Below are 72089 nucleotides of genomic sequence, written 5' to 3' on the forward strand. Positions count from 1 at the left end.
TCAGAGAAACAATCAGATTCATTCAATGCTCGGTGTTCATACCAAGGCTAGTACTTGAAAGATTTGATTTCCAGTTTGAATAGAATATGTTCCTGGCTCGGCTGGTGGCACTCTTCAAGGTAAGAAGGAAAATTACTGGTTTTATTGAATAGGTGTGTAAATGAGTGAACCTCCAAGAAAGTATTCAATTGTTGAGAATTCACTTGTCCATTAAACGTGACTGAGTATACGATTTCAGAAACTGGGGAATGGTTAGGCTGTGATGAGCTGTCATATGCATGTGGTCAGACAAGGGTAGTTGATAAAGGGATTAATGACAGAAACTTAGATACCAATTCACGAGGCAGGAATATGTCATTCAAAGGAAAACGGTCTAAATTCAAAAATGAGGTAAAGTTCATGACATTAGAATCCAATGAACAGAAAATGCAACGGAAGTGAAGTCAACGATGCCAGGTCGAGATCTTCTTTTATTGAGGGTATTATGCAAAAGAAACGTTTCTTTTCGTTGCCCAGGTGATTGTGAGTAATATCAGCGATGAGTTGAGGCAATTGACTCTCTAGAGGTCCGATGGATATATCAATACACGTATCCATTCCATACCTTGGCCACACACCAGTCACTGATCTTCAGCCTCTGTAGAAGGCATTTATTCTCAGAAATGACGAAACCACCGATTTTACTGTTGAAAGAGATTTTCTATCCACTTCTCGCAGCTGTTAGTCTTCCAGGTGAGCCATTCAAACCGTTTGCATTTAATTGATTTTAGTTTTTCCTTGTTAATGCTACTTACTGACTATCTCAGTGTTACCAGAACTAAATCGAGAATCATGTCAGGACACCTTTTCCTATTCCCTTTTTCTGTAAGCAGTACTGGTTTAACAATAACAATTCAACATAAGAGTCGTCTGAAATATACCTGTTGATCTTTAGAGAGTGCCACAATACCACATAGATTGATGACTGGAACAGTGTATTAAATATTTGGGTAATTTTTCTATTTTATAAATCACACAGAATGTGTTCAAAAGTATCTTTTCCTCTGTTTCAATCATGCATTGCAATACTAACGATCATTTCTGTTTCTCTGATAGCGAACATGATGACTATTTTAATTCTTTTTCGAGGAAACTGTGGTCTTTCCAAATGTATCTCGGTTTACATGATGGCCATGGCAACATCGGATCTATTGGTTACTATCAATGGTATTATAGTGTATCGTATTTTGAGTTATCACTTCCCATTTTCCTTCTTGTCCCACACACTTGTGTGCATGCTCATTGCATACATGATTGTGAACAGTCTCAATTTAACTGTTTGGTTTACCGTTTCCTTCACATTTGACAGATTTGTGGTGATCTGCTGTCAGAAGTTTAAGACAAAATATTGCACTGAAAAAACTGCAACCACAATATTAATAATCATCTCAGTTCTGATCATGTTAAAGAACATCCCTGTTTTGTTTGCATATGAACCAGTGCAAATTATTAATCAAATTGAATGGAGCTGCCGGTCAAGTGTAACTTTCTTTGCTTCATCTCCCGGAATGGTGTTTGTCTGGTTCTACAGCACCTGGGTTGCTTGGCTTCCATTTCTCCTAATTTTCTTGTTTAATTCTTTAACCATCCACCGTGTTGTCGTGGCGAATGGAACTCGCATTGGACTCCAGGGTCACAGAACTGAGAAGCAAAACAATTCAGGGATGGAAAACCGGAGGAAGTCCATAATTTTATTGTTCTCGGTATCAAGCATTTTCATATTGCTTTGGTTGACACATTCTGTGAGTTTGGTCATGACCAGATTATCACACGGTAATTACTATCGAGGTGATTTTAGCAACCCTGAATACATCGCGACTGAAACAGGAGCTATGCTGATGTTGTTGAGTTGTTTCCTGAACCCATGCATTTATGCAGCAACCCAGAACAAATTCAGAGAAGAGCTAAAGAACGTGGGGAAATCTCTATGGAAGAAAATAAACCACATTATTTTAAAAACCCGTGGACAAGACAAATATACTTAACAGAAATCTCTTTGTAGCTGAAATTTAGTTTCATGTTAATGTTCGCCAAACAATTATCTTTGTCCATCGGGCTGTGCAAAAAAAAAAGCTTTATGCAGATATTCCTTCAATGTTTGAGTGAATATTTGATCTCGATTTTACAACCTGCTTTTACTTATTTTAGCTGGAAAGTTTGCATTTGCATGGATATACTACCTTTCATCTCAAAACTCAATTTTTTTTTAGCGGCGACATTTGACATTAAAGTAAATTAGTCCATTTGTGACTCTCAGATCCAATGCTTCAGATTAAAATCCCTGTCAACCTTATTTATGGCTGGAAAAAATAATTAAAGATATTGCTGCTTCAAACATGTGAACTGCATATTTCATGTGAATACTGCAGGAAAGGCACTCGATCATCTGACAAAACAGCACATTGAAACGTTATATACGGCTAAATAGACAAAATGTCCTTCCTTGCTGTCCTAGTGATTGTATAAGGCTGAATAGAAAATAATATTTGAACAGATGTAGCCGACAATTTCTGTAAGTTATCTCATAGTACACATAGGCATATGATTAAAGCATTCATTGATGAGTGCATAAATGCACCGTAGTTCCGTGGACGTGTGGAATGTACGGGCGACCTTTCACCACAATGCTCTATTTCCGCATTCTTCCTCTATCAGTTCATCCCGATTGCCCTCAGAAGGTCACCAGTCTCCTTCTGGAACGTATTGACAGTCTTGACCTCAATTACGTTCTGAACCAGAGAGATCCACAGGTAACCAACAGTCAGGTGAAAGAGTACAGCATCGCAGTGAGTATGAGGACGTCGAGAAATCAACGTTTCGGGTGTACCCCACAGTGTCTGTTTGGAAACTCTCTGATCATCTTAATACTGAACGTTCTACGCCCTGTTCTGAGACTGTGTCCCGTGGTTCCAGCTCGCAGTGACATTGTGGGAAATCAGAACAACATGCTTTTTTTCCTAACTCAGAAAATAAGATTTTCTGAATCAAATCCTAATATTTCTATTAGATTCGACGAAGGGAAGGTTAAGTCACTGTCTAAGCCAATACTTAATGCCCACTCGTTGTTGTCTGACTGAAATGGTGTAGTGTTGTCTTCTTCATTGGTACCAGATGAAGGCTATTTAGGTTTGCTCACCGACATTTCTTCATACAGGTACAATATTTAATACACGTATGCTCTCATTTAATTAGATGGCATAAACATGGAATAGACTCACAGAGTCACACAGCACGGAAGAAGAGTCTTCGCTCCAACCAGTTTCAGCTGATCATTTTCAGGGAAATGGAAGTCAATCATCAGAAGTGAGGGAAGACCCAGGGAAAAGCCGTGTAGCAGACAACCATTAGACCCGATATTATAAAAACCGAATTAGGAGATTCGGCCCATCCGTCACTCATGGCTGATGTGCTTTTGCGCATTATTAGCAGACCTTCTCCCAGTCAGTCTTGAATCCCTTTCTTATATGCAAATTAACGAAGCTACTTTCAATTCGATAGTTTATTTAAGAAAACTTAGATATTCAAATACTGAAACACGTATTTCAATTTTATTGCACGTAGCAAACAGATTATTACCTCCCAAGTCCGCATGTTCAGCCTGAGAATGGAATTTCCCTCTTACAAAATTAGTGGAGGAATTTAGCTCCGATTTCAAGTAATACTGTCTGCCTTTGGGATGTGCCTAATGTTTGAATGTTAAATGGTATTGTTCTGCGAATGTCTGAGACTGCGGCATCCTGAGATTGAATTCTTGCACAAGTTTCTGTCCACCAAAGTTATGGTGTGAATCTGTGATGAGCCGCCATATGCATTACTGCTGGAACAGTTGGCAATTGTCCAGACAAGAGAACAGTCGATAACGGGATTAATGACGAAAGGACTGAGATACCAATTCACGAGGCAAGATTATTTCACACAAAGGAAAGCTGTCTAAATTCAGAAATGAGGGAAAGTACATGACATTAGAATCCAGGGAACAGAGAAGGCAATGGAATTGAAGTTACCGATGCCAGGTGCAGATCATATTCTATTTAGGATATTATGCAAAAGTAAAGTTTGTTTTAGTTTCACAGGTGAATGTGAGTAGTATCAGTGATGACTTAAGATAATTGCATCTCTAGAGTTCTGATGCATGCATAAATGCACATTACCTTTCCATACCTTGGCCACACGCCAGTCACAGAACTTCAGCTTCTGCTGAAGACATTCATTCTCAGAAATGGCAAAACCACCGATTTTGCTGTTGAAGGAGTTTTACTATCCGCTTCTCGCAGCTGTTAGTCTTCCAGGTAAGGCAGTCAACCAGTTTGTATTTAATTGACTTAAGTTTTTCATTGTTAATGCCACATACTGTTTATTTCAATGTTACAAGATCAAAATAAAAATCGTGCCAGGACACGTTTTCCTCTACCTATTTTTCTGGAAGCATTAGTAGTTTAACAATAATAATTCAGTGTATATTTGTTGATCTTCAGACAGTCCGACAATACCACATAGAATGATGACCTGAACAGCATATTAAATTCTTGGGTAAATGTCAGGCATTGTAAATCACTCAGAATGTGTTCAAATACTTTTAATATGTAACTTCACCTCTCTTTCAATCATGCATTGCAATATTAACGATCATTTCTATTTCTCTGACAGCGAACATGATGACTATTTTAATTCTTTTTCGAGGAAACTGTGGTCTTTCCAAATGCATCTCGGTTTACATGGTGGCCATGGCAACATCGGATCAATTGTTTATTATCAATAGTATTAGATTAGATTAGACTTACAGTGTGGAAACAGGCCCTTCGGCCCAACAAGTCCACACCGACCCGCCGAAGCGCAACCCACCCATAACCTAACACTACGGGCAATTTAGCTTGGCCAATTCACCTGACCCGCACATCTTTGGACTGTGGGAGGAAACCGGAGCACCCGGAGGAAACCCACACAGACACGGGGAGAACGTGCAAACTCCACACAGTCAGTCGCCTGAGTCGGGAATTGAACCCGGGTCTACAGGCGCTGTGAGGCAGCAGTGCTAACCACTGTGCCACCGTGCCGCCGTAAATTGTAGATTGTATCATATTTTGAGTTATCACTTTCCATTTTCCTTCTTGTCCCAGACATCTGTGTGCAAGCTCATTTCATACTTGACTACCATTGGTCTGGATCTAACTGTTTGGTTCACCGTTTCCTTCACATTTGACAGATTTGACAGAATCTCTTTGTAGCTGCTCCTGAATTTCACAATGTTACCATCAGAGAATGATTTTGGTCCGTCGGTCTGTGCAGAAACATGCTTTCAGCAGATATTCCTTCGATGTTTGATTGGACATTTGATGTAGATTTTGCATATTTTTAACGTTATTTTTGGATCAACGTTTTGCATTGCATGGATATACTATCAGCATTTTCAAAGGTCAACGTTGATTTAAAAATAGAATTAGAGGTGACACGTGACGTTTAAGTAAATATATTCATTGTGGATTCTCAGATCCAATGCTACAGTTTAAAATCCCGGTCACGTTTATTTATGCCTGGAAAAAATACTCAATGATATTGCTGCCGCAAACTCATGAACTGGCCCGGACTATCTGACAAAGTAACTCATTAATACGTTATGTATGGCTAAAGAAACACAAAGAAAATGTCCTTCCTTGGTATCCTAGTGATTGTAAAAAGATGGAACACGCGTAACCCACAATTTCAATAAATATATCTCACAGTACACACAGGTATGATGACTAAAATATTCAGTGATGCGTGCATTTAGGAACCGTAGGTTCGTGGTAATATCAAAAATATGAGCAATCATCTTCCTCAATGCTTTTTTTTCTGCATTATTCCTGTACCCCTTCATCCTTATAGCCCTTACAAATATGCGTGTCTACTTCTTGAGCACATTGATTGATTTGACCTCAGTTATGTTTTGTGCCAGAGAACTGCACAGATGAACAAACAGTAAAGGTGGAAGAACACAGCATGGCAGGCAGTGTCAGGTGGTGGAGAATTTAACGTTTCGGTGTACGACACAGTCTCTGTTTGAAAACTCTCTCATCATCTCAGTGCTGACCGTTCTACCCTGTGTTCTTAGACTGTGACCCATGGCTCCAGCTCGCAGTGACATTGTGGGAAATCTGAGCAACTTGCTTTCTCTCAATCAAATCTTAATTTTTCCATTAGATTTAATGAGGGGAAAGTTGAGTCACTGTCTAAGTCAGTAGTTATTGCCCACTCGTTGCTGTCTGACTGAAACTGTCCAGTGCTGTCTTCATATATGTTAACAAAGGAAAGGTATTCATGTTTGTTCACCTACCTTTCCTCATACAGGTACCATTTCAGTGCACCTATACTCTCAGTTAATTAGATGACATAAACATGTATCAGACTCACAGAGTCACACAGCACGGAAGCAGAATATTCGGTCCAATGAGTTCTTGCCGATCATCATCAGGTAAATGGAAGTCAATCATCAGAAGTGATGGGTTACCCAGGAAAGACTTGTCTGCCAGACAACCATTAGACTACAAGAAATAGATACAGAATTAGGAAATTCGGCTCATGGCTGATATGCTTCTGCCCGCCATTAGCAGACCTTCTCCCAGTCAGTATTTGTTCTATGTGAATTATCAAAGCTGCCTTCGATTTGACAGTTTCTTTAAGAAATCTGATAATCAAATGCTGAAACAACTATTTAAACTTTATAGCACATACTATCATAGCAAACAAAATAACAAGTCTTTCAAGTCTGCAAGTTCAGTCTGAGAATGCAATTTCACTCTCACCAAGTTAGTGGAGGAATTTAGCTCCGATCATAAATAATTCTGCCTGTCTTTGCATGCCCCTACTGTTTGATTGTTAAACGGTATTGTTCTGCGAATGTCTGAGACAGAGGCATCCTGAGATTGAATTCTTATGCACGTTTCTGTCCATCAACTTTATAGTGTGAATCTGTGAATGGTCTTTTCGACACATTCATTCACTTTATTGCTCACTGTGATGGAGCCACCAACCTTGCAGTTTGCTTTCATATCAGGAGTAGCTCCCCTGTTACATTTTACCTTCAGCATTGAATATCTCTTTGAAGCACAGCCTTTGCTGCAGTTAATCCCTTTTCCCCAGGACATTCTTTTTTCCAGACGATCTTATTAAACCCACATGCATGTTCCAGCAGGTAATCAAGTAATTTTATCTCCTGTCTCACAGATAACTAAGAACATATGTTGCATTCCTGAAACAGCAAAATACTTTCAATTCCTCTATGACCTTTTGCCATTGTCCCTGAACAGGTTACTTCGGAAAATGTACATTCGAGTAAATTACCCCAATCTACACTTAATCTGGCTACATGTTAAGAAACCTCACAGGAGAACAAATGCTGAGACAATTACTTCCACTTTATTGCATATTTAAATTAAGCTGAGAATCCTGAATTGAGCAAGTTAAGCCTCAGAACCTACCTCAGATATAACCCGATTAATATTGGATTCAGGTTATGATTCTAACATTATCTTTGTTTTGGTGTCAATTAATAGACCCATGTGCAGTGTTGTTCTCCAGAGTTCAGGTATTGTAGAATTCTACAAAAATCCATACTTCAGGTCTATGGAGACATCTAATTGATGATCATTTCGATTCTTGCGATCAAATGATTAATTGTATGTTCAGTGCCCTCCAGTTAGTAGTTTGCTTCTTCGTTAAAAAAGAAGGCCCCTGCTCCTTAATGTATATTTTTATTCATTTGTGGGATATCAGCATTTCTGTCTGGCCAGCATTGATTGGCTAAAAACAATGACGGCAGATGCTGGAAACCAGATTCTGGATTAGTGGTGCTGGAAAAGCACAGCAGTTCAGGCAGCTTCCGAGGAGCAGTAAAATCGACGTTTTGGGCAAAAGCCCTTCATCAGGAATACAGGAAGAGAGCCTGAAGGGTGGAGAGATAAGTGAGAGGAGGATGGGGGTGGGGAGAAAGTAGCATAGAGTACAATAGGTGAGTGGGGGAGGGGATGGAGGTGACAGGTCGTCGGGAGGAGTGTGGGGTTGATAGGCGGAAAGGAAGTTAGGCAGGTAGGACGAGTCATGGGGACATTGCTGACCTGGAAGTTTGGAACTGGGGTGAGGTGGGGGAAGGGGAAATGAGGAAACAGTTGAAGTCCACATTGATGCCCTGGGGTTGAAGTGTTCCGAGGTGGAAGATGAGGCGTTCTTCCTCCAGGTCGGTGGTGGCAGTGAAGGAGGCCCAGGACATCCAGTCCTCAGCAGAGTTGGGGGGAGAGTTTAAATGTTGGGCCACAGGGCGGTGTGGTTGATTGGTGCGGGTGTCCAGGAGATGTTCCCTAAATCGCTCTGCTAGGAGGAATCCAGTCTCCTCAATGTAGAGGAGACAGCATCTGGAGCAATGGATACAATAAATGATATTAGTGGATGTGCAGGTAAAACTCAGATGGATGTGGAAGGCTCCAGTTGGGCCTTGGATGGAGGTGAGGGAGAAAGTGTGGGCGCAGGTTTTGCAACTCCTGCAGTGGCAGGAGAAGGTGCCAGGATGGGAGGGTTTATTGAACAGCTCTAGTTGCTCTTGAGAAGGGAATGGTTTGCTGCTGTTTTAAACATTTCCATCTCATCTACAGTGGAGTAATCACAATGTTAATAAGGAGGGTATTCCAGGATTTTCACACAGCGAAAGTGAAGGAATGTTGATATGTTTCCAAGACAGTACTGAGAGTGGTTTGGAGGGTAGGATGAAGATGCTGGTTGAGGACTTTTGGTGAATTTCTGCAGTGCTTGTTGCAGATAGTACGTACTGCTGCGACTGTGAGTTGGTGGGGGAGGGAGAGGGTACTTGTGCATAACACACCAAATGCGTGGGCTGCTTTGTCCTCGAGAATGGCCAACTTTTTGATTGTATTTGAACCTTCACATCTTCAGAGAAGTGGTGAATTTTCATTCGGTCTCCTGACTTTGTCCTTGCAGAAGATGTGTTCCAAGAACCACACCTGCTGTCTTTGTGTTATACAGAGGAGAATGACCATCCCTCTTAGAACAAAAACTGCATCACCCAAAGGGGAGTGCTATGCCATATAATCTGTTAAAACGACCAGGAAACGAGGTGTCATCCTGTTTTTCAGCAACTTCCAGTTGTTAAGTGAAATAAATCCCTGACACTTATTTTACAATGCACAAATCATAACTTACTTATCTGACTCGAACAGTGAACAAATTAACTAAACTATTATCATACCAAACCATTCCCCTGTAACTACTAATCACGAGAAAAACACAAGACCGAAATGGTATGCTGTTCCAAGAAATACAACTCCCACACGTGCAATAAAAGAGTACGATTTACTCTCTCCAAATTGCAGCCAGGGTAAGTGTCTATTTACAGATTTTCTAAAATTTGACAAACGTCCAAGTATGTGGTCCCTGATTTCTGAGTCAGCATTTTCTCCTTAATTATTTTCAGTGACCCTCTCACATCATGCTGGAAAGGGAATTGAAGTGGACTGAATTTGCTGAATTCGTTTGTTGCATCTCGAATGGAAAAGTAGGTGCACAAGGAATTTCTGTATCCTGATCATCTGGATAGTCTTGACCAATAACCGTCATAATGTCTTAAAAGCCTGGTGCCAGCTTTCTACCGCTCCTTTGCGATTCCGGATGGTCTGCAACAGATTGAATTGTTGTATTCGTAACTCTTCTATAAATTGCCTGAATAATTTTTGACGTAAAATTTGATCTGATTGTTTCTCTGTGGTTGTCTGTATCTAGTGAAAAGCTTGTGTACCACTTCGGCAGTCCTTTCAGCTGTGATATGGCAGAATGGAAAGGCCTCTGGAAATGTATTGGACTCGTGTATTTTTTGTCATCGAGTCGTGATTCCTTTTTTAAAAATCTCATGTTTCGTCAAATGCTCGAATGAGTATTAAAGGTGTTGGTTTTATTTCTGCCTGATATTTTCCAGATATCTGACATGCATGACATGTGTGCAAAACGGTCAACCCCATCCTTATATGGTCCAGGCCCAACAGATGGATGAAACAAAACACCACTTCGACTGGGACAACACATCTATCCCGGAACACGCTAAACAAAGACATACCAGAGAATTCCTAGAGTCCTGGCACTCCAACCACAGCGCCATAAACAAGCACATAGATCTAGATACCATCTATCAAACCCTCAGAAAACGAACAGGAATTTACTTCACCACAATCCCCAGGAACTCCATCCAGGAGAAAGATATAAATAGAAAGCAGGAGACAACAGCTTCGCTTCACTTGGAAGTCGCCACTGATGATGTTACCTAGCCAGGTAATGAAACGTCTGGATATCAAACCTACAGCTCAGCGAGCAAACCTACACCATCAACAAAAAGTATTATAAGTTGACCATTTTAGAATCCTCTGCTACTCTTCCCAAATTCATTGTTTTAATTGGAAAATTAAAACCAATGCATCTACTGCATCTGTAGCTCCATCTTTTCAGTTTCCATCGTGCAATTTATAACGACCAGGAGATATATATCCCAATTAATTCCTCAGTTTCTCTCATGATATATTGATACTCAATTCCTCTCCTCTATTCTTAAACAGTATCTCCTTTGAAAGTAGTACACGCTGCTTTGTGTTTTGTAAGAAAAACAATCTGATTCATTCAATGCTCGGTGTTCATACCAAGGCTAGTACTTGAACTATTTGATTTCCAGCTTGAATAGAATATGTTACTGGCTCGGCTGGTGGCACTCTTAAAGGAAAGAAGGAAAATTACTGGTTTTATTGAAGAGGATGAGTAAATGAGTGAACCTCCAAGAAAGTAATCAATTGTTCAGAATTCACTTGTCCATTACTCGTGACTGAGTGTACGATTTCAGAAACTGGGGAATGGTTAAGCTTCTGCCCGCCATGAGCAGACATTCTCCCAGTCAGTATTTGTTCTATGCAAATTATCAAAGCTGCATTCGATTTGACAGTTTCTTTAAGAAACCTCACAGACAATCAAATACTGAAACAACCATTTCAACTTTTTAGCACATAGCAACCAAAATAACACCTCTCAAGTCTGCAATTTCTGTCTGAGAGTGGAATTTCGCTCTCATCAAGTTAGTGGAGGAATTTAGCTCCGATCTAAAGTAATACTGCCTGCCTTTGCATGTGCCTCCTGTTTGATTCTTTCAAGGTATTGTTCTGCAAATGTCTGAGACTGAGGCATCCTGAGATTGAATTCTTCTGCACGTTTCTGTCCAACAAGTTTATAATGTGAACCTGTGGATGGTCTTTTCGACATATTCATTCACTTTACTGATCACTGTGATGGAGCCACCAATCTTGCAGCTTGCTTTCATATCAGGAGTAGCTCCCCTGTTACATTTTACCTTCAGCATTGAATATCTCTTTGAAGCACAGCCTTTGCTGCAGTTAATCCCTTTTCCCCAGGACATTCTTTTTTCCAGACGATCTTATTTAACCCACATGCATGTTCCAACAGGTAATCAAGTAATTTTATCTCCTGTCTCACAGATAACTAAGAACATATGTTCCATCCCAGAAACAGCAAAATACTTTCAATTCCTGTATGACCTTTTGTCATGGTCCCTGAACAGGTTACTTCGGAAAAAAAGTCGATTCGAGTAAATCACCCCAATCGACATTTAATCTGGCTACTTGTTAAGAAGCCTTACAGGTGAACAAATGCTGAGACAATTACTTCCACTTCATTGCAAATTTAAATTAAGCTGAGAATCCTGAAGTGAGCAAGTAAAGCCTCAGAACATAGCTCAGATATAACCCGATTAATGGTGGATTCAGGCTATGATTTTAACCAACACTATCTGTGTTTTGATGTCAATTAATAGACCCATGTGCAGTGTTGTTCTCCAGAGTTCATCTATTGAGGAATTCTACAGAAATCCATACATCCGGTCTATAGAGACATCTCATTGATGATGATTTCGATTCTTTCGATCAAATGATTAATTATTTGTTTAGCACCCTGCAGTTTGTAGTTTGCAACTCATTAAAAATAAAGCCCCTGCTCCTTAATGTATATTTTTATTCATTGGTGGGATATCGGCATTTCTGTCTGGCCAGCATTGATTGGGGAAAAACAATGACTGCAGATGCTGGAAACTAGATTCTGGATCAGTGGTGCTGGAAAAGCACAGCAGTTCAGGCAGCATCCGAGGAGCAGTAAAATCGATATAGGGGCAAAGTCCCTTCATCAGGAATACAGGAAGAGAGCCTGAAGCGTGGAAAGATAAGTGAGAGGAGGGTGGGAGTGGGGAGAAAGTAGCATATAATACAATAGCTGAGTGGGGGAGGGGATGGAGATGATAGGACGGGGGGAGCAGGGTGGAGTGGATAGGTGGAAAGGAAGTTAGGCAGGTAGGACAAGTCATGGGGACATTGCTGAGCTGGAAGTTTGGAACTGCAGTGAGTTGGGTGAAGGGGAAATGAGGAAGCTGTTGAAGTCCACATTGATGCCCTGGGGTTGAAGTGTTCCGAGGCGGAAGATGAGGTGTACTTCCCCCAGGAGTCTGGTGGTTAGGGAGCGGCGGTGAAGGAGGCCCAGGACCTCCATGTCCTCGGCAGAGTGGGAGGGAGAGTTTTGATGTTGGGCCACAGGGCAGTGTGGTTGATTGTTTCAGGTGTCCAGGAGATGTTCCCTAAAAGCGCTCTGCTAGGAGACGTCCAGTCTCCCCAATGTAGAGGAGTCCGCATCGGGAGCAATGGATACAATAAATGATATTGGTGGATGTGCAGGTAATTCTTTGATGGATGTGGAAGGCTCCTTTAGGGCCTTGGATGGAGGTGAGGGAGGAAGTGTGTGCGCTGGTTTTGCAATTCCCGCGGTGGCAGGGGAAGGTGCCAGCATGGGAGGGTTTTTTGAACAGGTCTAGTTGCTCTTGAGATGGGAATGGTTTGTAGCTATTTTAAACATTTGCATCTCATCTACTGTGGAGTAATCACAATGTTAATAAGGAGGGAATTCCAGGATTTTCACACCGCGAACGTGAAGGAATGGTGATATATTTCCAAGACAGGATTGAGAGTAGCTTGGAGGGGAAGTTGACGATGTTGGCTGAGGATTTTCCAGATACCCGGCATGCATGACATGTGTGCAGAAAGGTCAACCCCATCCTTATATGGTCCAGGCCAACAGAAATGGTTTTGTATTTTCGCTTGATTTTTCCTTAAATACTGAATTCACTTGCATTCGTAATTCATATACTACATGCAACATCACCTTCATATAACCCCATGATAACACGGTTTGTTGAAGCTCTGCCTATTTCTCATCCGCCTAATATATAATGGTCTCTGTTTCCTGATGAAGATATCATTTTAAAGTTCGTCACATTCGGGACTTTACTCAGATTTTTGTCTCTGTTCACTAATTGATGTAATTGCTTCTGTGTTTCAACTTACTGTTGTAACTGAGTTGATTGTTTTGCATGACAAATGTCCGCCTTGTCCTCCAATGATTCTTTTTCTCCTTGAATCACTCGATCAAACATGGTCTCTGATCATTCTACTTCAACTTCCTCATCTGTGTTCTCTGATTTCTTCTCCTGATTCAACTGATAGGTTTGTGACCTTGTGATCGCACAGATTGGAGAAAACCTCGTAAAACCTGCCTGTAATTCATCCGCACTGAGTCTTGAAGCTGTAAACTGAACAATGAATCCTTTAAAATGTAGACTGCTAAACCTATAGAGCAAAAAAACCACGATGCAGGCTCTCCGTTTGACCGTGAGCCACATATCTAACTGAGCATGTCATGATTATGTGCATAAAACAAAGGGAGTTGCTTTGTTTCAAACATCTATGTGGAACAAATTTGCATCCCAATACACCAGACATTTGTTGCACAACTTCTAACAAGACTTCTTTGCTGCACAGCGCCTCCAACCAACGCTATACACCGGATACATCGACAATATCTTCCTTTAGACTCATGGCAAGGAATCACAGAAACGACGAAACAACGATGTCAACAGGTTTCATCCTACCTTCAGAATCACCATGGACTACTCTTTGGTATTAATCACATTCCTGGATACGTGTACCTCCATCAAGGACTGTCACCTCGGTACCTCACTTACCACTAGCTCCTCGCATCGCCAATAACCTCACTATTCTGCAAACCTGTAACTTCCACTTTAACCATGTTTCGGACGTCATCGCCTGAGGATAATGTATGCATTTACACAAGATTGGTGGAACGAGAAGGGATAGAGACCTGAAGGCGCTGAAAGATGCCCTGATAAGAACGGGATACGATCTTGAAATCATTGAAAGCCAATTCCGCTGTGTCACAGCGAAATACCGCAACGGCCTCCTCAGAAAACAGATTCAGGATGAAGACGGACAGAGTACCTTGCCTCATCCAGTATGTCCCCAGAAAAGAAAACACCAGGCTCTTTGCAGCATTTAACATGTCATCGATGACGGTGAGTGCCTCACCAAGGTCAACCCTACATCTTCTTGTCTTCAAACATCTTCCAAACTTTAAAGAGACCACGTTTCACAGCAAACTGCCCACCCCTCAGGAAAACAGCGATCACAACATGGCACAACACTGGCATGGAAACCTCTGCAAGTCACACCATATCATTGACATGAATGTGATTATCATACGTGGGATCAGCACTCATGACAAGGGAGGAAGAGACTCATGTAACTGTTTCAATATTACCGACCTCAGGCTCTGCAGGCAAAGAGGCCTCATAGAATTGTATATTGGTGAGACCTTGCAGATGCCACAACAATGGAGAAATGGACACTGCCCAACCAATCACCAGAGAGAAATGTTCACTCCCACATGGGAAACACATCAACAGTCAAGGAGATTCAGCCTCCGATCTTCAGGTAAGCATTCACCAAGGGAGCCATTGAGATACACAACGACACACAATTGCCAATCAGAAACTGATAGCCACGGTCTGTACCCATGAAGATGACTTCAACCATTAGCTTGGGTCGATATCTCGTGACATTCAACCCCACCATAATTCATAATATCGTGAGTGAGCCTCCGGTGAAGCACTGGTGTTATGGCTTCATTTCACTTCATGTGTTGAGATTTCTTTGGGCTCCAGATGTCATTTCCTGTGGTGATGCCATTTCCTGTGTTGTCGATGTTATTTCCTATTCTTTTCTCAGGCGATGATGGGTGGGATCCAAACTGATGTGTTTGTTGACAGAGTTCCTGTTGGAATGCCATGCTTTTCGGAATTCTCTTGCATGTCTCTGTTTGGCTTGTCCTCGAATGGATGCGCTGTCATTCCTTACCTGTATGTAAGGATACTAGTAAGAGAAGGTCATGCCATTTTGTGGCTAGTTGTTGCTCACGTATTGTGATAGCTAGTTTTTCTTTTAACCTTTTTGGCCAATGTAGTATGCTGGAAATGACGTTCCTTTTGCTTGATGTCTTTATAGCGTCATTGAAGATCATTAGCTGCTGTTTTAGTGTGTTGATAGGTTTGTGGGCTACCATGATTCCAAGAAGTCCGAGCAGTCTGGCAATTATTTCCGAGACGTCTTTGATGAGGGGAAGAGTGGTCAGTGCTTCTGGGTGCGTTTTGTCAGCATCTTTGTGTTCGTTGCTGAGAAAACAGCGGACTGTGTTCATTGAGTAATCCTTTTTGAACAAGAATAGTCCATGCTGCTTCTAGACCCGACTCTGCCATACAACAGGAGAATGATCTACACAATATGTTTCACCTTCCATTCCTGCCTTTTCTTGTATTTATTGATTCACTTCGTGATCAGAATCTTTCTATCACACATTAATTAGAAGCAATAGCTCTGCGTCACACATCTCTGTGGCAAGGGGTCCCGAGATGCAATCCTTTGATGGAAGAAATTCCATCTCATCTGAGACTTAAATTGAATTGCCTTTATCTTGATGTGATATCCTTCGCTTCTCGCCTCTTCGATGAGGGAAAACGTGCTCTCAGCATTTACTTTGTCAAGTCCCTTCACAATTCTACATATTTCAATGACGTCACCTCTCATAATTCTGAACTTCCCAAAGCAGTTTCCCAACCAGTTCAGCTTTTGCAAGTTCACCAACTCCTCCACGCCGGGAATTGTGTATCAGAAATTTCTCTGAACTGCCTCGAAAGAAATAGCATCCATTCTGAATATAAGGAGATGGAAACTGCTCACAGTACTTCGTATGTCATCTCACCAGCACTTTGCAGGAAGTATTACGTATTCTTCTGACTAAACCGTTTTGTAATATGGGTCAAAATTCAATTAGTTTTCCTGATTACCTCTGGTACCTCTCTGTGCGTTTCTCTGTATCATGCACAAGTACACTCAAGCATTTACACACAGCCTTTTCCCGTTATTTTCATTTAAATAATGCTGCGTTTCCTTGTTCTCCCTTTCAACATGAACAACCTCTTTTTTTCACTTTTTATTTCGTTGGTCTTTTATTTTGCACAGATAATTCATCCATCGATATCTCTCGGGAGATGGGTTGCACCTTCTTAGAATTTGCCTTGTCACCGCTTGTTGTGTTGCCAGAAAATTTAATAAAATAATAAAAACTCCCTTCCTTCCTGCAATTCATTAATATCCATAACAAAGCATTTGTGGTACCAGGACCGAGCCTTGTTGAACCCCTACCGCTACAGATCATCATTTCTAAAAATAACTCATGAACACCGATTGGTATTTCCTGCCAAATATCAAATGCCCAAACTATGCTGATATACTCTCCCCAATACCATGGGCACTTGTGCCTTAGCTTTGTGCATGGTTCGTTGGGAAACGCCTTCTGGTAGTTTGAACACTCGGCTTTGACTGTTTCTCTTTCTTTCAATTATGGTTCAGATCTACTCGAAAAGGTCAAAGGAATTTCTCACAAGTTATCTTCCTTTCCTGGAGCCGCATCGATTTTGCTTGATTAAATTGTGATTTTCCAAGTGGACTGCTCGTATTTATTGAACAGTTGAGTCTGTTACGGTTTTCTCAGCAAGAGATGTTCAGCAGATGGGCTCACTGTTAACAAATTTTCACCACGTTCGACTTCTTGGAAAAAGTATGACATATTAGCAGTTTTCCAATCCGCTGGGACTCTTCCCGAATTTAGTTCTGTATTTGGAAATTTAAAACCAGTGCATCTCCTACATCTATAGCTACATCTTTTCCGATCCAATGGTGCACATTATCAGGAGCAGGAGATTGTATGGCCCAAATAATTTCTCTGACAGTATTTCGCTAGCAATGAGTTAATACTAAATTCCTCCTTTATATTCTTAATCATGAGTCGTTTCTTTGAAAATAGCACAAGCTGCTTGTGCCTTGGATTCATTCAGTGCTTGGTATCACATGAACTATGTAGATTTCCACCTTCAGAAGAGTGTGTCAGTGGCTGGGAGGATGGCATTCTTAAGGGTAAGAAGGAAAAGTTTTGTAGAATACGATGTGCAAAACAGTGAATCTCCAAGATAATCATCAATTGTTTAGAGATCGATTGTCCATGAAGGACGACTGAAGATTCAATTTCAGAAACTGAACAATGTTTAAACTGTGATGTCTACCACAGTCTAACCATGAACATACCAAACCACAACCATAGCACACCATACGCATGACTGATGTGACAATTGACAACTTGCCAGAGAAGAGTACACTCGATAAAGTGGTGAATGACTAAAAGAGATACCAATTCACGAGGCAGGAATATGTCACAAAAAGGAAAACTGCCTAAATTCAGACATGAGGTAATCTACATGACATTAGAATCCAATGAATGGAGAAGACAAGGAAGTGAAGTCAACGATGCCAGGTTCAGTTCATATTTTATTTGAGATATTATGCAAAAGAAAACTCTGTTTTCATTGCTGAGGTGATTGTGAGTAATGTCAGTGATGATTTGAGGTAATTAACTCTCCAGAGGTCTGACGCATGTATAAATGCACATTAACTTTCCATACCTTGGCCACACACCAGTCATAGACCTTCAGACTCTGCTGAAGACATTCATTCTGAGAAATGGCAAAACCACTGATTTGGCTGTTGAAGGAGTTTTATTATCCACTTCTCGCAGCTGTTAGTCTTCCAGGTAAGCTATCAAACCCGTTTGTATTTAATTGATTTTTATTTTTCCTTGTTAATACCACATACTGCATGTCTCAGTGTTTCCAGATCAACATCGAGAATCGTGTCAGTCCACTGTTACCTTTTTCCTTTTTTTTGGAAGCTTTAGTCGTTTAATAATAATAATTCAAATGAATGCTCTCTGAAAATATGTTTGTTGATCTTCAGACAGTCCACGAATCCCATGTAGATGAAACTGGAACAGCATGTTAAATGCTTGGGAAAATTTAATATTTTGTAAATCACTCAGAATGTGTACAAATGCTCTTAATAAGTATTTTCACCTCTGCTTCAATCATGTATTGCAATATTAACGATCATTTCTGATTCTCTGACAGCGAACATTATGACTATTTTAATTCTAATCCGAGGACACTGTGGTCTTTCCAAATGCATCTCAGCTTACATGGTGGCCATGGCAACATCGGATCTATTGGTTATTATCAATAATATTATAGTGTATCGTATTTTGAGTTATCACTTTCCATTTTCCTTCTTGTCCCACACATCTGTGTGCAAGCTCATTGCATATTTGATTGCCATTGGTCTGGATCTAACTGTTTGGTTCACCGTTTCCTTCACATTTGACAGATTTGTGGCGATCTGCTGTCAGAAGTTTAAAACAAAACATTGCACTGAAAAAACTGCAATTACAATATTAATAATCATCTCAGCTCTGATCTTGTTAAAGAACATCCCGGCTTTGTTTGCATTTGAACCAGTGAAAATCTTTAATAAAATTGAATGGGGCTGCCGGTCAAGTGTAACTTTCTTTGCTTCATCTCACGGAATGGTGTTTGTCTGGTTCTACAGCATCTGTGTTGCTTGGCTTCCATTTCTCCTAATCTTCTTGTTTAATTCTTTAACCATCCACCGTGTTGTAGTGGCGAATAGAACTCGCATTGGACTCCAGGGTCACAGAACTGAGAAGCAAAACAATTCAGGGATGGAAAACCGGAGGAAGTCCATTATTTTATTGTTCTCTGTATCAGGCAGTTTCATATTGCTTTGGTTGACACATTCTGTGAGTTTGGTCATGACCAGATTGAGACACGGTAATTACTATCGAGGTGACTTTAGCAACCCTACATACATCGCGAATGAAACAGGAAATATGCTGAAATTGTTGAGTTGTTTCCTGAACCCATGCATTTATGCTGCAACTCAGAACAAATTCAGAGAAGAGCTAAAGAACATGGGGAAATCTTTATGGAAGAAAATAAATCACATTATTTGACAACAAGGACAGTGGACAAGACAAATGTATTTTCGCCGACTCTCTTTGTAGCTGACCCTGAATTTCACAATGTTACCATCAGAGAATTAGTTTGGTCCCTCAGTCTGTGCAAAAACATGCTTTCAGCAGATATTACTTCGATGTTTGATTGGATATTTGATCTCGATTTTGCATATTTTTAATATTATTTTAGGATGAACGTTTTGTATTGCATAGATATACTATCCGTATTTTCAAAGGTCAATGTTTATTTAAAAATAGCATTAGAGGTGACACGTGGCGATTAATTAAATATATCCATTGCGGAATCTCAGATCTCATGCTCCAGTTTAAAATCACGGTCCCGCTTATTTATGTCTGGAAAAAATACTCAATGATATTGCTGCCGCTAACTCGTGAACTGCCCCGGACTATCTGACAAAGTAACTCATTAAAACGTTATGCATGGCTAAAGAAACACAAAGAACATGACCTTCCTTGGTATTCTAGTGTTTGTCAAATAATGACCTTTTTGTTTAAAAGGTTGAATACACGTAACCCACAATTTATAAATATATCTCACAGTACACACAGGTATGATGACTAAAATATTCAGTGATGAGTGCACATAGGAACCTTAGATTCGTGGTAATATCAACAATATGAGTGATCTTCTCCTTCAATGCTTTTTTTTCTGCATTCTTCCTGTACCCCTTCATCATTATAGCCCTTACAAATATGCATGTCTACTTCTTGAGCACATTGATTGATTTGACCTCAGTTATGTTTTGTGCCAGAGAACTGCATAGATGAACAAACAGTAAAGGTGCACGAACACAGCATGGCAGGCAGTGTCAGGTGGAGAAGAATTTAACGTTTCGGTGTACTACACAGTCTCTGTTTGAAAACTCTCTCATCATCTCAGTGTTGACCGTTCTACCCTGTGTTCTTAGACTGTGACCCATGGCTCCACCTCGCAGTGACGTTGTGGGAAATCTGAGCAACTTGTTTTTTCTCAATCAAATTTTCATAGTTACATTAGATTCAACAAGGGGAAAGTTGAGTCACTGTCTACGCCAGTATTTAATGGCCACTCGTTGTTGTCTGACTGAAACTGACCAGTGCTGTCTTCATATATGTTACCAGAGGAAGGGTATTCAGGTTTGTTCACCTACCTTTCCACATACAAGTACAATTTCAGTGCACTTATGCTCTCAGTTAATTAGATGACATCAACATGTAACAGACTCACAGAGTCACACAGCACTGAAGCAGAGTATTCGGTCCAATGAGGTTTTGCCGATCATCATCAGGCAAATGGAAGTCAATCATCAGAAGTGATGGAAGACCCAGGGAAGTGTTGTCTACCAGACAACCGTTAGACTACAAGAAATAGAAGCAGAATTAGGAAATTCGGTTCATCCACCATTCGCTCATGGCTGATATGCTTCTGCCCGCCATTAGCAGACCTTCTCCCAGTCAGTATTTGTTCGATACAAATTATCGAAGCTGCTTTCGATTTGACAGTTTCTTTAAGAAATCTCACAGACAATCAAATGCTGAAACAACTATTTCAACTTTATCGCACATAGCAAACAAAATAACACCTCTCAAGTCTGCAAGTTCAACCTGAGAATGAAATTTCACTCTCACCAAGTTCGTGGAGAAATTTAGCTCTGATCCTGCCTGTCTTTGCAAGCCCCTACTGTTTGAGTGTTAAACGGTATTGTTCTGCAAATGTCTGAGACTGTGGCATCCTGAGATTGAATTCTTATGCACGTTTCTTTCCACCAAGTTTATAGTGTGAATCTGCAGATGGTCTTTTCGACACATTCATTCACTTTATTGATCACTGTGATGGAGCCACCAAGCTTGCATCTTGCTTTCATATCAGGAGCAGCTCCCCTGTTACATTTTACCTTCAGCATTGAATATCTCTTTGAAGCACAACCTTTGCTGCAGTTAATCCCTTTTCCCCAGGACATTCTTTTTTACAGACGATTTTATTTAACCCACATGCATGTTCCAGCAGGTAATCAAGTAATTTCATCTCCTGTCTCACAGAAAACCGCGAACATAGGTTCCATTCCAGAAAGAGCAAAATACTTTCAATTCTTGTATGACCTTTTGTCATGGTCCCTGAACAGGTTACTTTGGAAAAATGTCCATTCCAGTAAATTATCCCAATCTACATTTAATCTGGCTACTTGTTAAGAAGCCTCACAGGAGACCAAATGCTGAGACAATTACTTCCACTTTATTGCATATTTAAATTAAGCTGAGAATCCTGAAGTGAGCAAGTTAAGCCTTAGAACCTACCTCAGATATAACCCGATTAATGGTGGATTCCGGCTATGATTTTAACCAACACTCTCAGTGTATTGGTGACAATTAAGAGACCCATGTGCAGTGTTGTTCTCCAGAGTTCATCTATTGAAGAATTCTACAGAGATGCATAGTACAGGTCTATAGAGACATATCATTAATGAACATTTCAATTCTTTCGTTCAAATGATTAATTATTTGTTCAGCGCCCTCCAGTTTGTAGTTTGCTTCTTCAGAAAATAAAGGCTCCTGCTCCTTAACGTATATTTTTATTCATTGGTGGGATATCGGCATTTCTGTCTGGCCAGCATTGATTGGGTAAGAACAATGACTGCAGATGCTGGAAACCAGATTCTGGATTAGTGGTGCTGGAAAAGCACAGCAGTTCAGGCAGCATCCGAGGAGCAGTAAAACCGATGTTTCGGGAAAAGCTCTTCATCAGGAATACAGGCAGAGAGCCTGAGACGTGGAGAAGTGAGAGGAGGGTGTGCGTTGGCAGAAATTAGCATGGACTACAACAGGTGAGTGGGGGAAGGGATGGAGGTGATTGGTCTGGGAGAGGAGTGTGGAGTGGATAGGTGGAAAAGAAGATAAGCTGGTAGGACAAGTCATGGGGACAGTGCTGAGCTGGAAGTTTGGAACTGGGTTGAGTTGGGGGTAGGGGAAATGAGGAAGCTGTTGAAGTCCACATTGATGCCCTGGGGTTGAAGCGTTCCGAGGCGAAAGATGAGGCGTTCATCCTCCAGGCGTCTGGTGGTGAGGGAGCGGCGGTGAAGGAGGCCCAGGACTATCATGTCCTCGGCAGAGTGGGAGGTGGAGTTGAAATGTTGGGCCACTGGGCGGTGTGGTTGATTGTTGCAGGTGTCCGTAGATGTTCCCAAAAGTGCTCTGTTAAGAGGCGCCCAGTCTCCCCAATGTAGAGGAGACCACATCCGGTGCATCAGATACAATAAATGATATTGGTGGAAGTGCAGGCAACACTTTCATGGATATGGAAGGCTCCTTTAGGGCCATGAATGGAGGAGAGGAAGGGAGTGTTGGCGCAGGTTTTGCAATTCCTGCGGTGGCATGGGAAGGTGCTAGGATGGGAGGGTTTATTGAACAGCTCTAGTTGCTCTTGAGAAGGGAATGGTTTGCTGCTGTTTTAAACATTTCCATCTCACCTTCAGTGGAGTGATCACAACAATAATAAGGCGGTACTTCCAGGATTTGTAAACAGCGATCGTGAAGGAATGGTGATATATGTCCAAGAGAGAATTGAGAGTAGCTTGGAGGGGAAGTTGAAGATGTTGGTTGAGGATTTTTAGTGAATTTGTACAGTGCTTGTTGTAGATAGTACGTATTGCTGCGACTGTGAGTTGGTGGGGGAGGGAATATGTGCTTGTCCATGTCACACCAAATGATTGGGCTGCTTGGTCCTCGAGAATGGCTAACTTCTTAATTGTCTTTGGACCTTCACTTCTTCAGAGGATTGGAGAGTTTTCGTTCAGACTCCTGACTTTGTCCTTGGAGAAGATGTGTTCCAAGAACCACACCTGCTGTCTTTGTGTTATACAGAGGAGAACGACCAGCCCTTTTAGAACAAAAACTGCATCACCCAAAGGGGAGTGCCATGCCCTATAATCTGTTAAAACGACTAGGAAAAGAGGTGTCATCCTGTTTTTCAGCAACTTCCAGTTGTTAAGTGAAATAAATCCCTGATACTCATTTTACAATGCACAAATCATAACTTATTTAACTGACTCGAACAGTGAACAATTTAAATAAACTATTATCATACCAAACCACTCCCTGATAACTACTATTCACGAGAAAAAACACAAGACTGAAATGGTATGCTGTTCTAATAAATACAACTCCCACTCATGCAATAAAAGAATACGATTTACTCTCTCCAAATTGCAGCCAGGGTAAGTGTCTATTTACAGATTTTCCAAAATTTGACAAAAGTCCAAGTATGTGGTCCCTGATTTCTGAGTCAGCATTTTCTCCTTCATTGTTTTCAGTGATCCTCTCAGATCATGCTTGAAAGGGAATTGAAATGGACTGAATTTGCTGGATTCGATTGTTGCATCTCGAATGGAAAATAAGGTGCACACGGAATTCCTGTATCCTGATCATCTGGATAGTCTTGACCAATAACGCTCATAATGTCTTAAAAGCCTGGTGCCAGCTTTCTACCGCTCCTTTGCGATTCCGGATGGTCTGCAACAGATTGAATTGTTGTATTGGTAACTATTCTATAACTTGCCTGAATAATTTTTGACGTACAATTTGATCCGATTGTTTCTCGGTGGTTGTCTGTATCTAGTGAAAAGCTTGTATACCACTTCTGCAGTCCATTCAGCTGTGATATGGCAGAATGGAAAGGCCTCTGGAAATGTATTGGACACGTGTAGTTTTGTCAACGAATGGTGATTCCTTTTTTAAAATCATCGGTAGGAATCCTACAGAAGGCATGTTTTCTCAAATGCACGAAAGAGTATTAAAGGTGTTAGTTTTATTTCTACCTGAGATTTCCCAGATACCTGACATGCTTGGTATGTGTGCAAAAAGGTCAACCCCATCCTTATGTGGTCCAGGCCAAGAGAATTTTTTTTGTATTTTCGCTTGAGTTTTTCTTAAAATCTGACTGGCCTTGGTAATTCATATACTACTTGCAATTTTGCCTTGATATAACCCCATGATAACACAGCTTGATGAAGCTCTGCCTATTTCTCATCCGCCTGATATATCATGGTCTCTGTTTCTTGATCAAGATATCATTTTTAAGTTCGTGACTTTCGGGACTATACTCAGATTTTTGTCTTTGTTCACTAATTGACAGAATTGCTTCTGTTATTCAACTTCCTGTTGTAACTGAGTTGATTGCTTTGCATGACAAATATCCGCCTTATCCACCAATGAATCTTTTTCTGCTTGAATCACTCGATCAAACATGGCCTCTGATAATTCTTCTTCAACTTCCTCATCTGTGTTCTCTGAGTTCTGCTCCTGATTCAACTGGTAGGTTTGTGACCTTGTGATCACAGACTGGAGAAATCCGCGTATGAACTTCCTGTAATTCTTCAGTTGCGCTATTCTGCACTGGTGTTTCTCCTACCTTTGATCCAGCGATATCATTGTCAAGGACAAAGTATATTCCTGGAGCTGAGAGTTTCTCTAGTATTCTGACTACCACTTCTTCACTTTACGCTGGATACTGCAACCTTTCTCTACATAAAGGAGCACCTCTCGTCTCACTATAAATTCCATGTACGAGCACGTCAGTCTGGCAATAGTCCTTCTTACTTACATATATCTCACCAACAAAGATTGACATGAATCAGTATCTCATAATACTGTAGCTTCTCTACCTGCTGCTGTCGGGAGATGAGGGTACACCTGACCTTCGCAAGTAAATGATTTAAGATTCGCCACTTTGTTCTCAACGAATCTCAGACCAGGTCATGCATTCTGTTGCAGCTTTTTCGAGTCCAATATGCTTTCCATCATTTCGACTGGGACAACACATCTATCCTGGGACAGACTTAGCAAGAACATGCCATAGAATTCCGCGAGCCTGGCACCTTCAACCACAATGCCATAAACAAACACATAGATCTAGATGCCAACGATCAACCCCTCAGAAAACGAAAAGGAAATGACATCACCACAAACCCTAGGAACCACATTCAGGAGAAAGATATAAATGGAAAGCAGGAGACAACAGCTTCAATTCACTTGGAGGTCACCACTGATGATGTTACCTAGCCAGGTAAGGAAACATCTGGTTATCAAACCTACAGCTCAGCGAGCAAACTACACCTTATTTTCTTTACCTCTTTAACAACATTCACTGGCTTATTCTGCTTTCGGATGTCCGTCTTCCTATTGCATTTTCGAAAACCACTAACACTTTGACTTCATGTGGCCTACTTTGTAGCAGTGCAGACAGTTGAGCCTTTTAACGTCTTCCCTTTCATGCTTTTCCATTTTACGCGATGTTAAATAATCCTGATTATCCTCAATGAGATTTACTTTCTCCCTACCTTCAGGATTTCTCTTTCCACAGTTTCCATCCTTCACAGTTTGAAATCGATGTTGGAACCGAACTTTGTTTTATGAACCAAAATATAACCATCAGCCATTTCAGCTGCTGATCTCGCCATTTTAACTGTTTGTTCTTTCACATGAGTTCTTCCGACGTCAGAAAGTGAATTTTTGAACTCCTCCAAAACAATAGTTTCTCTAAGATAGAACATAGAACATAGAACAATACAGCACAGAACAGGCCCTTCGGCCCACGATGTTGTGCCGAACTTCTATCCTAGATTAAGCACCCATCCATGTACCTGTCCAAATGCCGCTTATAGGTCGCCAATGATTCTGACTCTACCACTCCCACGGGCAGCGCATTCCATGCCCCCACCCCTCTCTGTGTAAAGAACCCACCCCTGACATCTCCCCTATACCTTCCACCCTTCAACTTAAATTTATGTCCCCTTGTAACACTCTGTTGTACCCGGGGAAAAAGTTTCTGACTGCCTACTCTATCTATTCCTCTGATCATCTTACAAAACCTCTATCAAGTCACCCCTCATCCTTCGCCGCTCCAACGAGAAAAGGCCGAGAACTCTCAACCTATCCTCGTATGACCTATTCTCCATTATATGATACGTCTAGATAACAAACCTACAGCTCAGCGAGCAAACCTACACCCTAAATATGCTTTTCTTTACTTCTTTAACAAAATTCACTGGCTTATTCTGCTTTCCTATGTCCGTCTTCCTATTGCTTTTTCGAAAACTACTAACACTGTGACTTCATGTGGCCTACTTTGTAACAGTGCAGACAGCTATTCCTTTTAACTTCATCCCTTTCATGCTTTTCCATTTTACGCTATGTCAAAGAATCCTTATTATCCCCAATAAGATCTACTTTCTCCCCCTCCCCAGGATTTCTCTTTCCACAGTTTCCACCCTTCACAGATTGAAATCGATGTTGAAAGGCGAATTTTGTTTTATGAACCAACATATAACCATCAGCGATTTCAGCTGCTGCGCTCGCTGTTTTAACTGTTTGCTCTTTCACATGAGTTCTTCCGACCTCAGAAAGTGAATTTTTGAACTCCTCCAAAACAATAGTTTCTCTAAGAGGGTCATGTGCTTGACCTACTTTTATTGCCCTTACCCACCGGTCAAAATTTGTGTGTTTGATCCTTTCAAACTCAGTGTATGTTTGACCAAGGGCCCAGCTTACATTCCTGAAATATTGGAACATTATTGTTTTGCAGGATCTGGCATTTTCAGTCTGCACAGTGTAGCTTTGGTATTCTCATTAATCAGGACCATATCCACTGCTCACTACAATGTCGCCCATCCATAATGTGACAGCACGTTCCTGCTTCATTGGAGCAGACAGAGATATAAGCATCCTAGACATGCCAACTACCACAAAAATGGAATGAAATGCTACTGTTTAATTATTCCAGTCTCAAGTCTATATGGTTTTGTAAAGTTACGTCCGCACTGAGTCTTGAAGCTGGAATCTGAATAATGAACCCTTTAAAATGCAGACTGCTAAACCTACAGAGCAGAAAACCACTATGCCGACTCTCAGCTTGCCCGTGAGCCAAAGATCTGACTGAGCATGTCATGATTATCTGCATAAAACAAAGGGAGTTGCTTTGTTTCAAATTTCTATGTGGAACAAATTTGTATTTCAATACACCAGACGTTTGTTGCACAACTTCGAACAAGACTTCTTTGCTGCACAGCGCCTCCAACCAACGCTGTACACTGGATACATCGACAATTTCTTCATTTGGACTCGTGGCAAGGAATCACAGAAACGACTAAACAACGATGTCAACAGGTTTCATCCTACCTTCAGATTCACCATGGACTACTCTTTGGTATTAATCACATTCCTGGATACGTGTACCTGCATCAAGGACTGTCACCGCGGTCCCTCACTTACCGCAAGCTCCCCTCATCGCCAATAATCTCACTATTCTGCAAACCTGTCACTTCAACCTTAAACATGTTGAGGAAGGCATCGCCTGAGGTTAATGTCTGCATATACACGGGATTGGTGGAACGAGAAGGGACAGATACCTGAAGGCGCTGAAAGATGCCCTGATAAGAACGGGATACGATCTTGATATCATTGAAATCCAATTCCGCTGTGTCACAGCGAAATACCACAACGTACTCCTCTGAAAACAGATTCAGGATGAAGACGGACAGAGTACCTTTTCTTATGCAGTCTGTCCCGAGAAAGGAGAAACTACACCAGGCTCCTTGCAGCATTTAACATGTCATCGATGACGGTGAGTGCCTACATCTTCTTGTCCTCAAACATCTTCCAAACTTTAAAGAGACCACGTTGCACAGCAAACTGCCCACCCCTCAGGAAAACAGGGATCACAACATGGCACAACACTGGCATGTCACACCAGATCATCGACATGAATGCGATTATCATACGTGGGATCAGCGCTCATGACAATGTAGGAAGAGACTCATGTAACTGTTTCAATATTACCGACCTCAGGCTCTGCAGGCAAAGAGGCCTCATAGAATTGTATATTGGTGAGACCTTGCAGATGCCACAACAATGGAGAAATGGACACTGCCCAACCAATCACCAGAGAGAAATGTTCACTCCCACATGGGAAACACATCAACAGTCACGGAGATTCAGCCTCCGATCTTTTCAGGTAAGCGTTCCCCAAGGGAGTCATTGAGATATACAACAACACACAATTGCCAAGCAGAAACTGATAGCCACGGTCTGTACCCATGAAGATGGCTTCAACCATTAGCTTGGGTCCATATCCCGTGACATTCAACCCCACCATACTTGATAACATCGTCAGTGAGCCTCTGGTGAAGCACTGGTGTTATGGTTTCATTTCACTTCATGTGTTAAGATTTCTTTGGGCAGAGATGTCATTTCCTGTGGTGATGCCATTTCCTGTGTTGTCGATGTTATTTCCTATTGTTTCTCTCAGGCGATGATGGTTGGGATCCAAACTGATGTGTTTGTTGACAGAGTTCCTGTTGGAATGCCATGCTTTGTGGAATTCTCCTGCATGTCGCTGTTTGGCTTTTCCTCGAATGGATGCGCTGTCATTCCTTACCTGTATGTAAGGATACTAGTAAGAGATGGTCATGCCATTTTGTGGCTAGTTGTTGCTCACGTATTGTGATAGCTAGTTTTTTTTTGCCTTTTTGTCCAATGTGGTATGGTGGAAATGACGTTCGTTTTGCTTGATGTCTTTATAGCGTCATTGAAGATCATTAGCTGCTGTTTTAGTGTGTTGATAGGTTTGTGGGCTACCATGATTCCAAGAAGTCCGAGCAGTCTGGCAATTATTTCCAAGAGGTCTTTGATGTCAGGAAGAGTGGCCAGTGCTTCTGGGTGCGTTTTGTCAGCATCTTTGTGTTCGTTGCTGAGAAAACAGCAAACTGTGTTCATTGAGTAATCCTTTTTGAACAAGAATAGTCCATGCTGCTTCTAGAGCCGACTCTGCCATACAACAGCAGAATGATCTACACAATATGTTTCACCTTCCATTCCTGCCTTTTCTTGTAATTATTAATTCACTTTGTGATCAGAATCTTTCTATCACACATTAATTAGAAGCTTGGGCTCTAACTCACAGATCTCTGTGGCAAGAGGTTCCGAGATGCAATCCTTTGATGGAAGAAATTCCATCTTATCTGAGACTGAAATCGAATTGCCTTTCTTCTGATCTGATATCCTTCGATTCTCGCCTCTTCGATGAGGGAATACGTGCTCTCAGCATCTATTTTGTCTAGTCCCTTCAGAATCTACATATTTCAATGACATCACCACTCATAATTCTGAACTTCCCAAAGCAGTTTCCCAACCGGTTTGGCTTTTGCAAGTTCACCAACTCCTCCACGCCAGGGACTGTGAATCAGAAATTTCTTTGAACTGCCTCGAAAGCAATAACATACATTCTGAATATAAGGAGATAGAAATTGTTCACAGTACTTCGTATGTAGTCTCACAAACACTTTGCAATAAGTAGTACATATTCGTCTGAATAAACCTTTTTGAAATTTGGGTCAAAATTCAGTTAGTTTTCCTGATTACCTCTGGTACCTCTCTGTGCGTTTCTCTGTATCAAGCACAAGCACAATCAAACATTTACACACAGCCTTTTCCCGTTATTTTCATTTAAATAATGCTGCGTTTCCTTGTTCTCCCTTTCAACATGAACAACCTCTTATTTTTTGCACTTTTTATTTCGTTGGTCTTTTTTTTTGCACAGATACTTCATCCATCGATACCTCTCGGTAGATGGGTTGCACCTTCTTAGAATTTGCCTTGTCACCTCTTGTTGTGTTGCCAGAAAAGTTAATAAAATAATAAAAACTCCCTTCCTTCCTGCAAATCATGAATATCCATAACAAAGCATTTGTTGAACCAGGACCGAGCCTTGTTGAACCCCTACCGCTACAGATTATCATTTCTAAAAATAACTCATGAACACCGATTGGTATTTCCTGCCAAATATCAAATGCCCAAACTATGCTGATATACTATCCCCATTACCATGGACACTTGTGCCTTAGCTTTGTGCATGGTTCGTTGGGAAACGCCTTCTGGTAGTTTGAAAACTCGGCTTTGACTGTTTCTCTTTCTTTCGATTATGGTTCAGATCTACTCGAAAAGGTCAAAGGAATTTCTCACAAGTTATCTTCCTTTCCTGGAACCGGGTCGATTTTGCTTGATTAAATTGTGATTTTCCAAGTGGACTGCTCGTATTTACTGAACAGTTGAGTCTGTTACGGTTTTTCTCAGCAAGAGATGTTCAGCAGATGGGTTCACTCTTAACACATTTTCACCACGTTCGACATCTTGAAAAAAAATTACGACACATTAGCAGTTTTCCAATCCTATGGGACTCTTCCCGAATTTAGTTCTGTATTTGGAAATTTAAAACCAATGCATCTCCTACATCTATAGCTACATCTTTTCGGATCCAATGCTGCACATTATCAGGAGCAGGAGATTGTATGGCCCAAATAATTTCTCTGACAGTATTTCTCTAGCAATGTGTTAACACTAAATTCCTCCTTTATATTCTTAATCATGAGTCGTTTCTTTGAAAATAGCACAAGCTGCTTGTGCCTTCGATTCATTCAGTGCTTGGTATCACATGAACTATGTAGATTTCCACCTTGAGTGGAGTGTGTCAGTGGTTGGGAGGATGGCATTCTTAAGGGTAAGAATGAAAAGTTTTGTAGAATACGATGTGCAAAACAGTGAATCTCCAAGATAATCATCAATTGTTTAGAGATCGATTGTCCATTAAGGACGACTGAAGATTCAATTTCAGAAACTGAACAATGTTTAAACTGTGATGTCTACCACAGTCTAACCATGAACATACCACACCACAACCATAGCACACCATACGCATGACTGCTGTGACAACTGACAACTTGCCAGAGAAGAGTTCAGTCGATAAAGTGGTGAATGACAAAACGAGATACCAATTCACGAAGTAGGAATATGTCACAAAAAGGAAAACTGCCTAAATTCAGACAAGAGGTAATCCACATGACATTAGAATCCAATGAATGGAGAAGACAAGGAAGTGAAGTCAACGATGCTAGGTTCAGTTCATATTTTATTTGAGATATTATGCAAAAGGAAATTTTGTTTTCATTGCTGAGGTGATTGTGAGTAATGTCAGTGATGACTTGAGGTAATTAACTCTCCAGAGGTCTGATGCATGTCTAAATGCACATTACCTTTCCATACCTTGGCCGCACACCAGTCACAGACCTTCAGACTCTGCTGAAGACATTCATTCTGAGAAATGGCAAAACCACCGATTTGGCTGTTGAAGGAGTTTTACTATCCATTTCTCGCAGCTGTCAGTCTTCCAGGTAAGCTATTAAACCCGTTTGTATTTAATTGATTTTAATTTTTCCTTGTTAATACCACATACTGTATGTCTCAGTGTTTCCAGATCAACATCGAGAATCGTGTCAGTCCACTTTTACCTCTTTCCTTTTTTTCTGGAAGATTTAGTCGTTTAATAATGACAATTCAAATGAATGCCCTCTGAAAATATGTTTGTTGATCTTCAGACAGTCCACGAATCCCATGTAGATGAAACTGGAACAGCATGTTAAATGCTTGGGAAAATTTAATATTTTGTAAATCGCTCAGAATGTGTACAAATGCTCTTAATAAGTATTTTCGCCTCTGCTTCAATCATGTATTGCAATATTAACGATCATTTCAGATTCTCTGACAGCGAACGTGATGACAATTTTAATTCTAATCCGAGGAAACTGTGGTCTTTCCAAATGCATCTCAGCTTACATGGTGGCCGTGGCAACATCGGATCTATTATTTATTATGAATAATATTATAGTGTATCGTATTTTGAGTTATCACTTTCCATTTTCCTTCTTGTCCCAAACATCTGTCTGCAAGCTCATTGCATATTTGATTGCCATTGGTTTGGATCTAACTGTTTGGTTCACCTTTTCCTTCTCATTTGACAGATTTGTGGTGATCTGCTGTCAGAAGTTTAAATCAAAACATTGCACTGAAAATACTGCAATTACAATATTAATAATCATCTCAGCTCTGATTTTGTTAAAGAACATCCCGGCTTTGTTTGCATTTGAACCAGTGCAAATCATTAATAAAATTGAATGGGGCTGCCGGTCAAGTGTAACTTTCTTTGCTTCATCTCCAGGGATAACTTTTGTCTGGTTCCATAGCGCCTGGGTTGCTTGGCTTCCATTTCTCCTAATTTTCTTGTTTAATTCTTTAACAATCCGCCGTGTTGTCGTGGCGAATAGAACTCGCATTGAACTCCAGGGTCACAGAACTGAGAAGCAAAACAATTCAGGGATGGAATACCGGAGGAAGTCCATTATTTTATTGTTCTCGGTATCAGGCAGTTTCATATTGCTTTGGTTGACACATTCTGTGAGTTTGGTCATGACCAGATTGAGACACGGTAATTACTATCGAGGTGACTTTAGCAACCCTACATACATCGTGAATGAAACAGGAAATATGCTGAAGTTGTTGAGTTGCTTCCTGAACCCATGCAATTATGTCGCATCCCAGAACAAATTCAGAGAAGAGCTAAAGAACGTGGGGAAATCTCTATGGAAGAAAACTAAATAAAGTAATTGAAAAAAAGAACAGCAGACAAGGCAAATGGACTTTCGCCAACTCTCTCTGCAGTTGACCTTGAATTTCACAATGTTACCATCAGAGAATTAGTTTGGTCCCTCAGTCTGTGCAAAAACATGCTTTCAGCAGATATTCCTTCAATGTTTGATCGGACATTTGATCTCGATTTTGCATATCTTAATATCATTTTTGGATGAACGTTTTGCATTGCTTGGATACACTATCCGTATTTTCAAAGGTCAATGTTTATTTAAAAATAGCATTAGAGGTGACACGTGACGATTGACTAAATATATCCATTGTGGATTCTCAGATCCAATGCTCCACTTTAAAATCCCGGTCACGTTTATTTATGTCTGGAAAAAATACTCAATGATATTGCTGCCGCAATCTCGTGAACTGTACCGGACTATCTGACAAAGTAACTCGTTAAAACGTTATGCATGGCTAAAGAAACACAAAGAAAATGTTTTTCCTTGGTATCCTAGTGATTGTAAAACACTGAACGTTTTGTTTAAAAAGATTGAACACGCGTAACCCACAATTTCAACAAATATATCTCACAGTACACACAGGTATGATGACTAAAATATTCAGTGATGCATGCATTTAGGAACCGTAGATTCGTGGTAATATCAAAAATATGAGTGATCTTCTACCTCAATGCTTTTTTTCCCGCATTGTTCCTGTATCCCTTCATCCTTATATCCCTTACAAATATGCATGTCTACTTCTTGAGCACATTGATTGATTTCACCTCAGTTATATTTTGTGCCAGAGAACTGCACAGATGAACAAACACTAAAGGTGCACGAACACAGCATGGCAGGCAGTGTCAGGTGGAGAAGAATTTAACGTTTCGGTGTACTACACAGACTCTGTTTGAAAACTCTCTCATCATCTCAGTGTTGACCGTTCTACCCTGTGTTCTTAGACTGTGACCCATGGCTCCAGCTCGCAGTGACATTGTGGGAAATCTGAGCAACATGTTTTTTCTCAATCAAATCCTAACTTTTCCATTAGATTTCCATTAGAGGGGAAAGTTGAGTCACTGTCTAAGCCAGTATTTAATGGCCATTCGTTTTTGTCTGACTGAAACTGTCCAGTGCTGTCTTCATATATTTTACCAGAGGTACGGTATTTAGGTATGTTCACCCACCTTTCCTCATGCAGTTACAATTTCAGTGCACTTATGCTCTCAGTTAATAAGATGACATAAACATGTAACAGACTCACAGAGTCACACAGCACTGAAGCAGAGTATTCGGTCCAATGAGTTTTTGCCGATCATCATCAGGCAAATGGAAGTCAATCATCAGAAGTGATGGAAGACCCAGGGAAGTGTTGTCTACCAGACAACCGTTAGACTACAAGAAATAGAAGCAGAATTAGGAAATTCGGTTCATCCACCATTCACTCATGGCTGATATGCTTCAGCGCACCATGAGCAGATCTTCTCCCAGTCAGTATTTGTTCTATACAAATTATCGAAGCTGCTTTCGATTTGACAGTTTCATTATGAAATCTCACAGAGAATCAAATACTGAAACAACTATTTCAACTTTATAGCACATAGCAAAAAAAAGCACCTCTCAAGTCTGCAAGTTCAACCTGAGAATGGAATTTCACTCTCATCAAGTTAGTGGAGGAATTTAGCTCCGATCTAAAGTAATACTGCCCACCTTTGAATGTGCCTACTGTTTGATTGTTAAACGGTATTGTTCTGTGAATGTCTGAGACAGAAGCATCCGGGGATTGAATTCTTATGCACGTTTCTGTCCATCAAGTTTATAGTGTGAACCTGTGGATGGTCTTTTAGACACATTCATTCACTTTACTGATCACTGTGATGTAGCCACCAAGTTTGCAGCTTGCTTTCATATCAGGAGTAGCTCCCCTGTTACACTTTACCTTCAGCATTGAATATCTCTTTGAAGCACAGCCTTTGCTGCAGTTAATCCCTTTTCCCCAGGACATTCTTTTTTCCAGACGATCTTATTTAACCCACATGCATGTTCCAGCAGGTAATCAAGTAATTTTATCTCCTGTCTCACAGAAAACCGCGAACATAAGTTCCATCCCAGAAACAGCAAAATGCTTTCAATTCGTGTATGACCTTTTGCCATGGTCCCTGAACAGGTTACTTCGGAAAAAAGTCCATTCGAGTAAATTACCCCAATCTACTTTTAATCTGGCTCCTTGTTAAGAAGCCTCACAGGAGAACAAATGCTGAGACAATTACTTCCACTTTATTGCGTATTTCAACTAAGCTGAGAATCCTGAAGTGAGCAAGTTAAGCCTCAGAACCTACCACAGATATAACCCGATTAATGGTGGATTCAGGCAATGATTCTAACCAACACTATCTGTGTTTTGGTGTCATTTAATAGACCCATGTGCAGCGTTGTTCTCCAGAGTTTAGGTATTGAGGAATTTTACAGAAATCCATACTTCAGCTCTATAGAGACATCTCATTGATGATCATTTCGATTCTTTCGATCAATTGATGAATTATTTGTTCAACGTCCTCCAGTTTGTAGTTTGCTCCTTCACAAAAAAATTAAGGCCCCTGCTCCTTAATGTATATTTTTATTCATTGGTGGGAAATCGGCATTTCTGTCTGGCCAGCATTGATTGGGTAAGAAAAATGACTGCAGATGCTGGAAACCAGATTCTGGATTAGTGGTGCTGGAAAAGCACAGCAGTTCAGGCAGCATCCGAGGAGCAGTAAAATCGATATAGGGGCAAAATCCCTTCATCAGGAATACAGGAAGAGAGCCTGAAGCGTGGAAAGATAAGTGAGAGGTGGGTGGGAGTGGGGAGAAAGTAGCATATAACACAATAGCTGAGTGGGGGAGGGGATGGAGATGATAGGAAGGGGGGAGGAGGGTGGAGTGGATAGGTGGAAAGGAAGTTAGGCAGGTAGGACAAGTCATGGGACATTGCTGAGCTGGAAGTTTGGAACTGCAGTGAGTTGGGGGAAGGGGACATGAGGAAAATTTGAAGTCCACATTGATGCTCTGGGATTGAAGTGCTCTGAGGCGGAAGATAAGGTGTACTTCCCCCAGGAGTCTTGTGGTTAGGGAGCGGCGGTGAAGGAGGCCCAGGACCTCCATGTCCTCGGCAGAGTGGGAGGGAGAGTTTTAATGTTGGGCCACAGGGCAGTGTGGCTGATTGTTTCATGTGTGCAGGAGATGTTCCCTAAAGCGCTCTGCTAGGAGACGTCCAGTCTCCCCAATGTAGAGGAGTCCGCATCGGGAGCAATGGATACAATAAATGATATTGGTGGATGTGCAGGTAATTCTTTGATGGATGTGGAAGCCTCCTTTAGGGCCTTGGATGGAGGTGAGGGAGGAAGTGTGTGCGCTGGTTTTGCAATTCCCGCGGTGGCAGGGGAAGGTGCCAGCATGGGAGGGTTTATTGAAAAGGTCTAGTTGCTCTTGAGATGGGAATGGTTTGTAGCTATTTTAAACATTTGCATCTCATCTACAGTGGAGTAATCACAATGTTAATAAGGAGGGAATTCCAGGATTTTCACACCGCGAACGTGAAGGAATGGTGATATATTTCCAAGACAGGATTGAGAGTAGCTTGGAGGGGAAGTTGACGATGTTGGCTGAGGATTTTCCAGATACCCGGCATGCATGACATGTGTGCAGAAAGGTCAACCCCATCCTTATATGGTCCAGGCCAACAGAAATGGTTTTGTATTTTCGCTTGATTTTTCCTTAAATACTGAATTCACTTGCATTGGTAATTCATACACTACATGCAACATCGCCTTCATATAACCCCATAATAACACGGTTTGTTGAAGCTCTGCCTATTTCTCATCCGCCTAATATATAATGGTCTCTGTTTCCTGATGAAGATATCATTTTAAAGTTCGTAACATTCGGGACTTTACTCAGATTTTTGTCTCTGTTCACTAATTGATATAATTGCTTCTGTGTTTCAACTTACTGTTGTAACTGAGTTGATTGTTTTGCATGACAAATATCCGCCTTGTCCTCAAATGATTCTTTTTCTCCTTGAATCACTCGATCAAACATGGTCTCAGATCATTCTACTTCAACTTCCTTATCTGTGATCTCCGATTTATTCTCCTGATTCTACGAGTTTCTCTCGTACTCCGACCACCACTTCTTCACTTTACACTGGACATTGCAACCTTCCTCTACATAAAGGAGCAGCTCTCATCTCACTATGAATTCCATGTACTAGCACGTTAGTCTGGCAATAGTCCTTCTTAGTTACATTTATCTCACCAACAAAGATTGACATGAATCAGTATCTCATAACAGTGTAACTTCTCTACCTTCTGCTGTCGAGAGATGAGGGTAAACCTGACCTTCACAAGTAAATGATTTAAGATTCGCCACTTTGTTCTCAACGACTCTCAGACCAGGTCGGACATTCTGTTGCAGCTTTTTCGTATCCAATATGCTTTGCACCATTTCGACTGGGACAACACATCTATTCTGGGACAGGCTCAGCAAAGACGTGCCAGGGAATTCCTAGATGCCTGTCACCTTCAACCAGAACGCCATAAACAAACACATAGATCTTGATGCCATCTATTAACCCCTCAGAAAACGAACAGGAAATGACATCACCACAAACCCAAGGAACCCCATCCAGGAGAAAGATATAAATAGAATGCAGGAGACAACAGCTTCAATTCATTTTGAGGTCACCACTGATGATGTTACCTAGCCAGGTAATGAAACATCTGGTTATCAAACCTACAGATCAGCGAGCAAACCTACTCCCTAAATATGCTTTTCTATACCTCTTTAACAAAATTCACTGGCTTATTCTGCTTTCCTATGTCCGTCTTCCTATTGTTTTTTCGAAAACCACTGACACTGTGACTTCATGTGGCCTACTTTGGAGCAGTGCAGACAGCTGAGCCTTTAGCACTGCTGCCTCACAGCGCCTGAGACCCGGGTTCAATTCCCGACTCAGGCGACAGACTGTGTGGAGTTTGCACGTTCTCCCCGTGTCTGCGTGGGTTTCCTCCGGGTGCTCCGGTTTCCTCCCACAGTCACAAAGATGTGCGGGTCAGGTGAATTGGCCATGCTAAATTGCCCGTAGTGTTAGGTAAGGGGTAAATGTAGGGGTATGGGTGGGTTGTGCTTCGGCGGGTCGTTGTGGACTTGTTGGGCCGAAGGGCCTGTTTCCACACTGTAAGTAATCTAATCTAATCTAATTAACGTCTTCCCTTTCATGCTTTTCCATTTTACGCTATGTTAAATAATCCACATTATCCTCAATGAGATCTACTTTCCCCATATCCCCAGGATTTCTCTTTTGCCCAGTTTCCATCCTTCAGAGATTGCAATCGATGTTGGAAGCTGAACTTTGTTTTATGAAGCAACTCATAACCATCAGCCAATTCAGCTGCTGCTCTCGCTGTTTTAACTGTTTGTTCTTTCACATGAGTTCTTCCGACCTCAGAAAGGGAATTTTTGAACTCCTCCAAAACATGTTTCTCTATAAGGGTCATGTGCTTGACCTACTTTTATTGCCCTTACCCACCGGTCAAAATTTGTATGTTTGATCCTTTCAAACTCAATGGATGTTTGACCAAGGTCCCACCTTATATTCCTGAAATATTGGAACATTCTTGTTCTGCAGGATCTGGCATTTTCAGTCTGCACAGTGTAGCTTTGGTATTCTCATTAATCAGGACTACGTCCACTGCTCACCTACAATATCGCCGACCCATAGTGTGACAGCACTTACCACTTCACTGTAGCAGACAGAGATATAACCATCCTAGACATGCCAACTTCCACAAAAATGGAATGAAATGCTACTGTTTAATTATTCCAGTCTCAAGTTATATCGTTTTGAAAAGCTACATCCGCACTACGTCTTGAAGCTGGAAACTGAACAATGAATCCTTTAAAATGTAGACTGCTAAATCTACAGAGCAGAAAACCACGATGCAGGCTCTCCGTTTGACCGTGAGCCACAGATCTGACTGAGCATATCATGATTATCTGCATAAAACAAAGGGAGTTGCTTTGTTTCAAACATCTATGTGGAATAAATTTGTATCCCAATACACCAGCCATTTGTTGCACAACTTCTAACAAGACTTCTTTGCTGCACAGCGCCTCCAACCAACGCTATACACCGGATACATCGACAATATCTTCCTTTGGACTCATGGCAAGAATCACAGAAACGACGAAACAACGATGTCAACAGGTTTCATCCTACCTTCAGAATCACCATGGACTACTCTTTGGTATTAATCACATTCCTGGATACGTGTACCTCCATCAAGGACTGTCACCTCGGGACTTCATTTACCACTAGCTCCTCTCATCGCCAATAACCTCACTATTCTGCAAACCTGTCACTTCCACTTTAACCATGTTTAGGACGTCATCGCATGAGGATAATGTCTGCATATACACAGAATTGGTGGAACGAGAAGGGATAGACACCTGAAGGCGCTGAAAGATGCCCTGATAAGAACGGGATACGATCTTAAAATCATTGAAATCCAATTCCGCTGTGTCACAGCGAAATACCGCAACGACCTCCTCAGAAAACAGATTCAGGATGAAGACGGACAGAGTACCTTGCCTCATCCAGTATGTCCCCAGAAAGGAGAAACTACACCGGGCTCCTTGCTTCATTTAACATGTCATCGATGACGGTGAGTGCCTCACCAAGATCAACCCTACATCTGCTTGTCTTCAAACAACATCCAAACTTTAAAGAGACCACGATTCACAGCAAACTGTCCAGACCTCAGGAAAACAAAGTTGACAACATGGCACAACACTGGCATAGAAACCTCTGCAAGTCACACCAGATCATCGACATGAATGCGATTATCATACGTGGGATCAGCGCTCATGACAAGGGAGGAAGAGACTCATGTAATTGTTTCAATATTACCGACCTCAGGCTCTGCAGGCAAAGAGGCCTCATGGTATTCTATATTGGTGAGACCTTGGAAATCCCATAACAATGGAGAAATGGGCACTGCCCAATCAATCGCCAGAGAGAAATGTTCACTTCCACGTGGGAAACACTTAAACAGTCACGGAGATTCAGCCTCCGATCTTCAGGTAAGCGTTCCCCAAGGGAGCCATTGAGATATACAACAACACACAATTGCCAAGCAGAAACTGATAGCCACGGTCTGTACCCATGAAGATGGCTTCAATCATTAGCTTGGGCCCATATCCCGTGACATTCAACCCCACCATACTTGATAACATCGTCAGTGAGCCTCTGGTGAAGCACTGGTGTTATGGCTTCATTTCACTTCATGTGTTAAGATTTCTTTGGGCTCCAGATGTCATTTCCTGTGTTGATACCATTTCCTGTGTTGTCGATATTATTTTCGATTCTTTCTCTCAGGCGATGATGGGTGGGATCCCAACTGATGTGTTTGTTGACAGAGTCCCTGTTGGAATGCCATGCTTTTCGGAATTCTCCTGCATATCTCTGTTTGGCTTGTCCTCGAATGGATGTGTTGTCATTCCTTACCTGTATGTAAGGATACTGGTGAGAGAAGGTCATGTCATTTTGTGGCTACTTGTTGCTCACGTATTGTGATAGCTAGTTTTTTTTTTGCCTTTTTGTCCAATGTCGTATGTTGGAAATGACGTTCGTTTTGCTTGATGTCTTTATAGCGTCATTGAAGATCATGAGCTGCTGTTTTAGTGTGTTGATAGGTTTGTGGGCTACCATGATTCCAAGAAGTCCGAGCAGTCTGTCAATTATTTCCGAGACCTCTTTGATGTCGGGAAGAGTGGTCAGTGCTTCTGGGTGCGTTTTGTCAGCATCTTTGTGTTCGTTGCTGAGAAAACAGCGGACTGTGTTCATTGAGTAATCCTTTTTGAATACACTTTTTGAATATATCGGTTTTCTTCACTCTTCACAGTTCTCTATGCTTCAGCGTGTGGTGGATCATTGAGGTAATATTCTATTGCAACTTCGGTTGTGGAAGAAGAGGTAAAAGTGGAGGTGAAATCACAATAATGTGCCATTCCTAGATGTCACAGTAGAACGAACAGTAAGTGGGACTTCGAACCAACGTCTACAGGCAAGCAAGACATAGAGACCAAATACTGAACTGCAGAGCCAATCATCTCAAACACTGACACGAAGATGCATGAGGACACGTTCTGAGAAAATAAAAAGCTCAGGAAATTGCATTACCACAGGAAATTACATCGCCAGCACAAAGAATCCTGAGCACATACATAAAACGTGCGCCATAGCATCAGTGCTTCACCGGACACTCACTGATGATGTTACCTCGTTAGGTGACGAAACGGCTTAAAACGAACTTTCCAGCTCAGCGAGCAAATTTACATCCAGCAATCTCATGGGGATTGGGGAGACGGTTATGAAGACAATAGTTGTCAAGTTCACACTGCATAAACAACAAAATAATTCTCTTCCTGGTAATGGGCATAGCAGCCAAATATTTACTACAACGGTTTGAGGTGATAATTCGTGCATATTAATGACAAAAGACGGCAGTAAATAAGAACAAGATTAGTCCATGATGATTCTAGAGCCGACTCTGTCACACAACAGGAGCATGATCGACACAATATTTTTCACCTTCCATTCCTGCCTTTTCTCGTAATTATTGATTCGCTTCGTGATCAGAATCTGTCTCTTTCCACCTAAAATAGAAACTTGGGCTCTGACTCACAGCTCTCTGTGGGAAGGGGTCCTGAGGCACTATCCTTTGATGGAAGAAATTCCATCTTATCTGAGGCTTAAATCGAATTGCCTTTATTCTGATCTGATATCCTACGCTTCTCGCCTCTTCGATGAGGGAAAACGTGTTCTCAGCATTTCTTTCGTCAAGTCCGTTCAGAATCTACATATTTCAATGACGTCACCTCTCATAATTCTGAACTTCCCAAAGCAGTTTACCAACCGGTTTAGCTTTTGCAAGTTCACCAACTCCTCCACGCCAGGGATTGTGTATCAGACATTTCTCTGAACTGCCTCTCAAGAAATAACATATATTCTGAATATAAGGAGATGGAAACTGCTCACAGTACTTCGTATGTCGTCTCACCAGCACTTTGCAATAAGTATTACGTATTCTTCTGAATAAACCTTTTTGAAATTTGGGTCAAAATTCAGTTAGTTTTCCTGATTACCTCTGGTACCTCTCTGTGCGTTTGTCTGTATCATGCACAATTACACTCAAACATTAACACACAGACTTTTCCCGTTATTTTCATTTAAATAATGCTGCGTTTCCTTGTTCTCCCTTTCAACATGAACAACCTCTTATTTTTTCACTTTTTATTTCGTTGGTCTTTTTTTTTGCCCAGATACTTCATCATCGATACCTCTCGGTAGATTGGTTGCACCCTTCTTAGAATTTGCCTTTTCACCTATTGTTCTGTTACAAGAAAAATAAATAAAATAATAAAAATTCCCTTTCTTCCTGCAAATCGTTAACATCCATAACAAAGCATTTGGGGTACCAGGACTGAGCCTTGTTGAACCCCTACCGATACAGATCATCATTTCTAAAAATAATTCATGAACACCGATTGGTGTTTCCTGCCAAATATCAAATGCCCAAACTATGCTGATATCCTATCCCCAATATCATGGACACTTGTGCCTTAGCTTTGTGCATGGTTCGTTGGGAAATGCCTTCTGGTAGTTTGAACACTCGGCTTTGACTGTTTCTCTTTCTTTCGATTATGGTTCAGATCTACTCGAAAAGGTCAAAGGAATTTCTCACAAGTTATCTTCCTTTCCAGGATCCGGGTCGATTTTGCTTGATTAAATTGTGATTTTCCAAGTGGACTGCTCGTATTTACTGAACAGTTGAGTCTGTTATGGTTTTTCTCAACAAGAGATGTTCAGCAGTTGGGTTCACTCTTAACACATTTTCACCACGTTCGACTTCTTGAAAAAAAGTATGACATATTAGCAGTTTTCCAATCCGCTGGGACTCTTCCCGAATTTAGTTCTGTATTTGGAAATTTAAAACCAATGCATCTCCTACATCTATAGCTACATCTTTTCGGATCCAATGCTGCACATTATCAGGAGCAGGAGATTGTATGGCCCAAATAATTTCTCTGACAGTATTTCTCTAGTAATGTGTTAATACTAAATTCCTCCTTTATATTCTTAATCATGAGTCGTTTCTTTGCAAATAGCACAACCTGCTTGTGCCTTCGATTCATTCAGTGCTTGGTATCACATGAACTATGTAGATTTCCACCTTGAGTGGAGTGTGTCAGTGGTTGGGAGGATGGCATTCTTAAGGGTAAGAAGGAAATTTTTTGTAGAATACGATGTGCAAAACAGTGAATCTCCAAGATAATCATCAATTGTTTAGAGATCGATTGTCCATTAAGGACGACTGAAGAGTCAATTTCAGAGACTGAACAATGTTTAAACTGTGATGTCTACCACAGTCTAACCATGAACATACCACACCACAGCCATAGCAAACCATACGCATGACTGATGTGACAATTGACAACTTGCCAGAGAAGAGTACACTCGATAAAGTGGTGAATGACAAAAAGAGATACCAATTCACGAGGCAGAAATATGTCTCAAAAAGGAAAACTGCCTAAATTCAGACATGAGGTAATCTACATGACATGAGAATCCAATGAATGGAGAAGACAAGGAAGTGAAGTCAACGATGCCAGGTTCAGTTCATATTTTATTTGAGATATTATGCAAAAGAAAACTTTGTTTTCATTGCTGAGGTGATTGTGAGTAATGTCAGTGATGATTTGGTAATTAACTCTCCAGAGGTCTGATGCATGTATAAATGCACATTACCTTTCCATACCTTGGCCACACACCAGTCACAGACCTTCATACTCTGCTGAAGACATTCATTCTGAGAAATGGCAAAACCACCGATTTTGCTGTTGAAGGAGTTTTACTATCCACTTTTTGCAGCTGTCAGCCTTCCAGGTAAGCCATTCAACCCGTTTGTATTTAATTGATTTTTATTTTTCCTTGTTAATGCCACATACTGTATGTCTCAGTGTTACCAGATCAGAATCGAGAATCATGTCAGTACACTTTTATCTTTACCCTGTTTTTGGAAGCTTTAGTGGTTTAATAATAATAGTTCAAATGAACGTCCTCTGAAAATATGTTTGTTGATCTTCAGACAGTCCGAGGTCCCATGTTGAATGAAACTGGAATAGCATGTTAAATGCTTTGGTAAATTTCATATTTTGTAAATCACTCAGAATGTGTACAAATGCTCTTGATATGTATTTTCTCCTCTGCGTCAATCATGCATTGCAATATTAACGATCATTTCTGCTTCTCTGACAGTGAACGCGATGACTATTTTAATTCTAATCCGAGGAAACTGTGGTCTTTCCAAATGCATCTCAGCTTACATGGTGGCCATGGCAACATCGGATATATTGGTTATTATCAATAGTATTATAGTGTATCGTATTTTGAGTTATCACTTTCCATTTTCCTTCCTGTCCCACACATCTGTGTGCAAGCTCATTGCATACTCGACTACCAGTGGTCTGGATCTAACTGTTTGGTTCACCGTTTCCTTCACATTTGACAGATTTGTGGTGATCTGCTGTCAGAAGTTTAAAACAAAACACTGCACCGAAAAATCTGCAATTACAATATTAATAATCATCTCAGTTCTGATCTTGTTGAAGAACATTCCGGTTTTGTTTGCATATGAACCAGAGCAAATCATTAATCAAATTGAATGGGGCTGCCGGTCAAGTGTAACTTTCTTTGCTTCATCTCCAGGGATAACTTTTGTCTGGTTCCATAGCGCCTGGGTTGCTTGGCTTCCATTTCTCCTAATTTTCTTGTTTAATTCTTTAACCATCCACCGTGTTGTAGTGGCGAATAGAACTCGCATTGGACTCCAGCGTCACAGAACTGAGAACCAAATCAATTCGGGAATGGAAAACCGGAGGAAGTCCATAATTTTATTGTTCTCGGTATCAGGCAGTTTCATATTGCTTTGGTTGACATTTTCTGTGAATTTGGTCATGACCAGATTGTCACACCCTAACTATTACCGAGGTGACTTTAGCAACCCTGAATACATCGCAACTGAAACAGGAGATATGCTGAAGTTGTTGAGTTGTTTCCTGAACCCATGCATTTATGCAGCAACCCAGAACAAATTCAGGGAAGAGCTAAAGAACGTGGGGAAAACTCTATGGAAGAAAATAAATCACATTATTTGAAAAACCCGTGGACAAGACAAATATGTTTAACAGGAATCTTTTTGTAGCTGAAACTGAATTTCATATCGATTTTCACCAAAGAATTGTCTTCGCCCATCGGGCTGTGGAAAAAGAAATGCTTTGTTCAGATATACCTTCAAAGTTTGAGTGAACATTTGATCTCGATTTACATCCTGCTTTTCCTTATTTTAGTAGAAAAGTTTGCATTTGCATGGATATACTACCTTTAATCTCAAAACTCATTTTTTTAAAAAAAAGGCATGAGCGGTGACATTTGATATTTCAGTAACTTAGCCCATTGCAGACACTCAGATCCAATGCTTCAGTTTAAAATCCTGATCAAGCTTATTTATGTCAGGTAAAAACAATTAAAGATATTGCTGCCTCATACTTGTGAACTGCATGTTTCATGTGAATACTGCAGGAAAGGCACTCGATCATCTGACAAAATAACACATTGAAACGTTATATACGGCTAAATAGACAAAATGTCCTTCCTTGGTATCCTAACGATTGCATAATGCTGAATAGGAAATAATATTTGAATCGATGTCGCCGACAATTTCTGTAAGTTATCTCACAGTACACATAGGCATATGATTAAAGCGTTCATTGATGAGTGCACATATGCACAGTAGTTCCGTGGACGTGTGGAAAGTACGAGCGACCTTTCACCACAATGATTTTTTCCGCATTCTTCCTCTATCAGTTCATCCCGATTGCCTTCAGAAGACACCAGTCTCCTTCGGGAACGTATTGACAGTCTTGACCTCAATTACGTTCTGAACCAGAGAGATCCACGGGTAACCAACTGTCAGGTGAAAGAGCACAGCATCGCAGTGAGTATGAGGACGTCGAGAAATCAACGTTTCGGGTGTACCCCACAGTGTCCATTTGGAAACTCTCTGATCATCTTAATACTGAACGTTCTACGCCCTGTTCTGAGACTGTGTCCCGTGGTTCCAGCTCGCAGTGACATTGTGGGAAATCAGAACAACATGCTTTTTTTCCTAACTCAGAAAATAAGATTTTCTGAATCAAATCCTAATATTTCTATTAGATTCAACGAAGGGAAGGTTAAGTCACTGTCTAAGCCAATACTTAATGCCCACTCGTTGTTGTCTGACTGAAATGGTGTAGTGTTGTCTTCTTCATTGGTACCAGATGAAGGCTATTTAGGTTTGCTCACCGACCTTTCTTCATACAGGTACAATATTTAATACACGTATGCTCTCATTTAATTAGATGGCATAAACATGGAATAGACTCACAGTGTCACACAGCACGGAAGAAGGGTCTTCAGTCCAACCAGTTTCAGCTGATCATTTTCAGGCAAATGGAAGTCAATCATCAGACGTGAGGGAAGACCCAGGGAAAAGCCATGTAACAGACAACCATTAGACCCTATGTTATATAAACCGAATTAGGAGATTTGGCTCATCCGTCACTCATGGCTGATATGATTTTGTTCGTTATTAGCAGATCTTCTCCCGGTCAGTCTTGAATTCCGTTGTTATATGCAAATTAGCGAAGCTACTTTCAATTCGATGGTTTCTTTCAGAAATCTCACAGACAATCAAATATTAAACAAGTATTTCAATTTTAAAGCCCGTAGCAAACAAATTATTACCTCCCAAATCTGCAGGTTCTGCCTAAAAATGGAATTTCCCTCTCACCAAATTAGTGGAGGAATTTAGCTCCGATTTCAAGTAATACTGTCTGCCTTTGTTGTCTAATGTTTGAGTGTTAAACGGTATTGTTCTGCGAATGTCTGAGACTGAGGCATCCTGAGATTGAATTCTTACACAAGTTTCTGTCCACCAAGATTATCGTGGGTTGTCTTTTAGACACATTCATTCACTTTATTGATCACTGTGATGGAGCCACCAAGTTTGCAGCTTGCTTTCACATCAGGAGTAGCTCCCCTGTTAGATTTTACCTTCAGCATTGACTATCTCGTTGAAGCACAGCCTTTGCTGCAGTTAATCCCTTTTTCCCAGGACATTCCTTTTTTTCCAGACGATATTATTTACCCACATGCATGTTCCAGCAGGTAATCAAGTAATTTTATCTCCTGTCTCACAGAACATATGTTCCATCGCAGAAACAGCAAAATACTTTCAATTCCTGTATGACCTTTTGTCCTGGTCCCTGAACAAGTTACTTCGGAAAAAAGTCCATTCGAGTAAATTACCCCAATCTACATTTAATTTGTTTTATTATTTGAGAAGCCTCACAGGAGAACAAATGCTGAGACAAATTACTTCCACTTTATTGCATATTTAAACTAAGCTGAGTATCCTGAAGTGAGCAAGTTAAGCCTCAGAACCTACCTCAGATTAATGGACGATTCAGGCTATGATTTTAACCAACACTATCTGTGTTTTGCTGTCAATTAATAGACCCATGTGCAGTGTTGTTCTCCCGAGTTCAGCTATTGAAGAATTCTACAGAAATCTATACTTCAGGTCTATAGAGACATATCATTGATGATCATTTCGAATCTTTCGATCAAATGTTTAATTATTTGTTCCCCGCACTCCAGTTTGTAGTTTGCTTCTTCATAATAAAAAGAGGCCCCTGCTCCTTAATGTATATTTTTATTCATTTGTGGTATATCGGCATTTCTCTCTGGCCAGCTTTGATTGAACATTTCAAGTTGCTCTTGAGAAGGTGGTATTTTGCTGCTATTTTGTGTATTTGCATCTCATCTGCAGTGGAATAATCACAATGTCAATAAGGAGAGAATTCCAGGATTTTCACACAGCGAACGTGAAGGAATGGTGATACATTTCCAAGACAGAATTGACAGTAGCTTGGAGGGGAAGTTGAAGATGTCGGCTGTGGACTTTTGGTGAATTTCTGCAGTGCTTGTTGCAGATAGTACGTACCGCAGTGCCTGTGAGTTGGTGGGGGAGAGAGTGGGTGCTTTTGCATGTAACACCAAATGCGTGGGCTGCTTTGTCCTCGAGAGTGGCCAACTTCTTGGTTGCCATTGGGCCTTCACTTCTGCAGAGAACTGGAGAGTTTTCATTTGGTCTCCTGTCTTTGTCCTTGCAGAAGATGTGTTCCAAGAATCACACATGCTGTCCTTGTGTTATACAGAGGGGAATGACCACCCCTCTTAGAACAAAAACTGCATCACCCAAAGGGTAGTGCCATGCTATATAATCTGTTAAAAGGACTAGGAAAAGAGGTGCCATCCTGTTTTTCAGCAACTTAAAAAATCCCTGACACTCATTTTACAATGCACAAATGATAACATAGTTAACGGACTTGAACAGTGAACAAATTAACGAAACTATTATCATACCAAACCATTCCGCTATAACTACTAACCATTAGAAAAAACACAAGACGGAAATGGTGTGCTGTTCCAAGAAATGCAACTCCCACTCATGCAATAAAAGAATACAATTGAGTGTCTCCAAATTGCAGCCAGAGTAAGTGTCTATTTACAGATTTTCTTAAATTTGACAAGCGTCCAAGTATATGGCCCCTGACTTCTGAGTCAGCATTTTCTCCTTCATTATTGTCAGTGATCCTCTCACATCTTGCTTGAAAGGCAATTGAAATCGACTGAATTGCTGGATTCGTTTGTTTCATCTTGAATGTAAAATAAGATGCACACGGAATTTCTGTATCCTGATCATCTGGATAGTCTTGACCATAAATCCTCACCATGTCTTCAAAGCCTGGTGCCAGCTTTCTCCCTCTCCTTTGCAATTCCGGATGGTCTACAATAGAATGAATTGGTGTTTCGCAACTCTTCTATAATTTGCCGGAAAAATGCGGACATAATATTTGCCCCGTGATGTCATTGTTTCTCTGTGGTTGCCTGCATCTAGTGAAAAGCTTGTGTACCACTTCTGTAGTCCTTTCAGCTGTGATATGTGTGCAGAAAGGTCAGCCCCATTCTTATATGGTCCAGGCCAAGAGAAATAATTTTGTATTTTCGCTTGATTTGTTCTTAAAAATTGAATGCCCTTGCATTGGTAATTCATATACTACATGCAACATCGCCTTTATGTAACCCCATGATAACACGGCTTGATGAAGCTCTGCCTATTTCTCATCCGCCTGATATATGATGGTCTCTGTTTCCTGATCAATATATAATTTTTAAGATCGTAACATTCGGGAATATACTCTGATTTTTGTTTGTGTTCACTCATTGATATAATTGCTTCTGTTTTTCAACTTCCTGTTGTAACTGAGTAAGTTGTTTTGCATGTCGAATATCCGCCTTATCCTCCACTGATTCTTTTTCTGACTGAGTCACTCGATCAAACATGGCCTCTGAGAATTCTATTTCAACTTCCTCAACTGTATTCTGTGATATCTGCTCCTGTCTCAACTGGTAGGTTTGTGACCTTGTGATCACACAGACTGGAGAAATCACAGTATAAACTTTCTGTAACTCTTCTGTTGCGTTATTCTGCACTGGAGTTTCGACCACTGTAGGGAACATCATTGGCAAGGACAAGTTGTATTCCTGGAGCTGAGAGTTTATCCAGTACTCATTCCACCACTGATTCACCTTACACTGGGTACTCCATCCTTACTCTGCATAAAGGAGCACCTCTCGTCTTACCTTGAATTCCATGCACTGGCACGTTAGTCTGGCAATAGTCCTTCTTAGTTGCATATCTCATCAACAAAGATTGGCATGATTCCATGTCACATAATACTGTAATTTCTCTACCTGCTCCTCTTGGTAGATGAGAATAAACCTCACCTTCACAAGTAAATGGTTTAAGATTCGCCACTTTCTTCTAAATGAATCTCAGACCAGGTAGTACATTCTGTTACAGCTTTTCCACATCCAATATGCTACAAACTGTAGCTTCCACCTTAAACAAGGTAAAGACGCCATCCCAGAGCACAAGTTCTGCAGATACAGAGGTTTGGTGGGGGCGAGAAGGAGGGCGACAGACACTTGATGGTACCGAAATATGTCATCATAAGAACGGGATGCAGTGTTCAAATCATCAAAACCAAGTTACGATGTGCCACTGAAACACCACAATGATCTCCTCAGAAAACAGATTCTGGACACGATGGACAGAGTACCCTGCATCATCCAATAGATCTCCAGAAAGGAGAAGCTATACCACGCTATTTGCAGTCTTTAACATGACATCGGTGGAAGCGAATACTTCACCAATGTCAACCTGATATCACATTGAATTCAAATGAACTTTAAACAGACCACCGTTCAAAGCAAACTGCCCAGCCTTCAAGACAACAGCGACCACAACGTGGCACAACGCTGTCAGATCATCGACATGGATGCTATTATCATATGTGGATTCAGCACTCACCATCTATAAGGAAGTTGCTGATTTGATTGGGCCAAGATTGCCTATCTCATGCTCTGCACGCAAGGATGATCTGAGGAATTCTACACTGACAAGACCATGCAGACTCTGCAACAATGGAGAAATGGGCTCCACACAAACAATCGCCCGAAAGAAATGTTCACTCCAACTTGGGAAAACCTTCAGTGATCAAGGACATTCAGTCTGCACCTTGAAGGCAGCGCTCTGCAAGGGAGCCATTGAGATACACAACAACGCATTATTGTCAGGCAGAACCTGATAGCCAAGGTCTGTACCCATGAAGATGGCCTGAACCATGACGTAATACGATATATCGTGACATACAACCCCACCATTCTGTTCTGCATTTGTGAACAGAAAACTGTCTTTGCTTCCCGTTGTGTTTTGAAACCTTGACAACGTGGTATGATCTCTCATTCATAATTAGATTGCACAGTTTTGGAGAACTTGTTCCTTTGGTCAAACGTTCTTATCCGCATGTTCCTCAGCCATGTTTGGTTTGTGTCCAGCGCCATTTGTTTTACATTTTGCAATAATCTCGCTGCCTCAGTTCATTTGCTATTCAGTTGTTGGCAATTTACTAACACCCTCTGAACGTTCACTTCACTTATCCTCCATCTCTTGTTACCATTGATTTCACTGAAAACATTAGCCAAACTCCCTTTTCTTTTGAAACATTCGTTTTCCTCATCTGTATGTAAGGAAAGTAGTGATAGTGGGTCATGTCTTTAGTGGCTATTTGATGTTAATGCATCTGGTGACGAGATTTCTGCATATTTGTCGAATATATTACTTTGTACATGACATTCATTTTGCATGTTGTCTGTGCAGGGTTTATTTAAAGGGCATTAGCTGCTGGTTTAGTCTGTTCGTGTGTTTGTGGGTGACAATCATGCCAAAGTGGTCAGAGCAGTCATTTCTAAGATGGGTTTGATGTAGCGGAGAATGGCCAGGGATTCTGGACGGGTTTGTTTGCTTGTTTTGTATTGCTACTTAGAAGTCGACGGTCTGTGTTGATTTGGTACCTGTTCTTTTGAATACGGCTTTCTTCACCTCTTTGTAGTTCCCCTCTGCTACCGTGTGTAGTGCCTCGTGAAATAATGTTCTAATGCATCTTCGTTTGTGGAAGAAGAGGAAAAAGAGGGCAAAAACCACAACAATGTGCAATTCCTAGATGTCACAGAAGAATGAACAGTAAATAGGGAACTTCAAAACAGCATCTACAGGAAAGCAACACATACGGACCAAATACTGAACTGCAGAAGCAATCATCCCAAAGCCAACACGAAGCTGCATTAGAATATTTTCTGAGAAAAAGAACAGCAAATGGCATCAACACAGATAATGACATCACCAGCCCAAGAAAACCAAAGAACATGAACACAAAGTGAGCAATAACACCAGTGCTTCGCCTGAGGCTCACTGATGATGTTATCTCATATGGTGACGAAATGTCCGAGAATGATCATTCCATCTCAGCGAACAAACTTACATCCAGCAATCTCGTGGTGATTGCAAAGATACTAAGAATGCAACAGTTGATCAGTTCACGCTGCAAAAACACAAAATAATTCTCTACTTGGCACTGGACATAGCAACCAAATACGGTTTGAGGTGATAAGTCGTACATATGAATTCCATAAGGTCGCAGGAAGTATGTACAAGAATAGACCACAACGCTTCTAGTGCCGACTCTGACATGCAACAACAGCATGATCGACCCAATATTATTCACCTCCCATTCTTGACCTTTCCACTAATTGTTGATTCCTTTCGTGATCAGAATCTATCGATCTCAGCCATAAATAGAAGGTTGGACTCTGACCCACAGATCTCTGGGGCAAGGGGTCCGAGACATAACCCTTTGAGACAAGAAATTCCATCTTATCTGTGTGTTAAATTGAATTGCCTTTGTTCAGATCCAACATCATTTGACTCTGGACTCTCCAATAAAGAAAAACGTATTCTCAGCATTTACTTCGTCAAGTCCCTTCAGAATTCTACACATTTAATGACATCATCTCTTTCAATTCTAAACTTCCCACAGCAGATTTCCATTAAGCTTTTGCGCATTCGCCAAAACCTCCACACCGGGGATCGTGTATCTGAAATTTTGTGAACCTCCTCTAAAGAAAAAATACATTATCTTAAATAAGGAGATGGAAATTGTTCACAGCACTCCGATTGTGGTCTCACCAGCACTTTTCAGTAACTATTACATATTCTTCTAATCCAACCCCTATAAAATTTGGACAAAAATTCAATTAGTTTTCCTTAATACATTCTGCACCTTCCTATGCGTTCCTATGTTTCAAGCATTTATGTTCTGCAGCTTTTTCCCGTCATTTTCATTTAAATAATGCGGCGTTTTCTTGTTTTTCCTTTCAACATGATCAACCTCTCAAGTTCTCACCTTTTATTCCAATAGGCATAATTTTGCACAATTTCGTAACCCATCAGTACCTCTCCGTAGGTTGGTTGCACCTCTCTTAGAATTTACCATGTCACCTCTTGTTGTGTTGCCTGAAAATTTGGCAGAAGTGCATTCCCTTCATTCCTGCAAATCATTAACGTCGATTACAAAACATTTGTAAAACATTTGTTCAGCCCTTTGTTGAAGCCTTGGTAAAACCTACCGATACAGATCACCATTTTTAAAAATCACTCCTGAAGACCATTTACTATTTCCTGCCAAATATCAAATTCTCAAACTATGCTGATATCCTATCCCCTATGCCATGGACATTTGTGTATTATCCTTTTGCATGGTTCATTGCGATACACCATCTGTTAGTTTGAATACTCTGACTGTTTCTCTTCCTGGCGATTAATGACAGACTTTCTCGAAAAGTTCGAACAAATTTCTGAGAAATTATTTTCCTTTTCTGGAACCATGTCGCTTTTGTTTGATTAATCTGTGATTTTCCACGTGTTCTGCTATTTTTAACTGAACAGTTGAATCTGCTGCATTTCTTTCAACAAGAGATGTTCAACAGTTTGTTCACGGTTAAAAAGGATTGGTCACGTTCCTTTTTTTTTCAAAACGTACGACACGTTGCCAGTTTTAGAATCCACTAGTACTCTTTCCGAATTCAGTTTCTTTTTTGAAACAATTGAATCCAATGTATCTACCACAATTCGATGTATATCTTTTCGATTCCAAAGTGCAGTTTATCAGGACCAGGAGATTATATGGCCCAATTCAATTAATTAAGGCAAGAAAGAAAATTACCGGTTTTAATGAATAGGATGTGTAGAGCAGTGAATCTCTAGGATGATAATCAATCGTTTAATATTCCTTTGTCCATTAATCGTGACTGAGGATTCAATTTCAGAAACTGAACAATGGTTAGTCTGTGATGAGCTGCCATATGCATTACTGATGTAACAATTGGCAATTGGCCGGAGAAGAGTACAGCCAATAACGCGATCAATGACAAATATACCTAGATGCCAATTCACGAGGCAAGATTATTTCAGGCAAAGCAAAACCGTCTAAATTCTGAAATGAGGTAAACGACATAACATTGGAATCCTTAAACAGAGAAGGCAATGGAAATGAAGTCAACGATGCCAGGTGCAGATCATATTTTATTTCGGGTATTATGAAAAAGTAAAGTTTGTTTTCGTTGCCCAGGTGATTGTGAGTAGTATCAGTGATGATTTGAGGTAATTCTATCTCTAGATGTCTGATGCATGTGTAAATGCACATTACCTTTCCATACCTTGGCCACACGCCAGTCACAGACCTTCAGGCTCTGCTGAAGACATTCATTCTCAGAAATGGCAAAACCACCGATTTTGCTGTTGAAAGAGATTTACTTTCCACTTCTCGCAGCTGTTAGTCTTCCAGGTAAGGCATTCAATCAGTTTGTGTTTAATTGAGTTTCGTTTTTTCAATGTTAATGCGACATATGCTATGTCTCAGTGTTACAAGAACAATATCGAGAATCATGTCAAGACAATTTTCCCTATTCCCTTTTTCTCGAAACATTAGTAGTTTATCAATAATAATTCAACATAAGAGTCGTCTGAAAATATATCTGTTGAAGTTTAGACAGTCCGACAATACCACATAGAATGATGACTGGAACAGCATATTAAATGCTTGGGTAAATTTTCTATTTTGTAAATCACTCAGAATGTGTTCAAAAGTATATTTTCCTCTGTTTCAATCATTCATTGCAATATTAACGATCATTTCTGTTTTTCTGACAGCAAACGTGATGACTATTTTAATTCTTTTCCGAGGAAACTGTGGTCTTTCCAACTGCATCTCAGATTGCATGTTGGCTATGGCAACATCGGATATATTGGTTATTATAAATAATATTATAGTGTATCGTATTTTGAGTTATCACTTCCCATTTTCCTTCTTGTCCAACACACATGTGTGCAAGCTCATTGTATGTATGGTTACCATCAGTCTTGATCTAACCGTTTGACTTAGATTAGACTTACAGTGTGGAAACAGGCCCTTCGGCCCAACAAGTCCACACCGACCCGCCGAAGCGAAACCCACCCATACCCCTACATTACCCCTTACCTAACACTACGGGCAATTTAGCATGGCCAATTCACCTGACCCGCACATCTTTGGACTGTGGGAGGAAACCGGAGCACCCGGAGGAAACCCACGCAGACACGGGGAGAACGTGCAAACTCCACACAGTCAGTCGCCTGAGTCGGGAATTGAACCCGGGTCTTCAGGCGCTGTGAGGCAGCAGTGCTAACCACTGTGCCACCGTGCCGGTGGTTCACCGTTTCCTTCACATTTGACAGATTTGTGGTGATCTGCTGTCAGAAGTTTAGACAAAACACTGCACCGAAAAAACTGCAATCGCAATATTAATAATCATCTCAGTTCTGATCATGTTAAAGAACATCCCGGTTTCGTTTGCATATGAACCAGAGCAAATTATTAATCAAATTGAATGGGGCTGCCTGTCATGTGTAACTTTCTTTGCTTCATCTCCTGGAATGGCGTTTGTCTGGTTCTACTGCGCCTGCGTTGCTTGGCTTCCATATCTCCTAATTTTCTTGTTTAATTCTCTAACCATCCACCGTATTATAGTGGCGAATAGGACTCGCGTTGGACTCTAGGGCCCTAGAACTGAGAAGCCAAATCAATCAGGGATGGAAAACCGAAGGAAGCCCATTATTTTATTATTCGCGGTATCAGGCAGTTTCATATTGCTTTGGTTGACACATTCTGTGAGTTTGGTCATGAGCAAATTGTCACACCCTAACTATTACCGAGGTGACTTTAGCAACCCTGAATACATCGCGACTGAAACAGGAGATATGCTGAAATTGTTGAGTTGTTTCCTGAAGCCATGTATTTATGCAGCAACCCAGAACAAATTCAGGGAAGAGCTAAAGAACGTGGGGAAATCTCTATGGATGAAAAGAAATCATACCATATGGAAAATCCTTAGACAAGACAATATATTTTAGCCGAATCTCTTTGTAGCTGAAACTGACTATCACGTCGTTTTTCACCAGCGAATTATCTTTGTAGCTCGGGATAGAGCAGACCTTCTCGATTTTGTCTTGAACCGCTTTGTTGTGTGTAAATTATTGAAGCTGCCTTCGATTCAAAACCTTTTTTGTGCAAAAAACATACTTTACGCAAATATTCCTTCGATGTTTGATTGGACATTTAATGTCGATTTTACATACTGCTTTGCAAAACACAAAGAACAAAGAAAATTTACAGCCCAGGAACAGGCCCTTCGGCCCTCCAAGCCCGAGCTAATCCAAATGTACTGTCTAAACCTGTCGGTCAATTCCTAAGCATCTGTATCCCTCTGCTTCCCACCTACTCATGCATCTGTCCAGACGCATCTTAAATGAATCTACCGTGCCTGCCTCTATCACCTCTGCTGGCAATGCGTTCCAAACGCCCACCATCCTCAGTGTGAAGTATTTGCCGCGTGTATCCCCTTAAACTTTCCACCTTTCATCTTGAAAGAGTGACCTCTCATTATTGAATCCCCCACCCTGGGGGAATAAAAATCTTGTCTCTATCCATCCTGTCTATACTCTTCATGATTTTGCAAACCTCAATCAGGACTCCCTACAATCTGCCTTTTTCTAGTGAAAATAAACCTAATCTACTCAACCTCTCTTCATAGCTAGCACCTTCCATACCAGCAACATCCTCATAAACCTTCTATGCACCATCTCCAAAACGTCCACATCATTTTGTAATATGGCGACCAGAACTGTACATTGTATTCTAAATGCAGCAGAACCAAAGTCTTGTACAATTTTAACATGACTTGCCAGCTCTTATACTCAATACCCGTCCGATGAAGGCAAGCATACCATATGCCTTCTTGACCACTCTATCCACCTGTGCAGAAACTTTCAGGGTACAATGGACCTGCACTCCCAGATCTCTCTCATCATCAACTTTTCCCAAGGCTCTTCCATTCATTGTATAATTGTTATTTTTTTAGTTGAAAGCTTTGTATTCACATGCATATACTGTCTGTAATCTCACAGATCATTTTTTAAAAAAAAGGAATTAGAGGTGACATTTGATGTGTTATATAAATTAATCCATTGCAGATACTCAGATCCAATGCTCCAGTTTAAAATCCCAGTCAAGTTTATTTACGTCTTGAAAATAATTAATGCTATTACTGCCGCAAACTTGTGTACTGCACATTTTACATGAATACTCCATGAAAGGCACTCGACTATCTGACAAAATAACTCATTGAAACGGTGTATAGGGCTAAAGAAAAAACAACAAACAAAATGCCCTTCCTTGGTATCCGAGTGCTTGTATAGTAATGAGATTAAAATATTAAATAGACATAGCCGACAATTTCTAAAAGTTATCTCCCAGTACACATGGCATATGATTAAACCATTCAGTGATGAGTGCACTGAGGAACCGGGGATTCATGGGAATATCGAAAATACAAGTGATCTTTCACCTCAGTGTTTTATTCCCGCATCCTCCAGATGCCGTTTCATCTCTATGGCCCTCAGAAATACCCATGACTACTTCTTGAACGCATTGAGTCTCTTGATATAGTACTTAATGCCCACTCCTTGATGTCTGACTGAAATTGTACAGTGCTGTCTTCTTTATATGTGACCAGAGGAAGGGTATTTACGTTTTCTTGTTGCAGATATAATTTGCAATACACTTCTGGTTTCAGTTAATTGGATGACATAAATATGTGAAAGAGTAACAGAGTCACTCAGTGCGAAAGCAGAATCTTCTGTCCAACCAGTTTTTGCTGATTATTATCGGGCCAATGGAAGTCAATGATCAGAAGCGATGGGAGACGCAGGGTAGAATTGTCTGCCAGCCAAGCATTATACCACAAAACAGAATTAAGAAATGTGGCACATCCACCGTACAATCATGGCTGACATGTTTCTGCACGCCATTAGCAGACCTTCTCCCAGTCAGTCTTGAATCCCTTTGTTCAATGCAAATTATCGAAGCTACCTTTGATTCGTCAGTTTCTTTAAGAAATTTCACAGACAACCAAATACTGAAACAAATATTTCAACTTTATAGGCCGTAGTAAACAAAATAAAACCTCTTAAGTCTGCAAGTTCAGCCTAAGAGTGGAATTTCACTCAGAACATAGAACATAGAGAAGTACAGCACAGAACAGGGCCTTTGCCCAAGATGTTGTGCCGAGGTTAATCCTAATGTAAAATAATGTAACATAACCGATGCACCCCTCAACTCACTGTTATCCATGTGCATGTCCAGCAGTCGCTTAAATTTCCCAAATGACTCTGCTTCAATAACAACAGCTGGCAACACATTGCACGCATTCACAACTCTCTGCATAAATAACCAACCTCTGACCTTTCCTTTATAATTTCCTCTTAATATCTTCAAACTGTGACTACTCATAACAGTCAGTCCTGCCCTGGGGAAAAGTATCTGGCTATTGACTCTATCTATTCCACTCATTATCTTGTATACCTCGAATAGGTCTCCTCTCTTCCATCCTTCTCTCCAGAGAGAAAAGTCCGAGCTTATTCAACTTTTCTTTATAAGGCCAGCCCTCCAGTCCAGGCAGCATCCTGGTAAACCTTCTTTGCACCCTCTACAAAGCCTGTTTTTCTTTCCTATAGTGGGGTGACCAGAATTGGAAACAATATTCAAAGTGCGGTCTCACCAGCGACTTGTCGAGCTATAGCAAAATCTCGATGCTCTTAAATTCGATACATCTGTTAATGAAAGCCAAAACACCATATGCTTTCTTAACGACCCAATCCTCCTGGATGGCAACGTTGAGGGATCTATGTCCTGGCACTCCCAGATCCGTCTTTTCCTCCACAGCCAGCATGTATTGAACAGCTCCAGTTGCCCTTGAGAAGGTAGTGGTTTGCTGCTCGTTTGAACATTTGTATCTCATCTACAGTGAGTTGATCACAATGCTATGGAGGAGGGAATTGCATGATTTTCACACAGCGAACCTGAAGGAATGGGTTGTGAGGGTTGTGCGTGGCTTGGAAGGAAAGTTGAAGATGTTGGCATTCCCATACATGTGCTGCCCTTGTCGTTTTACATCAAAATGGTCATGGAACGTGATGGAACGTGATGTGTGAGGATTTTGGGTGAATGTCTGCAGTGTGTCTTGTAGATGGTATGTACTGCTGCGATTGCGAGTGGATGGAGGAAGGAGTGGATGCATGTGCATGTCAGACCAAATAAGTGAGCTGCTTTTTCCTGGAGAGTGGTGAACTTCTTGACTGGCTTTGGAGCTTCACACATCCAGGCAATTGGAAAGTTTTCTTTCTGACTCCTGCTTTTGTTCATTGCAGAAAGGTGTTCCACGATCCACATCTGCGGTATTTGTGGTATATAAAGGAGAATGACCTTCCTTCTTGGAACAAAAACTGAATCACTCTCAGGGGTGTGTCATGCCCTGGAATGTTTTAAAAGGACTATGAAAAGTGGTGTCATCCTGTTTTTTTTTAGCAACTTCTAATAGTTATGTGAAATAAATCTCTGACACACATTTTGTAATACACAAATAACAACTTATTTTCCTGACATGAATAGTGAGCAAACTAACTAAACTATTATCATAAATCATTCCCCTGTATCTGCTATTCACGAGAAAAACGCAAGATTGAAATGGTATGCTGGTTTTATTACTGCCTGAGTTTTCCCAACTACCTGAAATGTATGACAAGTACAGAAAAAGGTCAACCACAGCCTGATGTAGTCCAGGCCAGGAGAAATGTGTTTTTTTTTTCTTTAGCTTGATGTTTTCTTAAATACTGAATTAACTTGTATTGTTAATTCATGTGCTACATGCAACACCACCTGTCTATAACCCCATGGTAATACAACTTGATGAACCTCTGCCTATTTCTGATACACCTGATATTTGTAAGTTTGCATTTCCTGATCAGGATATCATTTTTAAGATCGTAACATTCGGGAATATACTCAGATGTTTGTCTGTCTACGCTATTTGATGTAATTGCTTCAGATTTTTTCAACTTCTTGCTGTGACTGAGTTAATTGCTTTGCACGAAAAATATCCGATTTTTCCTCCACTTATTCTTTTTCTGATTGAGCCACTGGATCAAGCATGGCCTCTTATAATTCTCCTTCAACTTCCTTATCTGTATTCTGTAATTTTTTCTCCTGTTTCATCTGGTGGGTTTGTGACCTTATTAACACACAGACAGGAGAAATCCCAGTATATACTACCTGTAAGTGTTCAGTTGTCTGATTCTGTGCTGGCTATTCTATCACCGTGGGTAACACTCCCATTTCCTGTGGGGATTCCATTTCCTGTGTTGGTGATGTCCTTTCCTGTTCTGTTTCTCAGAGGATAATAAGTGGGATAGCAATCGTTGTTTTTGTTGATAGAGTTCCTGTTGGAATGCCTCGCTTATAGGAATCTCGTGAGTGTCTCTGTTTGGCTTGTTCAAGAATGGATATATTGTCCCAGTCGAAGTGGTGTCTTTCCTTATCTGTATGTATAGACACTAGTGGTAGTTGGGTCTGTTTTTCGTGGCAAGTTGATGTTCAAGTATCCTGGAGGATAGTTTCCCGCTCGTTTGTCCAAAACAGCATTTCGTAAACGACGTTCGTTTCGTTTGTTGTCTGTATCGAGCCGTTAAAGGTCATTAGCTGCTAATTTAATGTGTTGGTGGGTTTTTGGGCTACCATGATGCCAAATGAAGAATCTGGCAGTCATTTCTAAGATGTGTTTAATGAAGGGGAGTGTGCCCAAGATTTCTGGGAATGTGTTGTCTGCTTCTTTCGTTTTGATGCTGAGACATCGAGGGACAGTAATCATTGGGTACACATTCTTTTTAATTACGGTGGAACTGCGGTTTTATTCTGCTGTTCGTAGTTCCTCTGTGCTGCAGTGTGTGGTGCCTGGTAGAAATAATGTACTAATGCAGCTCCATTTGTGGAAGAAGAGGAAAAGGTTTGGGAATATTACAATAATGTGCCATTCCTACATGGCACAGTAGAATGAACAGTCAAAGGGGAACTTCAAACCAACATCTACAGGAAAACAACATACACGGACCAAATACAGAACTGAAAGAGCAATCACCCCAACATTAACATGAAGCTGCATTCGAACATTTTCTGACAAAAAACACAGGAAATGGCATCACCATAAGAAAGGACATCACCAGCCCAAGGAAACCTAAGCATATAAATATAATGCGGTCCACATCTTCAGTGCTTCACCGGAGGCTTACTGATGATGTTACCTCGTATGGTGACCTAACGTCTGCAAACGAACTTTGCCGCTCAGTGAGCAAACTTACATCCATGGGGATTGGAGAGTTGTTTATGAAGGGAATACTTAACCAGTTCAGGCTGCAAATGCACGAAAGTAATTCTCTTCCTGGCAATGGGCAAAACAACCACATATTTACTACAACGGTTTGAGGCTGTACTTCACACATATTAAGGTCATTAGCTCGCAGGAAGTATAAACAACAATGGACCATACTGCTTCTAGAGTCGACTCTGACATACATCTGGAGCATCAACGACCCAATGCTGTTCACCTTCCATTCCTTGCCTTCCCCCGTAAAGAAGGATTCCCTTCGTGATCAGAATCTATCTGTTTCAGTCTTAAATAGAAACATGGACACTGTCCTGCAGCTTTCTGTGGCAAGGGGTGCCCCGACACAATCGTTTGTGAGAAGAATTTCCATCTTAACTGAGTCTTAAAATGAAATGCCTTTATTTTGATTCAAAATCATTTGATGCTATACTCTCCGATGACAGAAAACGTATTCTCAGCATTTACCTCATCATGTCCCTTCAGAATTCTACACATTTCAATGACTTCACCTCTCAGAATTATAAACTTCTCGGAGTAGGTTCCCAACCGGGGTAGCTTTTGCACATTCACCAAATTCTCACACCGGGGTTGCGTATCTGAAATTTTGTGAACTCTCTCTAAAGAACTGACACATTTTCAGAATGTAAGGAGGCGGAAATTGTTCACAGTAATCCGGATGTGGTCCCACCAGCACTTTGCAGTAAATATTACATATTCTTCTAACAAATCCCTTTTGAAATTTAGGCCAAAATTCAAAAGGTTTTCCTGATTATCTCTTGCACCTCTCTGTCCATTTCTATGTTTCATGCAGATGTATTCTCAAGCATTTATGAGCCCTTTTCTGTTATTTTCATTGAAATAATTCGGCGTTCTCTTGTTCTCCCTTTCAACATGAAAACCTTCTTTTTTGTTAATTTTTTATTCAGCTGGACATTGTTTTGACCACTTACTTAATCCATCAGTGCCTCTCTGCAGATTGGTTGTGAAATAGAATTTGCCTTGTCACCTTTGGTTGTGTTGTCCGAAAATTTGGTAGAAGTGTATTCCCTTTCCTTCCTGCAAATCATGAATAAAGATTCCAAAACACGTGTAGTACCAGGACTGACCCCTGTTGAACCAGTAACTATAAAGGTCGCCATTTCTAAAAATAACTCCTGAACACCATTTGCTATTTCATACCAAATATCAAATACTCAAACAATGCCGATATACCTATCTCTGATATCATGGACACCTGTGTCCTCGCCTTTTTAGCATGGTTCCTTGTGAAACACATTCTGGTAGTTTGAACACTCTGCTTTGATTGTTTCTCTTTCTTTCGATTACGATTTTGGCTTCATCGAAAAGGTCGAAGGAAGTTTTCAGAAATTGATTTGTTTTTCCGTAGACACATCTATTTTGCTTGATTAATCTGTGATTTTCCAAGTGGACTGATATTCTTCAATGAACAGTTGAGTCTGCTGCATTTGTTTTCAACAAGGGATGTTCAGCAGATTTGCTCACAGTTAACAAAGTTTGGGCACGTTCCCTTTTTTTTCCAAAAGGTATGACACTTTGGCAGATTCTGAATCCTCTGGTACTCTTTCCGAATTCAGTTTCTGGAACATAGAACACAGAGCATAGAACAATACAGCGCTGAACAGGCCCTTCGGCCCTCGATGTTGAGCCGACCTGTGAACTATTCTCAGTCGTCCCCCTACACTATCCCAAAATCATCCATGTGCTTATCTTTTATTTTATTTTTGAAATCTTAAAACCAATGCACCTTCTACATCTGTAGTTATGTCTTTTCGAATTCCAGGGTATAATTTATGAGGAAAAGCGCAGCAGGTCAGGCAGCATCCAAGGAACAGGAAAATCGATGTTTCGGGCATGAGCCCTTCTTCAGGAAGAAGGGCCAATACCCGAAACGTCGATGCTCCTGCTCCTTGGATGTCGCCTGACCTTCTGGACTTTTCCAGCAACACATTTTCAGCTCTTACCTCCAGCATCTGCACTCCGCAATTTCTCCTAAAATTTATTAGGACCAGGGGATGAAATGGTCCAATTAATTTCTCTGACGCTACTTCTCTCCTGATGTGTTAATATTCAATTCCTCCTCTATATTCTTAAACATTAGTAGCTTCATTCTGTTTTCTGAAAGAAAAAGTGAGATCCATTCAAGTTCTCGGTGTTCATTCCCAAACTACCAGATGATCTACATCAACTTTCAGCGTGAATAGAATGTGCTACTGGTTGGGAGGATGGCATTCTTAGAGTTAAGGAAAATTACTGGTTTTGTTGAATAGGTTGTGGAGAGAAGTCAATCTCCAGGATGGAAATCAATCTCTTAATATTCCCGTGCCCATTAATCATGACTGAGTATTCGATTTCAGAAACTGGACAATGGTTAGACTGTGATGAGATGCCATATGCATTACTGACGTAACAATTCGCAATTGGCCAGAGAAGATCACAATCGGTAAAGAGATCAATGACAAAAAACGTAGATGTCAATTTCCAAGGCAGGATTATTTCACGAACTGGAAAACCGTCTAAATTCAAAAATGAGTTAAAGTGCATGACGTTAGAATCTAATGAACAGAAAAGGCAATGAAAGTGAAGTCAACGATGCCAGGTGCAGATCATATTCTATTTAGGATATTAGAAAAAGAAAAGTTTGTTTTGAGATAATTGCATCTCTAGAGGTCTGATGTATGTATAAATGCACATTACCTTTCCATACCTTGGACACACGACAGTCACAGATCTTCGGACTCTGCTGGAGACATTCATTCTCAGAAATGGCAAAACCACCGATTTTGCTGTTGAAAGACATTTACTATCCGCTTCTCGCAGCTGTTAGTCTTCCAGGTAAGGCAGTCAATCAGTTTGTATTTAACTGATTTTAAATTTTTCATTGTGAATGCCACATCCATTTTATCTCAGTGTTACAAGGTCAATATAAAAATCGTGCCAGGACACGTTTTCCTGTACCTATTTTTCTGGAAGCATGATCAGTTTAACAATAATAATTCAGTGTATATTTGTTGATCTTCAGACAGTCCGACAATACCACATAGAACGATGAACTGAACAGCATATTAAATGCTTGGGTAAATTTCGGGCATTGTAAATCACTCAGAATGTGTTCAAATACTTTTAATACGTACCTTCACCTCTGTTTCAATCATGCATTGCAACATTTACGATCATTTCTGTTTCTCTGTCAGCGAACATGATGACTATTTCAATTCTTTTTCGAGGAAATTGTGGTCTTTCCAAATGCATCTCGGTTTACATGGTGGCCATGGCAACATTGGATCTATTGGTTATTATCAATAGTATTATAGTGCATTGTATTTTGAGTTATCCCTTCCCATTTTCCTTCTTGTCTCACACATCTGTGTTTCAGCTCATTTCATATGTGATTACCACTGGACTTGATCTGACTGTTTGGTTTACCGTTTCCTTCACATTTGACAGATTTGTGGTGATCTGCTGTCAGAAGTTCAAAACAAAGCATTGCACCGAGAAAACTGCAATCACAATATTAATAATCATCTCAGTTCTGATCTTGTTTAAGAACATCCCTGTTTTGTTTGCATTTGAACCAGTGCAAATCATTAATAAAATTGAATGGGGCCGCCGTTCAAGTGTAACTTTCATTGCTTCATCTCCCGGAATGGTGTTTGTCTGGTTCCATGGCGCCTGAGTTGCTTGGCTTCCATTTCTCCTAATTTTCTTGTTTAATTCTTTAACAATCCGCCGTGTTGTAGTGGCGAATAGAACTCGCATTAGACTCCAGCGTCACAGAACTGAGAAGCAAAGCAATTCGAGAATAGACAATCGGAGCAATACAATTATTTTATTGTTGTCGGTATCAGGCAGTTTCATACTGCTTTGGTTGACATATTCTGTGAATTTGGTCATGACCAGACTGACACACGGTAATTACTATCGAGGTGACTTTAGCAACCCTGAATACATCGCGAATGAAACAGGAGATATGTTGAAGTTGTTGAATTGTTTCCTGAACCCATGCATTTATGCAGCAACCCAGAACAAATTCAGGGAAGAGCTAAAGAACGTGGGGAAATCTCTATGGAAGAAAATAAAACATATAATTTGAAAAAAATAACAGTGGAGAAGTCAAATGTATTTTCGCCGACTCTCTTTGTAGCTGACCCTAAATTTCACAATGATACCATCAGAGAATTATTTTGGTCCCTCAGTCTGTGCAAAAACATGCTTTCAGCAGATATTCCTTCGGTGTTTGATTGGATATTGGATCTAGATTTTGCATATTTTTAACATTAACATTGGATGAACGTTTTGCATTGCATGGATATACTATCAGCATTTTCAAAGGTCAATGTTTATTTAAAAATAGCGTTAGAGGTGACACGTGACGTTTAAATAAATATATCCATTGCGGATTCTCAGATCCAATGCTGCAGTTTAAAATCCCGGTCACGTTTATTTATGTCTGGAAAAAATACTCAATGATATTGCTTTCGCAAACTCATGAACTGCCCCGGACTATCTGACAAAGTAACTCATTAAAACGTTATGTATGGCTAAAGAAACACAAAAAAATCCTTCCTTGGTATCCTAGTGATTGTAAAACACTGAACTTTGTTTTTTAAAAAAGTGAACAAACGTAACCCACAATTTCAATAAATGTATCTCACAGTACACACAGGTGTGATGACTAAAATATTCAGTGATGAGTGCACTTAGGAACCGTAGATTCATGGAAATATCAAAAATATGAGTGATCTTCTACCTCAATGCTCTTTATTCTGCATTATTCCTGTACCCCTTCATCCTTATAGCTCTTACTAATACACATGTCTACTTCTTGAGCACATTGATTGATTTCACATCTATGATGTATTGTTCCAGAGAACTGCACAGATGAACAAACAGTAAAGGTGGAAGAACACAGCATGACAGGCAGTGTCAGGTGGTGGAGAATTGAACGTTTCAGTGCACTACACAGTCTCTGTTTGAAAGCTCTCTCATCATCTCAGTGTTGACCGGTCTACCCTGTGTTCTTAGACTGTGACCCATGGCTGCAGCTCGCAGTGACATGGTGGGAAATCTGAGCAACCTGTTTTTTTTTTCTCAATCAAATCCTAATATTTCTATTAGATTCAACGAGGGGAAAGTTGAGTCACTGTCTAAGCCAGTATTTAATTCCCACTCGTTGTTGTCTGACTGAAACTGTCCAGTGCTGTCTTCATATACGTTACCAGAGGAAAGGTATTTAGTTTGTTCACCTACCATTCCTCATACAGGTACAATTTCACTGCAGTTATGCTCTCAGTTAATTAGACTCTCAGAGTCACAAAACACAGAAGCAGAATGTTCGGTCCAATGAGTTTTTGCCGATCATCATCAGGCAAATGGGAGTCAATCATCAGAGGTGATGGATAACCCAGGGAAGAGTTGTCTACCAGACAACCGTTAGACTACTAGAAATAGGAACAGAATGAGGAATTTCGGCTCATCCACCATTCGCTCATGGCTGATATGATTCTGCCCACCATTAGCAGATCTTCTCTCAGTCAGTATTTCTTCTGTGCGACTTATCGAAGCTGCCATCAATTTGACAGTTTCTTTACGAAATCTCACAGAGAGTCAAATACTGAAATAACTATTTCAACTTTATAGCACAAAGCAAGCAGAATAACACCTCTCAAGTCTGCAAGTTCAGTCTGAGAATGGAAATGCACTCTCACCAAGTTAGTGGAGGAATTTAGCTCCGGTTTTAAGTAATACTGCCCGCCTTTGAATGTGCCTACTGTTTGATTGTTAAACGGTATTGTTCTGCGAATGTCTGAGACTGAGGCGTCCTGATATTGAATTCTTATGCACTTTTCTGTCCATCAAATTTATAGTGTCAATCTGTGGATGGTCTTTCCGACACGTTCATTCACTTTACTGATCACTGTGATGTAGCCACTAAGTTTGCAGCTTGCTTTCATATCAGGAGTAGCTCCCCTGTTACATTTTACCTTCAGCATTGAATATGTCTTTGAAGCACAGCCTTTGCTGCAGTTAATCCCTTTTTCCCAGGACATTCTTTTTTCCAGACGATCTTATTTAACCCACATGCATGTTCCAGCAGGTAATCAAGTAATTTTATCTCCTGTCTCACAGAAAACCGCGAACATATGTTCCATCCAAGAAACAGCAAAATACTTTCAATTCCTGTATGACCTTTTGTCATGGTCCCTGAACAGGTTACTTCGGAAAAAAAATCCATTCGAGTAAATTACCCCAATCTACATTTAATCTGGCTCCTTGTTAAGAAGCCTCACAGGAGAACAAATGCTGAGACAATTACTTCCACTTTATTGCATATTTAAATTAAGCTGAGAATCCTGAAGTGAGCAAGTTAAGCCTTAGAACCTACCTCAGATATAACCCGATTAATGGTGGATTCAGGCTATGATTTTAACCAACACTGTCTGTGGTTTGGTGTCAAGAAATAGACCCATGTGCAGAGTTGTTCTCCCGAATTCAGCTATTGAAGAATTCGACACAAATCCATACTTCAGGTCTGCAGAGACATCTCATTGATGATTACTTCGACTATTTAGTTGAAATGATTAATTATTTCTTCAGCGTCCTCCAGTTTGCAGTTTGCGTCCACATTAAAAAAAAATAAGGCCCCTGCTCCTTAGTGTATATTTTTATTCATTTGTGGGAGATCGGCATTTCGGTCTGGCCTGCATTGATTGATCATTTCTAGTTGCTCTTGAGAAGGTGGTATTTTGCTACTATTTTGTATGTTTGCATCTCATCTACAGTGGAGTAATCACAATGTCAATAAGGAGGGAATTCCAGGATTTTCTCACAGCGAACATGAAGGAATGGTGATATATTTCCAAGACAGGATTGAGAGTAGCTTTGAAGGGAAATTAAAGATATTGGCTGAGGACTTTTGGTGAATTTCTGCAGTGCCTGTTTTAGATAGTACGTACTGCTGCGACTGTGAGTTGGTGGGGAAGAGTATGTAACGCCAAATGCGTGGGCTGCTTTATCCTCGAGAATGGCCAACTTCTTGGTTGCCATTGGGCCTTCACTTCTGCAGAGAAGTGGAGAGTTTTCATTCGGTCTCCTGTCTTTGTCATTGCAGAAGATGTGTTCCCAGAACCACACCTGCTGTCTTTGTGTTATACAGAGGAGAATGACCACCCCTCTTAGAACTAAAACTGCATCACCCAAAGTGGAGTGCCATGCCATATAATCTGTTAAAAGGACTAGGTAAAGAGGTGCCATTCTGTTTTTTTTTCAGCAACTTCCAGTTGTTTAGTGAAATAAATCCCTGACACTCATTTTACAATGCACAAATCATAACTCACTTATCTGACTCGAACAGTGAACAAATTAACTAAACGATTATCACACCAAACCATTCCCCTATAATTACCTATCACGAGAAAAACACAAGACTGAAATTGTGTGCTGTTCCAAGAAATACAACTCCCACTCTTGCAATAAAAGAATACAATTTAGTCTCTCCAAATTGCAGCCAGGGTAAGTGTCTATTTACAGATTTTCTAAAGTTTGACAAACGTCCAAGTATGTGGTCCCTGAATTCTGAGTCATCATTTTCTCCTTCATTATTTTCAGTGATCCTCTCACATCATGCTTGAAAGGGAATTGAAATGGACTGAATTTGCTGGATTCGTTTGTTGCATCTCGAATGGAAAATAAGGTGCACACGGAATTTCTGTATCCTGATCATCTGGATAGTCCTGACCATAAACCCTCAACATGTCTTAAAAGCCTGGTGCCAGCTTTCTACCGCTCCTTTGCGATTCCGGATGGTCTGCAGCAGGTTAAATTGTTGTATTGGTAACTATTGTACAACTTGTCTGAATAATGCTGACGTAAAATTTGATCTGATTGTTTCTCTGTGGTTGTCTGTATCTCGTGAAAAGCTTGTGTACCACTTCTGAAGTCCTTACAGCTGTGATATAGCAGAATGGAAAGGCCTCTGGAAATGTATTGGACACGTGTATTTTTGTCAACGAGTTATGATTCTTTTTTTTAAATCCCATGTTTCGTCAAATGCTCGAATGAGTATTAAAGGTGATGGTTTTATTTCTGCCTGATATTTTCCAGATATCTGACATGCATGACATGTGTGCAAAACGGTCAACCCCATCCTTATATGGTCCAGGCCCAACAGATGGATGAAACAAAACACCACTTCGACTGGGACAACACATCTATCCTGTGACAGGCTAAGCAAAGACATGACAGAGAATTCCTATAGGCCTCGCTCTCCAACCACAACGCCATAAACAAACACGTAAATCTAGATTCCATCTGTCAAACCCTCAGAAAACGAACAGGAATTTACTTCACCGCAATCCCCAGGAACTCCCTCCAGGAGAAAGATATAAATAGAAAGCAGGAGACAACAGCCTTGCTTCACTTGGTGGTCGCCACTGATGATGGTACCTAGCCAGGTAATGAAACGTCTGGATATCAAACCTACAGCTCAGCGAGCAAACCTACACCATCAACAAAAAGTATTACAAGTTGACCGTTTTAGAATCCTCTGCTACTCTTCCCAAATTCATTGTTTTTATTGGAAAATTAAAACCAATGGATCTACTGCATCTGTAGCTACATTTTTTCAGTTTCCAGCGTGCAATTTATAAGGACCAGGAGATATATAGCCGAATTAATTCCTGTTTCTCTCGTGATATGTTGATACTCAATTCCTCTTCTCTATTCTCAAACATGAGTACCTCCTTTGAAAATAGTACAAGCTGCTTTGTGTTTTGTAAGAGAAACAATCAGATTCATTCAGTGCTCGGTGTTCATACCAAGGCTAGTACTTGAACTATTTGATTTCCAGCTTGAATAAAATATGCTGGTGGCACTCTTCAAGGTAAGAAGGAAAATTACTGATTTTACTGAATAGGTGTGTAAATGAGTGAACCTCCAAGAAAGTAATCAATTGTTCAGAATTCACTTGTCCATTACTCGTGACTGAGGATACGATTTCAGAAACTGGGGAATGGTTAGGCTGTGATGAGCTGTCATGTGCATGTGGCCAGATAAGGGTACAGTCGATAAAGGGATTAATGACAGAAACTTAGATACCAATTCACGAGGCAGGATTATGTCATTCAAAGGAAAACCGTCTAACTTCAAAAATGAGTTAAAGTTCATGACATTAGAATCCAATGAACAGAGAATGCAACGGAAGTGAAGTCAACGATGCCAGGTTGAGATCTTCTTTTATTGAGGGTATTATGCCAAAGAAACGTTTCTTTTCGTTGCCCAGGTGATTGTGAGTAATACCAGTGATGATTTGAGGTAATTGACTCTCTAGAGGTCTGATGTATATATAAATACATTCCATACCATAGCCACATACCAGTCACTGATCTTCAGCCTCTGTAGAAGGCATTCATTCTCAGAAATTACGAAACCACCGATTTTGATGTTGAAAGAGATTTAATATCCACTTCTCGCAGCTGTTAGTCTTCCAGGTAAGCCATTCAACCCGTTTGTATTAAATTGATTTTAGTTTATCCTTATTAATGCTACTTACTGAATATCTCAGCGTTACCAGAACAATATCGAGAATTATGTCAGGACTCTTTTTCCTATTCCCTTTTACTGGAAGCAATACTTGTTTAACAATAACAATTCAACATAAGAGTCATCTGAAAATATATCTGTTGATCTTTAGACAGTCCAACATTACCACATAGAATCATGACTGGAACAGAATATTAAATGCTTGGGTAAATTTTCTATTTTATAAATCACTCAGAATGTGTTCAAAAGTATCTTTTCCTCTGTTTCAATCATGCATTGCAATATTAACGATCATTTCTGTTTCTCTGACAGCGAACATGATGACTATTTTAATCCTTTTTCGAGGAAACTGTGGTCTTTCCAAATGCATCTCGGTTTACATGGTGGCCATGGCAACATTGGATCTATTGGTTATTATCAATAGTATTATAGTGTATCGTATTTTGAGTTATCACTTCTCTTTTTCCTTCTTGTCCCAAACACCTGTGTGCAAGCTCATTATATACATGATTGTGAACAGTCTCAATTTAACTGTTTGGTTCACCGTTTCCTTCATATTTGACAGATTTGTGGCGATCTGCTCTCAGAAATTTAAGACAAAACATTGCACTGAAAAAACTGCAATTGCAACATTAGTAATCATCTCAGTTCTGATCTTGTTAAAGAACATTCCGATTTTGTTTGCATATGAACCAGTTCAAATCATTAATGAAATTGAATTGGGCTACCGGTCAAGTGTAACTTGCTTTGCTTCATCTCCCGGAATGATGTTTGTCTGGTTCCATAGCGCCTGGGTTGCTTGGCTTCCATTTCTCCTAATTTTCTTGTTTCATTCTTTCACCATTCACCGAGTTGTCGTGGCGAATAGGACTCGCAGTGGACTCCAAGGTCACAGAACTGAGAAGCAAAACAATTCAGGAATGGAAAACCGGAGGGAGTCCATTATTTTATTGTTTTCTGTATCAGGCAGTTTCATATTGCTTTGGTTGACATATTCTGTGAGTTTGGTCATGACCAGATTGTCACACCCTAACTATTACCGAGGTGACTTTAGCAACCCTGAATACATCGCGACTGAAACAGGAGATATGTTGAAGTTGTTGAGTTGTTTCCTGAACCCTTGCATTTATGCAGCAACCCAGAACAAATTCAGAGAAGAGCTAAAGAACGTGGGGAAATCTTTATGGAAGAAAAGAAACCACATTATTTGAAAAATCTGTGGACAAGACAATATATTTTAGCCGAATCTCTTTGCAGCTGACACTGAA

This window comes from Hemiscyllium ocellatum, unplaced genomic scaffold, assembly GCF_020745735.1.
Source record: "Hemiscyllium ocellatum isolate sHemOce1 unplaced genomic scaffold, sHemOce1.pat.X.cur. R10, whole genome shotgun sequence".
Classification (NCBI taxonomy): domain Eukaryota; kingdom Metazoa; phylum Chordata; class Chondrichthyes; order Orectolobiformes; family Hemiscylliidae; genus Hemiscyllium; species Hemiscyllium ocellatum.